Source organism: Arachis hypogaea, chromosome 5 (genome assembly GCF_003086295.3).
Source record: "Arachis hypogaea cultivar Tifrunner chromosome 5, arahy.Tifrunner.gnm2.J5K5, whole genome shotgun sequence".
NCBI lineage: Eukaryota > Viridiplantae > Streptophyta > Magnoliopsida > Fabales > Fabaceae > Arachis > Arachis hypogaea.
This window is the reverse complement of record NC_092040.1, coordinates 108,276,525-108,346,276: the sequence shown is the minus strand read 5'-3', so window position 1 is coordinate 108,346,276 and position 69,752 is coordinate 108,276,525. Positions and strand designations below refer to the sequence as shown.

General features: G+C 32.4%; 5 protein-coding genes and 1 non-coding gene across 7 annotated transcripts in view; 3 read left to right on the top strand and 3 right to left on the bottom strand.

Moving 5' to 3' along the window:
• Positions 1-163, bottom strand: part of LOC112802618 (uncharacterized) — a 5,947-nt gene extending 5,784 nt beyond the window's left edge. The window contains exon 1 of the mRNA XM_025845900.3: positions 1-163. This exon is cut by the window's left edge and continues 834 nt beyond it. The gene's annotated coding sequence lies outside the window, so the exon portion shown is untranslated.
• Positions 164-12,286: 12,123 nt separating this feature from the next.
• Positions 12,287-17,404, bottom strand: LOC112802616 (protein DEFECTIVE IN MERISTEM SILENCING 3). 2 transcript variants are annotated; one of them, XM_072237775.1, is made up of 8 exons: positions 16,706-17,404; positions 15,994-16,252; positions 15,630-15,744; positions 14,755-14,992; positions 14,351-14,542; positions 13,959-14,279; positions 13,186-13,411; positions 12,287-12,853 (listed from the first exon to the last, which is right to left on the bottom strand). In XM_072237775.1, the coding sequence occupies exons 2-8, from the start codon at positions 16,165-16,167 to the stop codon at positions 12,839-12,841; spliced, it is 1,281 nt and encodes a 426-aa protein (XP_072093876.1). In that variant the 5' UTR covers positions 16,168-16,252; positions 16,706-17,404; the 3' UTR covers positions 12,287-12,838. The 2 variants fall into 2 exon arrangements, with proteins under 2 accessions (XP_072093876.1, XP_025701680.1); XM_025845895.3 differs by having other exon boundaries at positions 15,994-16,137; positions 16,706-17,188.
• Positions 17,405-21,475: 4,071 nt separating this feature from the next.
• Positions 21,476-21,579, top strand: LOC112804531 (small nucleolar RNA R71). The gene has a single exon (XR_003203143.1). It is a non-coding gene; the product is annotated as a small nucleolar RNA R71 (small nucleolar RNA).
• A 3,139-nt stretch (positions 21,580-24,718) lies between these two features.
• LOC112802615 (calcium-dependent protein kinase 10) lies at positions 24,719-29,462 on the bottom strand. Its single transcript, XM_025845891.3, has 7 exons — positions 28,589-29,462; positions 28,205-28,348; positions 27,931-28,083; positions 26,867-26,982; positions 26,580-26,747; positions 25,642-25,872; positions 24,719-25,283 (listed from the first exon to the last, which is right to left on the bottom strand). Exons 1-7 carry the CDS (start codon positions 29,244-29,246, stop codon positions 25,110-25,112), a joined length of 1,644 nt encoding a protein of 547 aa, XP_025701676.1. The 5' UTR covers positions 29,247-29,462; the 3' UTR covers positions 24,719-25,109.
• Positions 29,463-61,268: 31,806 nt separating this feature from the next.
• LOC140184621 (uncharacterized) lies at positions 61,269-62,949 on the top strand. Its single transcript, XM_072236558.1, has 5 exons — positions 61,269-61,427; positions 61,530-61,650; positions 61,753-61,932; positions 62,039-62,119; positions 62,252-62,949. The coding sequence occupies exons 1-5, from the start codon at positions 61,312-61,314 to the stop codon at positions 62,414-62,416; spliced, it is 663 nt and encodes a 220-aa protein (XP_072092659.1). The 5' UTR covers positions 61,269-61,311; the 3' UTR covers positions 62,417-62,949.
• A 4,322-nt stretch (positions 62,950-67,271) lies between these two features.
• LOC140173275 (uncharacterized) overlaps positions 67,272-69,752 on the top strand; it is a 5,539-nt gene continuing 3,058 nt past the window's right edge. The window contains exons 1-4 of the mRNA XM_072196110.1: positions 67,272-67,323; positions 67,515-68,240; positions 68,412-68,732; positions 68,867-69,425. Coding sequence (XP_072052211.1) covers positions 67,272-67,323; positions 67,515-68,240; positions 68,412-68,732; positions 68,867-69,425 — 1,658 coding nt within the window. The remainder of the gene's footprint in view (positions 67,324-67,514; positions 68,241-68,411; positions 68,733-68,866; positions 69,426-69,752) is intronic.

The following is a 69,752-nucleotide window of genomic DNA, read 5'->3' as shown; positions in this document are numbered from 1 at the left end:
TAAATCCGACGGTTAGGAGTGGGGGAGCACGATGAAGATTGTGATGGATGATTACTGGGACGGGAAGTCGGAAATCGAAATTTTATGTGGGTCACCTCACCCCTGCCATAATGACCCTACCCGGATTTCTCTCTCTTCTCTTTTACCCTAAGATCTGTTCTATATTCCATAACAGAAAATTTAGGAACTAACTAAGAGGTTAGCTAAGGTTAGCTATGTCACTGTCAATTTTTGTTTTGATTTTGATTTTAAAATTTAAAAGAGTAAATTTTTATAATGGTCTTTAAGATTTAGGTAGTTATTTAATGTGGTCTTTAAAAATTTAATTACACTATTATAATTTTCTAAATACAATTTTAGATATCATAGTAGTTTCTAAATATTTTTTCAGTGATGAATCATTATCAAGATGCTAACGTCGTCTCATTTTGCTAGGTTGGATGATGTCAATAGCTAATTGAGTTGGCACAATTTTAATTTATACTAAATGTGATCCTCCCTTTATATTTAATCCTAAATTCTCATTCTTTTTTTTATTCATCTTTCTCTTCTCATTATTCTTGTTATTTTTAGAGCTAAAAGTTAATATTCATGATAGGTGGTGAAAACATATGCTATTCAGTCACGTCCAATGGTCATTGGATGAGAACGTTATGAACAAAAAATCGAGAGTGCCGGAATATAAGCAAGATATTCAAAAGGTTGAACTAATCATGTAGCTGTTCCAACCCTGTTCGGATAAAAAAAAGAAAGGAAGCACATAAGATTGAAGACCCTATTCCATGGATGATGATATTTACATAATGATCCATACTTACATGTTCTTTTTTTATTTTTTTTTTTAAATCACTTCCGTGATGAAACATAATATTCAACATCTCTCTTGTTTAAAAAAAAAATTCAAAAATCATTACTTAACAATCACCATAAACACAAATAAATTTTTCTATCCTATTTACATTAACTATTTAATAAAAAAACGATAAAAAGAATAATATATATACACAAACAGATTTTTTTATCTTATTTACACTAACTATTTGCAGGATATAATCACTTTATTTAGTACAGGACCAATAAAATCAAATGTTAGAGTTCTGTAAAAATTCGGACATTGAAATCAAGCAATATCTTCCACAAAACAAAATATGCGAAGAATTGATCAAGCATTTTGGTTTCAAGTAGCAAAATTTTAAAGACACAGAATAAATTTGATCCCACAAGAATATTGGCTCCTCTACAGAGGATTTTTAATTGAACAATAAGAAATGTAGGTAAACCCTCCACTAGTTATAACTCATTATTATCCTAAACTCAAATCAACCAAATGTAAATTTGATAAACTTTTGTTAACAATGAATGTTGTCCGTTCAAAAAAAAGACAATAACACAATATCATAATCAAATAGAGCATCCTCATAAAATCCCAACCTAATCAAATCCTAGAACTATAATAACATAAAAAAGGCAGATAACACCAACCATACTTACAACACAAGAATAAAGAAAAATCTTACAAAAAAAGAATAAATAAAAATTTATCTTTACTAACAGCAAAACCTCTTGTTTATGATACAGGAGGAGAAGAATGACGAAGTAAAACCTGATTTTAATGTCTTTTAGATGCAAGAATTTTAATCTCATTAACAGAATCCTACGGTAGCGACATTGATGAAGATAAGAGGAAGAAGAAGAAGAAAAAGAAGAAGACTGACTGAGGAAGTGGAGAAGACGAGTGAAGGGAGAGTGATCAAACTCGTTTAACAGTTTCATTTTGACTAGAACAACGACGTTTTTAACAAAATGGGATGCCAAACCAAAATGCCAACGTTTTGGCTCTCTGCAACGTGGCAATTTCGTGACACATCAGAGTGTCGGTGATGACTCATCACCGAAAAGATATTTAGGGACTACTATGGTGCCTGGAGCCATATCTGAAGGGTTACAATGGTGCAATTGGAATATCAATGATCACATTGGGCAACGACCTGGATCTCAGGGACCATTATAAGAATTTACTCAATTTAAAAATTTAGTTTTGTATCCTTTCTATTTCCGTGTCATATAACTCTAAGTCACAAACCATTAATTCTACGGACTTTTGCCTTCTCTTTCCCGCACATCCTCTTATTTGTCGGAGTGTTGACGTTGGCCTCCTCCCACTCATTGCGTCACCATCGTGTCTTCGGTACACCACTTTCGTCGTGCGAGTTGGCTCTCTCTCCAGACTTCCATCGCATATAGCCACCTCTCTTGGTGCAACTGTTCCTCATGCCGCGATGCGCAACTCAACCTGCAATTTATCCTCAACACAATTGGTCCTGAGAGCTCCTCTTGGGTCATCATCTTCTTCTTAATTTTGAATAATTATTTTTACTAGTTTTGAATTTTTCTCTTAATTTCGGATATTTTTTCTGTTTTTAGATGTTTCTTTTTCCTAAGTTTCGGTTTTTTCTTGTGATTCAGATGTTTCTTTTTACCAATTTTGGATGTTTCTTTTTCTTAAGTTCAAATTTTTTTCTTATGTTTTGGATGTTTCTTCTTTTTAGATTTTGGATGATTTTTGTAATAATTTTAGATGTTTTTTCTTAAGTTTTGGATGTTCCTTTTATTAGATTTTTTTTTAAAAAATGGATATCTTGTTTCTGTTAAGTTTTTAATTTTTTTATTATGTTTCGGATGTTTTTTATTAAAAATTTTTAAAATAATTTTGGAAGTTTTAAAATGAATTTTGGAAGTTTAAAAATTTGTGCGGTTTTTTTTTTTATTTGGGTGAGTAATATTGAAAAATGAAAATAAGGTTAGATTTGGATAAGGTTATCAGATATTTTTTTGTCTTATTGGACCTTTTGTTGTGGCTTACATTGTAGTTGGCTAGAGTTAGTTGGTACCTGTTTCGAGGGATACCTGAAACTGGGTGGTATTTGGATCTGGACGCGAGGTCCAAACTCCTTTTGTGACAACGTCTGACTTGTATTAGTGTCGAGGTGCCGTCGTCCGAATTTTTCATGAGAAGGTAGGGATGGTACCTGTAGGGGATTTCTATGCTTAAGTTAGCAAATGTTCAAAGCAGGCTTTTTAGTAGATTGGTCCCTAAATATACCTGAAGATGGTAGTATAATTATAGTAAAGTAGATAACTACCTTTTAGAGTAGTTCCACCTTTAATGATGGATAACCGTTTTTCTTTTTGTAAGAAAATTGTTGAGATTTTCTTTTTGGATAAATGGTAGATATCTTAAGAGTTAATTACTTATTTAGATAAGTAGATCAGAGTGGGACTACTATCATTGCGCCCGACCTCTATGAGGTCAGATGAGTGTAGATGAGGCCAAGTCTCTTGAATGGACCTTTATTTATTTTGTCCCTGGCCATTTTTAGGCTAGGGTATGAATAGTGCCCCTACTTGAGTTCGAACTTTTCCTAGCTCGGATTCAAGCATTTGTAGGTCAGACTAATTTTTTGAAGGTTAGAATACTAGATCGGGCAAGCTGCCTTCCTTAGAGCGAGGTCGGGTGCTCGACGTGATTTAAAATGCAAGGCACGTTACTGTATGGTTATATTGGTAACCATGCCCCATTAATGAGGGGTGTAAAATGACTCCTTTGCCCCTAGTATTTTATAAATATCCAAACTTTTTCTCTTTCTTCTTTTTTCACTTCTTCTGAAATGTTCTTGCCCTCCCTCTTCTTTCTCCATATTCTTCATTTTATTTGTCTCAACATTTCAAGATTTCTCAACTCTAAATTTTTGCTTCGTGTTTTTGCTGCTTTCGCGTACTCTTTCCGCCTCGCGCTCCTTCAAGGTTGGTCCCTTTAACTTTTGAACTTTCTTTACTGTGTGTCTTGTGTTCTGGGTGTATCCCTTTGGTTTGAAATAATTTTTATTACTAGAGGGTTGGAGATAATTCTTTGTATGTTTAAGGGTTCTTCTTTGTATATTGAAAATCATTCTTAAGGATGTGCTTTCTTTGCTTGAATTTTCGGTTGTTATTGTTACTGTGAATTTGAGTGGAGTGTTTTTCCTATGTTGCCCCCAAATGGTGATGTCTATGTGAGTACAGCGCCATTTTTATCTTTACAATATAGTTTGCGTGGCTGATTTAGAAGAGAGGTTAAAACCATGGCTGTCTTCTTTCTTGCTGAGGATGGCTGCCTAAATGCTTTGGTTATTCCACCCGACTTTTCGACTTTGTTGTGATGATCTTCTTTTGTTGTATTGTAGGTATAGCCTTTATGTCTCATTCAAAAATTCACAACATATCCTTTAAAGTCCCGTCCGACTTGACTTGAGTAGATATCTCTGTTCTTACTCATGTTTCCGTTATCGATAATGAGTATGCTGAGACCTTTCGTAGGCAACATAAATTATCTCTAAGTTGGGAGGATGAGAGAAATTATGAGATTGTGATTGTCGACCCTAAGGAGAGGGTCTATTTTTTCCGACTTGATAGGTCGGAGCGTCACTTTATTTACATGTATGATTTTTTTTACGAAGCTAGATGTTAGTCTTCTCTTTTTCGACTTTGAAGTCGAAGTCCTTAGTGTAACATCCTATCACCATAATCCTTACCTTTAGCCGTAAAGGCAAAGGACGATAACGCATTACGATAGTTCTAAAACTTCATACCATAGTATATAACCAAGAAATATTAAGACTAGAAATCAGATGAAGGAAAAGATAACCAAAGATGTATAATACAGAGATACAAAGCGCAAAACATTCACACACGATAACTAAAGTGCGTTGGCACAAAAATAACAAAACATAATATATAAAACCTTGTAAACAACTCCAAAATACACAAGGTAGTAGATAAAATAAGCAAGTCATATATATACAATATTCAAAAGTGGACTAGCCACAACCCGTAGAGTTTAGACTGGCTAGTTAAACAAAATATACAACAAAGTTTTGATAAAAAAAAGCTATGTCCTATCTCTCAAAGTTTTCAAGTACAAAAGCCTCTAAGTCAACCATATACAAAAGAGGAGAGATACTACAACAAAATAAAACAAAAGTAAAGTTAAGCCATCCTCCGCTCTGTCACCAACCACAAACTCATCGAGGTAGGTTGCGACCTGCATCTGAAAAATAACAACAAAATATGATATGAGAACCGAAAGTTCTCATTATGGTAACAGTACCCAATAGATAAGATATAAGGTTCTAGAAAGCCAAAGACAATTCTAGAACTTTGCACAAGCATAAAGATTCAAAACTTATAAAGATACTTTAAAGCCTTTAAAAGGTTATCTAAATTTAAGGATTTTCTAACTAATAAACATCACGCTGTCCCACAGCCTTCGCCAACTTATCCTCCACGTGATTCCATCGTCACCACCTACCGAACTTCCTCAATCCCAACAAAACACAAGTAATGTAAACAATTAAAACACAAGAAGAGTTCATATATATCAAGTCATTCATTTAGTAATTAGGCATATTATTCATTTAAGCATAACGCAATTAATTAAAGCAAACAAACACATAGAAAATACATATGATGAATGTCTGTCCTATTAGCTGTGATATCACTTGTCAGTTTAACTGCCAACCCGACACATCCAAGTGGGATGTTGCCTTTTTGCCACGCCTCTGGGATATAGTGCTTGGCTCACTTTTAACCCTAGAATATAGTGCCTAATTAAAAAATAATTCGTTTGCATTATGATAAAAATACTCATTTAGATAATTAAACTAATGTCAAGCTTAATAGAATATAAGCGATAAAATATATTTAAGTTAACAAAATTAAAAATAATAAAATATCATTTCCTAAAAAAAATGTAAACTAGTAGGACATTATACATTATTAAGCTATCAATTTTATGTCATGAATCTTAAGGTAATTGCTCTACTGTTTTATAGGAAAAAGGATTTTAAAAATGTGAAAAATTATATAAAGATTAAACACAAGTGGGACAAACCTTAACCCTTGCGTCTTATCCAGACGGGTGTTTAAAAATCTCAACCTGAAACAAATGAAACTAAACCACAACTCTTGCATCCTACCCAGGTGTTTCAAGTCTCAAGTCTTTACCTCATTCAATCATAATCATAATTTAAATCCATCAATTTTACCAATCATATCTTTAATCATAATCTCATTATTAACGTAATCATAATCAGATCATACTCAACTCCACAATTCTATATAATCACATCAAATATAACCAAATCAGAATCAAAATTGATTTCAACTCCATTCTCAAATTTCAAGCCTTTCCAAAGTCTCAGAGTTCATTCCAGTTTGCCAATCGAACTTAAATACTTTAAATTCACTAAAACTTTTCAAAACATAACCTCTTTAATTAAAATTAATCAAATGAAACACATTTTTAAATTAACCAAGTTTTTTCAAAACTAACTTTAAAACTTTTTCAAGTATGAACCTCCTTTAAAAGACTAAAAAATTATCCTGTTTGCAAATCAAAATCTTAACTAAAACAACATAATCATTTATTCTTTAAGATTACTTTAAAGTTTGATAAAGATACCCAAAACTATACTCTTTTCCTTAGTTAAATCAAAATCAAATAAAATAATTCTTCAATCAAATTAACCAAAATAAAATTTCTAAATTCTCATAAAAATATCATCTTCTCTAAAACTCGGACTTTGCCATCCTTTACGGGTCCCATCCAAACATTCCTCAAACCCTTCTCAACTATTTTCAAATATCAAATCATTTTCGTTAATCAAATCGTTTCCAAATATCAAATCATTTTCAAATATCAAATCATTTTCTTTGAAGTCAAACCACTTTTTATTTCAATCAAAATTAGCTTCCTTTCAAATCTTCTATTGAAACCAAAGAAAAATCACTTGATCATTTCAAACTTTACAAGACCTTTCGATTATTTTCATTCAACATTTAATATTAACCAAAATCACCTTTTTGTACATTTATACAAAAGCTCGGACAAAACCTCCCTTAAAAATAGACTTTACTACCCTTAGGGTTTCCTTTTTTTTTTATAAATTCACACTTTAAATCTAAATCTATGTCGACCCAAAATCACATTCAACCCAGAATTATTCAACTCAATCAGAATTTTCAACACTAATAATTTCCAAATAACTTACAAATATATATTATCAAACCAATTGCAATCTAGCGTCCAAAACAAAAAAATCAACATAACTAAGAATTACAACAACCAATCATTTTCATTAATTTAAGAAAACCAATTCAATAACCACCAACTGAACAAAATCAATCAACAAATTAGAATATACAGCCTTCTCAATCAGTCAATAGATCAAACAAGTAAACAATCACATTAATTGAAACAGTTTAGTTCAATCCATAAGACTTGCAAAAATCACAAAAATATATTTTTGTATCGATAACAAGTTATAACAATTCTTGTAGATAAATTGAGTTTAAAAAAAAGCCCCCAGCCCCTACCTCAAATAGTTGAAATCCAAACGCTATAAAACACGTCGAAATCCCTCTTGCTCCTGGCCCGCAGCAGCGGCAGCCGCAACCGCAACCACAGCTCCAGATCGCTTTCGCAAGAACAATAGCAACTCCAAACACGATATGCAAGAACTAAAACTCAACCCTATGGCAATAACGCCGCAAAAATCTCAGTAATATATAACAAAACAACGACTAAAAGGATTTTCGGAGCAAAACAACTTACTGTACTTAAAGAAAAACCACAAAATGGAGAACCTGTAGAACAATTCCAGGGGGTAGAACGGCAGACCTGACGGCGGCGGTGGAGGCATGACAGCGACGAACGACAGCGACTAGCACGAACAGCAATGGCAAGGTGCGAAGACATCTCCTCCAGCTCGTTGAGGTTCCAAGCTCGCGTCTCCTCTCTGTCACTTGGGCTCTCCTACGACAGCAACAATGATAGCGCTCCTTACCAGTGCTGCGTCATCCTCTTTTTCCTCTTCTCGTGTTTGTTCTCCCTCCCTCTCCTCGACGATGATGGCGACGCATGGTGGCAGCTGGACGGTTTGGCGACGGGGGATTTTGATGGATGAGTCACCTTGATAACCTAACCAGGTTTGAGTATGGACTAAAATTTAAGATGAGACCTTGAAATTTTAAAGTGAATCTCGATTCTAGTTGATGTTGTTAGGAGCAAGACGCTTCGTGAATATGGGAGTTGTGGGATACAAAGTTGTTTTAAAGGTTAACAAAAGGTTGATGAACGATACGTGGAGGTAAAGAAGAACCACCCTCACCTATTTTCTTTTCGCGGTCAAAAGTTTGAGGATAAAATTTCTATTAAGGTGGATAGGATGTAAAACCCAGATAAACATTATATAATTATTGCAGAAATGTGTACGAGCGTTAGCATTGGTTGTACCGGCTTAAATCTGTTCAGTACTATGTGTGAGGATATTAAAACTATAAAAATGACAGAAAAAGATTTAGAATAGAAAACCAGCCACTTATCTGAAAGGTTTTAACCCAAGATAGGGCCAACGGACCTAAAATCACCAAACGAACCCATGTTGGACCCAAAGCCCAAACCCAAGATACAAAAGCCCTCGCTTAACAAGAAATTCAGCACTCTTCCCCCTCATTAACACACACATTCAGCACAAGAGAGAAGGAAGAGTGCCATAGCCCTCTTTTGATACTATTCATCACAAACTTCAAATCCTTATAACTTCCGAATTGTAGCGCCGATTGACGAGCCGTTTGCGGCCACACATTGCTCTCCATATTCTTTTCAATTCTATCTAAGAATTATGGTAAAGCCTTTGAAATTATTTCCTTATTTTTTGTTTCTCTTCTAATTCGCATTTTTGGGTTGAGCTGTTAAAAGATTTCTATTTTTGATGTTTTGGAGAGGTTCAATGTTGAGTTTTAAAAGTTTCAACGTAAGGTTGTGTGAGACAAGATAAGGAACCTTAATCCCCCAGTTTTTCCCTCTATATGCAAAAACCTAGGTTGAATTATGTGAAAATTTTGTGATTAGATGGAATAGAACTTGTTTGGATTGAATTTAGTGTAAATTCGGTGTGGAATTGAGTCAAGGATCACATTGGTGAGAAACTTGGTGCATCTTGGACCGGTGGAGGTTGGCGTTGTCGCGTTGTCGGAGAAGAGTTTTTCCAAGGTTGAGACCGCCGTCAACGAAGGTACAGGTCTTAATTTCAGATAAACATTATGTAACACTATATGAAAACCTAGGTTAATTGCCCTAGGATAGTGTTGAATGTTGTGTGTTGATGATGAAGTGTGATTTAGTATGATTATGTGAATTGGGTGTTTGGTGAGTGCTATATGATGGTAAGATTGAAATTGGATATGAATGTTGTGGTATAGTTGTTATTATATTGATTAGTGTGAAATTGGACCAGAGGTTGTGATAGGGTGAGGTATCCCTATTTAGTAAGTTGCGGTAATTTGGAGAATTTGCTATGTTGAGAATAATTATGAATGATTTGATTTGTTGGGTTGGAGGTCGTGATTGGGTCATGTTTGGGCCGGAGGCCGTGATTGGATGAATCGGTCGTAAGTTTGGTTAGTATGGTCATTTGGTATGTAGTGAAACTCTTTGGATATTATGTTTGATTGGCTTTTATAAATTTAAAATATGAATTTGGATTTTCGGATAATTAACCGTTAGTTTTCAGAAAGATTCATAAGACGAGCGATGATTACTACGGTTGAAAACAATTTTCTTTTATATATCTTCATATGATAATTTTGAAATTCTTATGGTGAGACCGTGTGGTTAGGTTCTCACCCCAACAGATTTCTCATTTCAGGACGGATGAGGAGTTTAAGGAGTTTTTCTATGCATCTGATTGTGTTGTATATTTATATATTAGTTATAGTTTTTCCTTGCCTTTGTTATTATATTTCTATAAAGAAGGATAGGAGTTGTAATGATATGTATGTTTACAATATTTGTAAGCTATTTGTATGAGAAGTCTCGTATGCTTATGTGTGTGTATATATGTATATGAAAATTGTGATTGAATTTGTTTATATATGCATGTTTGTAAAAAGAAAAAGAACTTTCGGTTTTTTAAAGAAAACAGCGATATGGTTTCGATTTAAAGGCTCCTATTATATTAATAAGTATATAAAAGTCGTCATAATATCCTCGCTATCAAAGTGGCACAAATGAAAGCGTGACATTCTGATAGTAAGGGTGTTAAAAAACATGTTATCTACCATGAAAAATAATTTCGTGTTGTTCCATTTGCCTCCGACATCGACAGAACCGCCTTTCACTCTGGCATCTTCAGCGGAGACGACGACAATAAGTAACCAAATCCACAATTTTTCTTTAAGACAATTTGTTGTTCCTCGTCGTTCTCTTTGGCAATGTTGCCGGTGATGTTCAATCTGGCAAAAATGATCCAGCTATGCTAATGGCGTGCTTGAGAGGGATTGGAGAATGTGAGAAGTTCGACATAGAGGAAGCAGTGGAATGGTAGTTTTTGTGGGCAGAGGAGGCGGTAGTTGGGGATTGTCTAGTAGCCTTGATCAGGATAGACTCAAGGGGGGCAAGTAGTGGCCTTGGCCCCCCAACAAATTTTAAAAGCTCATATACTATTATAATAGATGTATTGTATAGAGTAAAATTTAATAGTGTAGTGATAGTAAAAAGAGTTACTATTCTTTATGTATTAGGATTTAAATTTCTCTACATATATTTATATTCTTTGTATTTTTTATTTAATTTAGAATTTTTTTATATTTTTTAAGATTAATTTTAACATTTATAATTATATAAAAAATACTTTAATATTATTTATGATATTTTTTCTAATTTTATTTAGTTGTTTATTTTTTATTATTTTTTGATTAATTTTTATTCCTATCATTATATAAAAATACTTTAATATATTTTAAATTCACGTAACAAAATTATTAGTGCAATTAACTTATATTATTTTATGTTATATTTTTTAATGATATAAAATATAAAGATATAACTTACTGTCACATAAATACTTAATAAAGTAAATTAATTAACAAAATATTTAAAAATATATAATTTTATATTTTATTAGATATAAAACTATAAAAAATTATAAAAACTGAGATAATTCTTTTATTTGACAAGTATTTAAAATTTTTTTAATAAAAAATTAATTATAATTATATCTATTATTAAATATATAGCATTGTATTTGATTATACAAGATTTTAATTTTCGGTCTCTCCACTCTTAAATTTTTAGATCCGTCTCTGACCTTGATTCTTAAGAATATTGTTGTTGATGATGTTGGTGTTGTAAAATTTGATAAATGACATTATTAGCTTTGATTATTGAGAAGAGTTATGGTGGTAGTGGCAGTGAAAGGTTGAAAATTAGAGTGATGTTAACTAAGGGTTAGAGAATGGAAAGATAAGGTTAAGTTAGGTTAATAGGAATAATTTAAAAATTTTGAATAAATTTTTAAATTTTATTCAAGAATTCATCTTTTATAGGCATAAGATGAGTTTTTTTTTATAGGTAAATTTGTCAGCGTAATAAATATTCGTGAGTATTGTAAGAATCTAAGGGGTGCAGAGTAGTTAGTATGACTTAGCTTTAGTCTACAAAGTTGGACTTTTTTATTGAGTTTTGAATGTAACTATAATTGAGTGTAATTTATCCTAGGTTGTGCAGTATATAAATACATAAGGGCATTGTGTAAAAAGGATAAATAATACAAATTCTCAATTTCTCATTTTCTTTGTTGTTATTCTGCGTGTACGCTTACAGGTATAAACGGTAATTTTTGTTAAAAATTTTATTATAAATGACCAAATTATTTTAAAAAATAAAAAATATTTTAGAGATTAAATTTTGTTGTACATCTTTTAAATAGTTATTTAAATATTTTTTCAAAAATTTAAATCAAATAGATAAATTGTTTGATAAATATCAGTTTTTTTACGACTTATAAAAAAATATAATATTTATTATTTTTTACTATATATTTTCAAATTACTTAATTACTTATTTGTTATTTGTATTTTTAAAGGTTATTTTGTTAATAACAAAAACTTTTAAATACTATTTTAATAATTTACACTATTTTAAACTATTTTTTTAGTAAAGTTAATTATGTTGGCTAATAATTAATTGGTCTAAAATTACTCTTACAACATGCCTACACTAATAGACTAATAAACTAAGCACGAGATCATATCTTTTATTGTCATACTTTTTTATCTTATGTTATTGTGTTTCTTTCCTTGCATTTTTATTTCTTCTTTCTTCTTCACACCCTTGTTTCATTTTTTTTCTCTATTTTGTGTTTCCAAAAATTAGAAAGCAAAAACAGAGTAGGAAAAAAAAAAAAGATGAGGGAATTATATAGGGATAACATTGACTTGCGTTTAAAACGCTTGAAGCACATAACAATGTGCTTAGCTCATCCTTAATGTCAAAAGCCATGCTATGCTTTATGGTAAGCTTAGAGCCTTCCCTTCCAAGAATTATTCAACTTTCGACCAAATAAAAGGGGGGTACTGCAGGAATAGAATGAAATTTCCTATGACAAAATAATAAATCCGATTAACTGCAAAATGGTAAAGGGTAAAATCCTAAAGAGAAATATACAAGATTCACACCTCCCATAATCACACTGTACAGAACTATAGACGAGTAAGCGTGTTCAGGTGATTTACAATTCAAGAAAATGCCAAAATGGTTGTTAGCCTAGGGAGGCTATAGACAAGGAAGCCTTATCTTGTTTCTCTATGAAAACATCATCTTCCAATTTAAGAAATCGAGATGAGATATTCTCTTTCTTCCACAACCCTGATCGCACAAGTTCCGAGCTCAATGCTCAAGCACTGAAACACGTTGCTACTGCTGCATGCCCCATTCTGCATATCTTACTGCATGCTAATTTCAAAATCTTCCAACCTGAGTGCATTAGATTAAAGATAAAAATAGTAAGTTACATCACACTCAGCTACAACTGAAAGGCCTCTCCTTGAACTTTTCATTTGGACAAGTATGTGACTCAGATATGAAAACCGGCATGTGCTTGCAATAAACATGAGATAAAATGAGAAAGGGCTATCAGCACTCGCAATAATCATATAAATTCCTAAGATACCATCAAGTAATTAAACCATTCTACCACAAATGAAGCAACTTGGACTTGGCTAAAACAAAATGAATGGATAAAATAACAGATTCCGTAATTTCAACTACATTATATTAAGCTTCAAACGACTGGGTAGAAAGGTTACCTGAGTTGTTGCATTTGCAGAGCTTTCTGCCAGAAACCTGATATACTCATTCTTCTTTTTCTGGAAATTGACCTTTGCCACATCCAACAGAGTCTGTTCCCTTTTCAAATCTTCCAGAATATTTTCCTTCTGCGATTTCAAATCCTTTAATTGCATCTCAAGTTTAAGGGAGTTATCAATCCCCATTGATATTTCTGGCCTTGGGAATCTCACATCTATATCCACCCTGGATCCCACCACCAGGGCGCCAAGAATAAAAGAAAGTCGATAAATAATTATGGCAATTTATGGATAACATCTTACTATAGGGTACAGATCGATATAGATTTCTAAATTCCTTTACATGGTTTCAGTCTAGTAGAAGCAAAAATAGCATATTAATGCTAAACTGAAGCATATTCTTTAAAAAGGATTTTGAAACTGATTCTTGAAACACAACAGTTTTTCATCAATGATCACACAATATAAATCAAAAGAACCAAGAAATACTTAAATTGACAAAGCTATGATAATCTAGAGGTTCCATATGTGGCAGAACATGTCTACAGGCTAGAATTTATAATTCATATCAGGTAAGATAATGTATCAGTTCAAGTGAAAGATTGAGATGACTATGATTGTTCAGTTCGGTTATAGATGATGTTATTTTCATAACAGTTAATCCAGCTTAACATCTTAGGATTTTTTCAAAAAAGACATTTAAACAGGATAAAATTTCAACAAAAATCATTCCGACACTAATATTTAATAAATCTATCATTCATTCCCCATACCTATTGCCCATGTAAAATACACCGCAGCTCCTAATCATTCCTCCATCTAAAGAGAGAGCTCCATCACTTATGCAAGGAAGTGCTTGTACCATATCTGCCCTAGTCTTATATACTTGTGTACGAGAGAAGAGATTATAAAACAGGGTTTCTCTGAGGCCATAACCACTGGGAGTTACACCAAATAGGTTTGAGCTATCAATGTTTATCATATTCACTGCAAAGCCAATAAAGCCAGGCGGACATGACCCATTGGGTAATCTTGGGTTTAAAATGTCCAGCTTCCGTTGTGCATCATCAGCCATATATGTACCTGGATAAGGCCTAAAAGAAAAGAGGAAAAAGGTTAATAAAAACACTAACTTATTCAGAGACACTTGTAAATGTAATCATACCTCAGAGATTCAAGACATATCACTAGAAACCGACCATCCAAAGCCCTTCCAATAGAGGCACCTAGTCCGTGAAGACCAGAACTCTTATTTACAATGCCGTCCTTATCATGCATTTCAAGAGCCTTGATTCCTTCAATGGTTCTACAGACAAGCGCCAGCATGGTGTCCAGCCCTAGATACTCTGAGAAAAGTCTGCATTCCAAATAAGCACAATGAAACTACCAGCATGTATGTGTAACATTCATAGAAATGGAACTAGAGATGAATAAGGCTTTTTTAAAATTTGTCTTTTTCAAAGATAATGTCATTGAAACTGAAGATACATGAAAGCTATCACAATTCACAAGTTTGGAATAACTGCATGATTTACAATCCAAAAGTCAAATATCTATGCCAAATAGTACCTGCTAAGATTGTCATCCTCAACTTGGCCCAGTGTGGCAACAATCCCCACAACATCCTTAGTTGGTGTAAGATGAGATGCCTGAGCTTTAAAACGAGTCTTGATCTGGCACAAAATACCCGCAGCAGATTTTTCATGTTGCAATATCTGTTTATTAACCTCCTCCTTACTGATGGGGAGGGGACTGTCCCCATTATCAATGGTAAGTGTATTTGAAGACTCTGATTTTCCACTAGTAACTATGAATAGAAAAACAGATACATAACACAATTGAAACTTTCTCTTCATCAATATAGAATTAATAAAGAAAATGAAACAACAGATCATTTCAGGTTTTGAGCAGAGGAGTAAAAAGTATAACAACTAGGGAACAAATCTAGTAGATATACGCACCAAACTTTCACTCCAACATATCATACTGCATAATGTTAATATCATCATGTATAATTAGAAATCAACAAGCACTCTGTAGCTGTGATGTGCATCTTTTTAATGTTTTTAAGATAAAAATACAGAATTAATTTGGGAAAAGCATAATTTCAGAACGCGAAATTGTAAACATGACTGTTAGTAAGAATATTTTGATCAATTAAAAATGCAATCAAATAAGTGGTTATTCTTGCTCAAGGGGTTCACATGGGAGTTAAGATAAACAGACAAAACAAGAGCAACCTTCAGAATCCTCTTGTTGCCAACAATTACATCACTGTCACTGACACTTCGCTACGTTGTCATCAGAATATGCAATGACATTCAACAATGTGAAAGATTACAACATCAATTTGATTATGCACCACAAAAGGCAGGACAATTATTCATGAAATTGAAAAAGTAATAAGTAACTTCTTAACAGATAGAAAGTAAGAGCAAACGTACCTTGCAAATGAAGAATGGAATTGTCCAATTTGCTCTTTTGAGCATTCAAATTATTTAGGTTGTCCTCGTGCTGCTTAATTTTCATCCCCAACATATGTAGATCAGCCTCTAGTTTCTGGAAGTATTAAAAGGTTTTAGGGAAGTCTGTAGTATATATCATCATCATTCAACTGAAATCCCCAAACAGTACATAACAGTACTTCTGTGATAAACTAAGATAATTTTTTTCTCATAAATGATGAAACTAGTTACCAAATAAACATTCAAACAATTAGTTTAGGGTAACAAAACAATAGATATTTTTACCCTAGGCTTATGATAGCAGCAACAACAGCATGATTAAACACTACAAATTTTACTCAACCTGGGACCGTCGGAAGAGGGATTCTGCTTGTTGATATCCACCGTTTTGTGCATCGTTGTGAGAATCAACATGGTTTTCATTCAAATCCACTGGCACCAATGCTGAAGATCCTTGAATGGATACAGGATTGGTATGATATGGATGCTGCACAAATAGAACTTGATCACGCATCATAGTTTTTTATTGTGGATGGCGGCAAAACTCCGCCATTGTTTTATGGCAGATGGCGTTGTGGAAAATGACGGAAATAGCGGATTACCTAAAAAATGCATATATATGTACAAAAAAACATGCAGAAAAATTGCAAAATATAATCAACTTTAAAATCTAGTCATAAGACATCCAATTAATGCAGCAAATATAGTAGCAATTTAGCAAATAAACATAAAATCAAGTTCAAGTCATAACTCATAAGTCATAAGGAGGTCATAAAACATAAGACATAGAACATAAAAACTAGAAACTTATAAAAAAAGATCAAAGCCTTTGTCTCATCATGTCTTTAAACTAACAAAAGATGAAATAAACCATCTAATTTTATAAGTCAAAAGAAAGCTCTGAAAACCGTTTCTTAAGGGGAAGGAGTAAAAGAAACCCTGTTGTTTTTATTTTTCTATATACCAAGCAGCAGAAGAAAAAATGACCTAATTTTTCCCACATATGAATTTCAAATAAATGCAATGCAGCTAACGCATGCAATTTTGTAAATTACCTGAGGCATCTGCATTTTGGAACTGAGATACAAACTTGGACAGTGAAGAAACTACAGAAGCGACAGACGACGAGGACGAAGACGGAAGAAGGAGGACGGCGTCTGCAGAGAGAGTGTGGAGAAGGGCTAGGGTTAAAGAGAAGGTGGGGAGAAGAAGGGGACCACGCAGGGAGTGAAAAAAGTGGAGGAAGTGAGACTGCGAGAGTGAGTGACAGTTGGGGCTCTCAGCAGTGCCAATTCCTTGGTTCGGCTCTGGTTGCCGTAGGGTTGTCAAACGGATTGGTCCCACCCATTAAAAATTCTGTATGGGCAGCTTTTAGTTTTGGACCTGGCCTGTGAGCATGTCCGCACAGTCCAATGGGAATGGCGATGAGTAGAGGTGCTCATGGCCCGGTTCGACCAGAGAGGCCGATATTCGGTCCGAACTTAAATACTTTGGACTAATTTAGCCCGATTTTATTGTAATTCGGTGAAACCTGAGGTTTTAAAAAATAGTTTGGTTAATTCCTTTAATTAAGTTCCAGCTAAGACTTGGGTCACCCAATCCAGCTCGATTGAACCCGTGTATGAAAAAATATGTATTCTGTTTTAGTATTTTTCTACATCAATGTCAGGAGCTTAGGGCACACACAGCCACTGAAACGCTCATCCGGAGCCCAGAGGCGCAGCAGAGAGCCCCCTCTTCCACGCTTTTATTGTGCATTCGTGTGATAAAACCTCGTGCTCCTTTTCACCATCAATCTTCTTGTTGCACTTTTCAAAATTGGTTAACCACTTTTTAAAATTCGTCCCGTTAACCACTTTCTAAAATTGGTTATAATTTATAAACCATTTTAAAAAAAAATTAAATTTCGTTAAGTTTTTTTTAACCGATTAACCAGTTTATTGGTTTTTTTATGAACACCCTAAATTCTTTTTTGTTGCGTTTTTCAATTTCATCTCTTCGATTAAAGATAAGCTACCAGATTCCATACGAATATTTTTCAGCTCAAGATTTTTCACTGTAGTTAATACATGCTTGATTGCAATCGCTTTCACAGTTAGGCTAGAACATGTTTTGATCTTATCTATAAATTCGAACAATAACTACTCTATCTTGTTTCTAATGACCGCAACCGAAGTTCTTTTTCCTAACATATTCACCTTCCACCAATTTTTCATTGGGGGCTCCATTTAATCAAGTATAAAGGTGTTGGCCAAAAGATTTATCTAATCCGATGATATTTAGAACAGATCGAATCAGATATGCAGATATAAGGCATTTTAAATTTGAAAAAAAAAAAGAAGAAAACCTGTGCTATTAATTTTGTTTTCTTGGATATACTATTTTTTTTGGGAATGTTTTTCTTCAAAAATATTATTCATACATTATTTTTTAAAACAATATAAATAAGATAACCAATACAATAAAAAAAGAAATAAGACAACTTAAAAAATAATATACTTTTTTTTATTTTTAGTAGGATCTATCAGATCAAATTTATAGATGTGATTAGGAGATGAAAAAAGGATAAACAATCTGTCAGAGACCTACAACTTAATCTGTGTTTAGCCTTATCTCTTCTAGTCTGACAGAAAATAAGTCCATCCCCAAACTATTTTAAAAGTTTAAATTCTTTAATAAGCCAACCTCAAGCTTATGAAATAGGTTATTTGGTGTGGTCTGTCCGCTGACTTAGACCTGTGAAAATATATAAATGTGTTAAATCAAAAATTGATTTGGTATTATATGATGACAAACATAATTAACTATTTTTCTATTATAATTAACATTTATGATGAACAATGTAGGAATCAATCATATTCTATCAAAGAAGTAAGAATAATGCATATTAATGAAGATTTTATTGAGGAAGAATCAAGTTATAATTGAAAGGATCTACTGCACTTCCTCCATGTATGATGAAACAAAGAAGAAAAGTTTTGCTCAATAAGGACCAACGGCCATGTAGCCTAAATCATGCAACGGCTAGCTTGTATCATGGGAATTTGTTTCCATACATACCATTCATGAAGAAGATCAAGTCTTATATATGAAGAGTTTATCAAGGATGGAAGGAACCTTTTCGTACAGATCACATTGAGAAAAATCAGATTTTAGTCATTGTATTTTGAATGTGTTCTTCATCTCTTGCGTCTAGAATTGAGAGTTATTGAAGGAAACAAAAAAGCAAAGAGAATGTTCACACAAAAACTGTATATTCATTTTGTTTGAGAGTTGTGTTTGAAAGTGCTTGGTTGAGTACACTTGGTTTTCGTTATTTAGGTTGGGTTAGCATCTAGATGTTGAATTAAGCTTGAGTTAGCTTAAGGTGGTACGAGAGTGTGAGTTTTTTGAAATTGGTGTCTGTAATTCGTTTTTATTATAGTAAAAAAAATTTCATTATTGTGGTAGAGATTAGACATAGGTCATATTGTACTTTGTGGCTGAACTATGATATATCGTGATGTTACTCTTCTTCTTCCCTAAAATATGTAATCTTCAGTTTCGATTTGTCCCCTACTGCGAGATGAGATAAAAATGAAAATAATATCCTAAAACTTGTTTTCTTCTTTATCTTAAAAAGTGGTTCCTTGATTCAACTTCTTCATTTCTCAACTTACTTAAAAACCTTCAAAATATATAAGTTTATTATATTAACAGGTGTAATGGTAAGAATTTTAACTTATATCCTTTATTTTATTTAAAAATTTGTATCCACTTGACTAAATATTTTTTAAATTACATATATACATTTTTATTTTTAATATATTTAATATTTTGGATTTTGTTTGATTATTTATTTATTTTGTTATTTTTTATTTTTTTAAATTATCAAACTTTTTAACAGTCTTTAGACCAGGTTAGATTTTATATTAGGCTAAACTTAGTATTGAGTAAATAGCCTATAGTATAGGTGAAGTCCACGTCGATAAACCTTATTGCATGCCTAGCTTATTAAGGATGAAGCCTAGCATGTAAACTACGAGTAATTAATAGATAATTAACTAATAAATTAATTATTATTTTAAAAAATTAGAAAATTAAATTATGATAAGTTAAGAGAGTAAAAATATTTAAAATATGAATTTTAACACTAATTTTAAAGATTTTGATCCAAAGCCTAGTCAAAAGACTGAAGCAATTGGACCAAACCTAAAGCCCATCATATAAGAGCCAACACTTGGCTTCTCTTCCCTCATATGTAATGGAATCATGCTAAAAGAAGAGAGTTGAAGGAGAGTACCTAATCCCAAATTATCTCCACTTTGAAATCCTTCAAACTTTCAATCTGGAGGCCCGATTGACGCGCTATTAGCGGCCATGTGTTCATCTCAAAATTCTCTTCAAATCCATCGGAATAAAGTAGTAAGAAATTTGAGATTTTTCACCCAGTTCTCACCCCCTTTCAAATTCGTGATTTTGGATTTTTGATGTTGATGAATTTGGTGTTTTTGACGATTTAGGTGAAATCTAGCGGTGGGTAATTGTTAGGTTTAACCCAAATCATCCGTGGGTAAGGTGAAAATTTATATTCCTTCTGAATTTTTTATTTTATGAAGTTGGGTATTGAAAATTTGGATATGTATGACATTATATGGTATTAGATTGAATTCATGTGAAAGTGAAGTCAAAGTGGTAAATTGGAACAAAGTTGTGGTGGATGTAAGTTAGTTGAGTTGATGTGAAGATCTTGAGGCTTGTGGAGGAGAGAATTTTGAGGTGTTTCGAGTTTAGGGAGGAATCAGTTAAGATATAATTTTAGTTTCTCGTAGTTAATATATAATGTAACATGTAAACTTAGGTTAGTAAACCTTAAGATAGGAACGAATTGAATGAATTATTGATTGAGTTGTGTATGTGGTATGTGAATTGAGAATGAAGATTTAATGAGTGTGTATATGTTGGAGTATGATTTCAATGATTATAAAATGATGATACTTGTTGATTTTTAGTGAGGATTGATGAGAAGTGTTGTTTGATTTTACATGGTGGATTTTGGAGTGGAGAGTGTTGAATTTGGTAAAAGATTTACGATAAATTCGTTCAATGGATTATATGGTTGAGGAATGTTTTTGGTATGTTGTAGATTTCATGGAAGTATGTGATATTGTGTAGGTATATTTTGTGTTAAATTGGTTAGAAATTTGGTTAGTTTTGAATTTGGGAAGTTTGAAAAACTTGAGATTTGAGTTTTGGAAAAAATATGATTTTTGACAATTTTTGGTAGGTTATAACTTGGCTTCTGGACTCCTTACTTTCTTAAAACTTGTTTTGAATGAAAATTGGGTCCGTAAAGTTTACGATGTTCGAAGAATAGACTAAAAATGGTTTTTAACCAAAAAGTTATGCACATTTGAAGTTTAAGTTGTAAAACTGAATTCTGCAGCAAGTTATGAAAATCAGAATTCCTGGTATGCGTGCATACGCATACTATCGTGTGCATAGCAAGCTTCTTGAATGTCGCTAGTTGCAGCTTGTGATCAAGTCAAATGCTGAAAGATCATATTGACATGTTGGGTCAAGCTCTTGTTCTGAATCAGTATGGCATTCAGAGAATTAGAGTGTCAACTTCCAGGACTCCTTTCTTTCGAGCTACCCCATTGTTCGTAGGGTTTCTCTTAAAAGTTTACATAAACTGATTGTTTGCAACCATTTCAATGAGTTCCTGCGCCTCTGTAGGTGTTTTCTTCAAGTGGAGTGATCCACCGGCAGAATGGTCCAAGGACATCTTGGACATCTCAGATAGACCATCATAGAAGATACCTAAGATAGTCCATTCTGAGAGCATGTCAGGAGGACACTTCCTAATCAATTGCTTGTATCTTTCCCAAACTTCATAGAGGGATTCACCCTCTTTTTGTCTGAAGGTTTGAACTTTCACCCTGAGCTTGCTCATTTTCTGATGTGGAAAGAACTTGGCCAAGAAAGCATTGACCAACTTTTTCGAAGAGTCTAGGCTTTCCTTAGGTTGAGAATCCAACCATATCCTAGCTCTGTCTCTAACATTAAAAGGAAAAAGCATAAGCCTGTAGATCTCAGGATCCACTCCATTGGTCTTAGTAGTATCACAGATTTGCAAGAATTCGGATAAAAATTAATGTGGATCTTCCAATGAAAATTTATGAAATTTGCAATTCTGTTGCATTAGAGAGACTAACTGAGGCTTAAGCTCAAAGTTATTTGCTCTAATGGTAGGTATGGAGATAATTCTTCCATAGAAGCCAGAAGTGGGTGCAGTAAAGTCACCAAGAACCTTCCTTGCATCTCCTCCATTATTCTGTTCGGCTGCCATGTTTGTATTTTTAGTTTCTTGTTCAAAAGTTCTATGAGATCTCTTCCGGAGTGTTGTGCTTTAACTTGTTGCAAACGCTTCCTTAGGGTCCTCTCAGGTTCAGGATTAGGATCAAAGAGAGGTTCTTTACCTCTGTTCCTGCTCATAAACAAGAAAAAGAAGACAAAAAAAAAGAGAATGAGGGCTCTATGTATAGAAAACTCCCTGTGAGATGTGAAGAAGAAAGAAGAATGAGGGTAGAAGAATGAGAAGAAGAATTCGAATGAAAGGGTAGAAGAATTCGAAAATTTAAGAATTAAAAAGAGAAACTAGAATTAAAATATTTTTGTTTTTATTTTATTTATTAATTGAACTAGAAAGATTTGAAAATTGAAAGGGGGTTTTCGAAAAAGAAGAGGGAGAAAGAAGTAAGGAGTTTTCAAAAATAGAAGATGGAGGAATTAGTTAAAAAATTTTGAAAAAAAGGAAAGAAAAAACAAGTAATTAATTAAGAAAGATTTAAAAATAAGATAAGATATTTTTAAATCAATTAAAAACAAGTAACTTATTGGTGAGGGTTTGGTATTTTGTTTTTTAATTTCAGAGTTAGAGTTTAAGATTTATGGCAAATCAATTAATCTATTTTGTGATTATTGTGTTATATTTTTACTCTTATTACAAATTTTATGGTTCATCAGTTTTATTAAATGGTTTGAATTATATTTTATTGACGCAGAGAGTCATTATTGTTCAATTTTTTTTAAGTATTAATCATCATTTGACATAGTTTATTGGTATAAATGCAATTTTTTATAAAGTGAATATGAATTTAAAAACAAGTTATGTAGGTCAAAACTATGTAACAAATTAACAATTGAATCTATCTTAGAAATCACCGAGATTGTTGTAGCTTCATTTTGCAAAATATAAAGTAATATTCATTAAAATATATTATACCTTTAGGAGAAAGTCTAGGAGCAACAGATTTTGTAATTTTTAGTCATCAATTAGTCATCAATAATATTTTTAATGGTGTGAGATTGCATTTAATGATGTAGAATCATTCAATTTCCTTTTGATGGTTAAATATTGGTCAGAATTTAACAAAAGTGTCAGTCTCCTAACACTCCTCTACCTTTAGATTAGTGGCTATTTTTTTTATATTGTATAAATATATGTGTAATACATTGTTATGGAAAGATTATGTATTTTTTTTATATGGTGTTTTATTCAAATCGGACGGTCCGACTTGTTTGAAAAAAAAAGTAAAATACAAATCGAAGGGTCCGATTTGTTTGATAAAAAAAAAACTACAAATCGCATGGTCCGTTTTGTATTTTTATTTTTTTTATTTTTTAAAATAGAAATCGGACGGTCTGATTTCAACATTAAAAATTTTTTTATTTTCAAAAACACAAATCGGACCATCCGATTTGTGATTGTTGATTTAAAAAATGGAACAAATCGAATTCACACCATAGCAATGAAAAACTCATCTCTTTTTCCATAATTGTGAGATGCACTCAGCTCTCCCACAAAAAAAATAATAAGCGTAGATTAGTATATGATTTAAACTCTGAGATTCAACTCTCCCGTGCAAATACGGGACATTAAACTAGTTCACCATCTTAATCATGTGTCACTTTAACATCGAAAACACCAAAAAAGTACACATCGCGCAGATTTGTTAGGACTTGACAAAGCAAAGTAGCGGAGATGTTGGAGACTTGTGAAATAATGTTAAAGTCTTCTAGAATATTTTAAATACCAAACTGAGTATTTATTCTATTTTCTATGAAACCATAAATATTCTCGTTAGATGCAATCATATTTGAACAATTTGATATTCTACAGGAGACATGACTCTCCGAACATGAATTTTCGATATCCAAATCTTGAATTCAAAACCACTAATTTAGGAGAAAGAATCTACCACTCTAACCAATAAGGAGATACGTCGCCTTCTTGTAAAAAAACAAAAACAAAGTCTTCCCTTTTCTTCTAATAAAAACATTCAACTCTCTCTCTCATTCTTTAATGTAAATAAACAAAGAATGAAACTAACAACTGCAGATAGGATTACATATTGAAAGCATTGTCGGCAATCGCACGAAGACAAGGGGGCAATAGTCATGCAGCAAAGGACGACCAGGCAAACGATGTTGGTTGGAAGGACAAAGTGACTCGGCGGGTGTGACTCGAAACAAAGTTGGATAATTTACAGTTCTATAGGCTGCAACTCCCTTAGCTTCAAGCTCTGCAAACCTCCACACGTACGTCAAGTGAGAACAAATCGTCAACCAATGACCTGTCGCCAACTTGGAGGAGATGATGGAAGAGAAACCAAATCCGAGAAACATTTTATTAACCAAATGTGGGATAACATTTGTGTTCTCTTCCTTGAGTGAGCAAGCAAAAAGCTGCATGACTTTCTTTCATAGTTATCAAAACCAAACCCACAATCAACCTGGTCAAACCACTGGTTTGGTTAGGTTGTGATAACTATGCTTTGTTCTTCTTCCTTATGCATGATCATGCATAATTATACACAAGTAATATGCTCTAAGATACCATGGTGACCCATGCATGCATATATCAAAACACAAAAATCAAAATATCCCGTATTTGCTAGAGTTATGGTTATCTTATCAAGTATCAACACAAATTAATCACACAACCTTGCGCTCTGCGCAGATTGTTCGACTAGTTCTAGAAAAAGTTATAACTTCATCTAACCAATGAGACAAGCTTTAAGTCGTTTTCTGCATACAAGTAAGGAAAATCACACTTACCAATCGAATTAAAAATACAAATATAACAGCACAGTGATATACAAAGAATATGTAACATCTTTTAGGCCTATACTGTGTGCCCCGACATTTTTGCTGCCAAACTATAAACCATCATTAGTATGCAATTGTATTCCCCCAAAGCATGCTTCAGGCATGTAAGAAACCTAAGCTACGCAAAACCAAGTCAAGCTCATTAGTATGGTTCAAATGTTCATAGCTAAACCTTCCCAAAAGCTGATTTCACGGCGAGATTAAATAAGCCATATCTTAAGGCAGTGTAAGCAGTGGAAAGGAATAAGAAAAACCTAGAGAGCACTGAGGTAATATAAAATAATAATATTAACAATAATAATATAATTAAACCACTACAGCTTGACCACTGATACCGTCATGAAGCTGAAGAGAGCCGTCTTTCATCAAGTTTAGGCTCAAACTCTTGAATCTCTCCCTTGAATATTGCCTAGATGCTTTTCTCCAGTCAGTTCCAGTTTTCATCATGGCAACAAACTCCTCATAACTGATGCGACCATCCTGTTAAGTGGAAACATAATTAGAAGCATTAGAAAGGCCAACAAAATTTGACAATATGTGGGATGAGATCGAGATCCCAAGCCAAAATGTAACATGAGAAGAGTATAATTGTGAATTTCCAAGAATGGTTTTATTCTATTAATATAATAAAGGTATCATTCGCAGATAATGAAATGTGATAATTAAATAGAACTGCATACAAAAAATGATGTGTTAATAGATATAATTAAAGATATGATCATTGATGTTTTCAAATAATATCATTAATATAAGTTGTGTAATGATTATGAATGAAAGAACCTGCAGCAAGGAAAATTAGAAATAAGTAAGGAATAAATGACAAGCAAGAAAATTAAACCTTATCAGTGTCAACTTCACGCATGATGTCATTCAAAACATCATGATCAGTTTCTCCTGACTCATCTGCTAATGCTTCCTGTAGTTCACCAAACTCAATATAACCACTACTGTCTTTGTCAAAATACTTGAATGCTTTGCGGAAATGCTCATCGTTCTCCATTTTTTGCAAGTGAATGGTAACAGCTACAAACTCCCCATAGTCAAGTATTCCATTCCCATCGACATCGGCCTAAAGTAATTCAATGCAACAATTCAACAAAGGAAACTGTCATTGAACCAAAACATTTTATTACTCTTGGATTAGACATATGAATCACTTCAAACAATGGTAAGAAACTGTAGCATCAATATTTAATACCAAATATCACCTTAAAACACCTATAAGTAGACACCTAGACAAAATTTAATCATTCAATTGCATTAATTTTGGTTCCAAAACATCTCCATATAACATGGGATGCAATGAGATATAGATAGAATTTAAAAAACTTCATTCAATGATAACCTGGCGCTACTCATCATAAAAATGCAGCCTTTTGTACACAATCATTTAGCAAATCCAGAATGGTTCCAGAAGAACTCCATTAAACTTATTAATATGTTCTGATAAAAAAAGAGCTGATATTATATGAAGCAATTCGGTCATGAACACTGCTCCCTCTGCTCTACAATAATTGTCCAACAAAAAAAAAAGCCTCGGTAACAGTAAAAAATTATGTGACTAGACAAAATTGGCCTCATGGAAATTTTAAAAAAAAAAAACTTCAATGAATATTAGAATTACACTTACTCTTTTTCTTAAAGTTACATAATTATTACGCTTATAGATGTAAAAGAGAAATTAATACTAACCTAAATATTGTAAATAAGTAAATTTGAAACCTTAAAAAAAAATACAAACTGAAACAAAGGGAATAAACGATTATAGAAGCATACCACTTCCATCAGCAACTTTATCTCTGGCTCAGCCAATTGTGAACCTACTTTCCTCAACCCAGCCTTTAGTTCTTCGTATGTTACTCTTCCGTCTTTGTTGGTGTCCATCAATGTAAACATATCTTTGATTATTTCTACCTCTTCAACAGATAAATGATCTGCAATTACCTGAAGAATTCATCCAAAGAAAATCCAAATCCAAATCATGAACATTTCAACTTCCTCATTAATTTGATCCCGCAAAAACTTGAGCCAACAACAAGGCATATACGAAAGTGGATTCTAACCCGAAGAGCTTTCTTTTTGAATCTATTCATCATAGAAAACTGCTTAAGCCTTGACCTCACAAGATCACCTAATGGAACATTTGGAGCTTTCTTGGCATTTTGTAGCCATGGATGTGCTGCAAGCATAATTAAGAACAGTAAATGACACCACTTTCTACATTGGGTGGACTTGACTGACATTCAGCCTCCCTAGCCATGGGGATTCAAATATGTAATAATTTGTTCTCCTTTCAAAGGGAAATTGGACAATGGGGCAAAGGATCCAATGAGGATGAAAAACCTTTAGTTAAAACAAATAATAAGTCATCCTGTTGGAACACACATGACTTCAATATCTTTAACTTTTTTGAGGCTCATTGTTGCAAAATAAACCATAAATGCCAACGTTCAACTTCAGCGTTTATTCCCTCTAACCAATGAATCTATGTTAGACAAAGTGCACAAACATCCTTATATTTTAAACCCAAATTCAAATGAATTTCCAGCTTAGATTCTGAATGATAATTAAAATTCAGTGTACACATAGCTTTAGCTTGCAAGCTACAAGCATGAGAAAAAAAAAGCATCTACTTGGTGCCTTTTCTACACAGACCACAAATGAAGAATATGACTTTTTGAACATGTGGAAGATGCAACTATGGAAAATAGTGGTAATGGTTTTCAACCAAAGGTATGACCAATTCCACTATCATATTACAATCCTACCAAGAAAGTCTAAGGTGATTTCATTCCAAAATTTTCCACAATCTCCTTCCCAGTTCCCACCTACCTAACCAACCAAGCAGGACCTATAGATCCTCAAGTACCTGGCTATGTATTCTACTCTTCCCTCACTAACAAGAAGACAAGGAATAAAATTTATCCACCGGAGCAGTAGCAACTCAACTGCTCAAGAATCGTTGTATGCATAATAGGCATTAAGCATAATAAAACCCATAACAAAACAAGAACCATGCTAACCAGACAAACAAAATATTTTACTCAACAAAACCGATACTTGATTGGCACGTAGTCACCACAGAGAAAAGATGTAATCTCCAAAGTATAAATAGCAAGGGACTTACCAAGCACCTGTTCAGCAGTCAAGCGCTTTTTAGGATCTGGTTCCAACATCTGCCGGACAAGGCTTTTAGCGCTATCTGATATATGCGGCCAAGGTTCCCTCTTGAAATCAATCACCCCCCTCAATATTGCCAGAGCCACACCTTGCTCCGTCTCTGCCACAAACCAAAACAAGAACACAAAAGCCATTAGAGAGAGAGAGAGAAAAAGAGGGGGGGGGGGGGGGAGGACTGTAACACAATAAAAAAATGCAACGGCTACTGGCAATGCAAGAACCTGCCCAAAACGGAGGAACCCCACAGAGCAAAATATAAAGGATCACACCAGCACTCCACACATCTATCTCCGGTCCATAATTCCTCTTCAATACCTCCGGCGCCATGTAGTAAGGACTCCCCACAATCTCCGAAAACCTCTCCCCTATACCAAAAGCAACATCAAAATTCACTTCAGTAAAAAAAAAAGAAAAAAAAATTAATCCAACTAAACTCATTCAAGTCCAAGCAATCAATCAATAAATAAATACAGTCACTTATTACCAAAATCCCAAAATTGAATTCACCCGTTAAATTGAAGTGAACATAGGTTAATTCATGCACAGAACAAAAGAAAAAACCAAACTAATCCACCAATTCATTTCCTGTTTTTTCCATATCATACCTGGCTTGAAGAACACAGACAAGCCAAAATCAATGGCCTTGAGGGGCGAATTCTCCTTCTTGTTAGCAAACAAGAAATTCTCAGGCTTGAGGTCTCTATGCATGACACCGTTAGCGTGGCACATCCTAACAACCTCCGCGATCGTCCGGAACACTCCGGCGGCGGCGCGCTCGCTGTAGTGTCCCCTGGCAACGATCCTATCGAAGAGCTCGCCGCCCTCACAGAGCTCCATAACTATGTGAACGTTCTCGTCGTCCTCGTAAGCTCCCTTCAGCTGCACCACGTTCGGATGCGGCGGCAGCGTGGACATGATCTTCACCTCGCGCCGCACGTCGTCTATGTCGACGGCGGTGCGGAGCTTCCGCTTCGAGATGGACTTACATGCCAGAGCTTCTTTGGTCTCGCGGTCAGTGCAGAGGTAGGTTATGCCGAATTCGCCGCGGCCCAGCTCACGGCCAAGTATGTAATCGTCACTGATTCGGGCCCGGTGCTGCGGGCCCGCGGGGATGTCGTTGTTGAGGACGCGGATCGGGTTGGCTGGCCGGGCCGGAGTGGAAGAAAAGGGGTTCGATTTACGGTTGTTGGTGTTAGGCTTTGTGGTTGTGGTTGTTGTGCTGTCTACTACATCTGCTCTGGCGCAAGCGTTGCAGTTTCCCATCCTTTTTTCTTTTTATTTGTTTATTTTGTTGTTTTGTTCGGTTTTGGAGGTTTAATTTAGAGTTAGGAGTGAACACTGAATACAGACCAGAGCGGTGGGTTTGTCCCGGCAGTTGGGTTTTCCCGGCGGGGAAGCGGGGCTAGCGAGACAAAAGGGAGCAGTTTGTGTGAACGTTGGTAAGTTTAGTTGAGAAAAAGTAAATCACCTTTTGGTATTAAGTACACCTTACTTCTTATAATAATATAATAATATAATAATAACAGAAAAAAACTAAGAAAAAAATCTTTTAAAGTGACATAGTAAAATGATGTTCTAATTATTTTTAAATTTGAAATATTTATTATTTGTGAGTTCTATTATTTTAATTAAGAGTGATTAATGGTATATTTTTTTTTAAATAACAGTATAACTTTAGAGAAGCCAAATCCAAAAGACTAATAATAATAACCGATTTCATATGTTTAAGAGTAATACTACATATTTAAATCTTTTTATAAACCAAGTCTAATCAAGTTAAATATTGAGATTTGGAGTAACATTATCTGTTATGAGAGTTACCTGAAACGGTGATTTGGGCCTGAATGTGAGATCTGGATTCCTTCCGAAGTAATGTTCAATTTGTGCTGGTGTCAATGTGCTACCATCCAAGTTTTCGTGAGGAGGTGAGGATGGTACCTGCAAGTAGGAGTGGTAAATGGGGAAGCCCATCCTGCCAAAAATCTGTCCTCTGGTGGACTGGCCCGCCACGACCCGCATAATGAGGTGGTCCTGAAACTAAACTTATAATAATAATGACGAGAACAAACAGAAACATCTAAATATACAATCAACCATACAATAAGAAACACAATACTAAATAAAAACGTCAAAAGATAACATCACACGTACAACAAAAAACACAGGAATGGTAAGAATCGTCCAAAGATAAACTCAATCGGACTACAAGTGAAGAAAACTGCAACAAGCTATTTCTTCGGGGCCTTCTTGAAATAATGAGATGGGGTGTATTTATCCGAGGGAGCAATCTGTGTCCGTAGATTATATGGACGACCCTCAGAAACAGCTGCATCCAGACCACTAGGTCCGCTACCACCGCAACCCTCAGAAGCACCGACATCTGGCATGCTGGCTCTGCCAGTGTCATAGATACCAAAAGTACTCATGTCCGGAGCACTCAATCCACCATAATAATACTCGTACTCCAGGTACTTTCCTCCAACTGCCTCTTTCTCCTGCGGATATTCATTCAATCGAACAACTCGATCCGCGGCGGTGCGGAAAGATGAGGAGGATCAACAAGACACGACGATCGATTAATCGAAAAGTCGCTAAAGTGACCTGATACGGCACGATGACCAATTGACAGCCCAGAATCAGCAGGCCTTTGCTGAGATGGCTTAAATAGATAATCTATATCTCTTAGTACTTGAGACAAACTGATGTCATCAATTTCAACCAATGGACTGAAGTGGCCATCGGGTGAAATTACCATATGTAGTATGTACGACTTTGCTAGATCCCTGTCAAACGTAAGTAATGTTTTTATCTGAGAACTTGTCAAACGTAGGTCATGTTTAGTGTTTTCCAATGTGCTCAGCTGCAACTTTGGTCTACATGCAGGAAATAGGAGATATGTTTCAATGTTGACTTTCTGTACAAAATGCAACCTGCGTTTTATAGTTTTAGTTTTTTTTCTCTTCCATGTCAATCATGGATTACGTTTTGCAGAATTCTGCATTTACAATTTCACATCTATATATAACATACCATGCACCAATATATTTGAATTACTCAAATTTTTATTCTATTATTAAATTAATTTCTATAGATTTTACATTAGTTTTTTACTTTCTTTTTTAGTGCTTCTGGAAAGAAAATATTCTTAGGAGCACGTAAAGAAATGTAAAAGCAAAAAGTACTTGTTCACATTCTATGGGTCAAAATTTTTTTTTCAACAATGTGGATTAAGTACTAGTACGGCAGTACCAACGTATTTATATTTGTTCACCTTCTAATTTTTACATGTGAGTTTTTTTTTTAATTATTTTGTTAGTCTTTATAGTTTTGTTAAATTTGTAATTAAATTATTATACTTTTTTTTAATTAGATTCTTATACTACTTTTAATTTTATAATTAGGTCCTTCTTAGAATAAAAATATTAGAATTAACTAAATATTTCTTTACAAATTAAAGATATTTATAATTAAAAATATAATTACATCTTTGACCACATGTATTTTGGAAGAAATATTTTATTAATGTTAATATTTTTAACATGAAAATGACCTAATTACAAAATCAAAAACAGTATAAGGATCTAATTAAAAAGAAAAAAAATATAAAAATCTAATTAAAAATTTAGTAAAATTATAAAAACTAACAAAGTAATTAAACTTTTTTTTGGGATCTACTTGCAGTCTTACAAGCTGCAAAAGATGCTAAAAGGGTGTGTAATACTAATTAGGAGATAATACCTAAATTGGTCCCTGAAATTCCCAACTCGCATCAAATAAGTTCTCCACTTTTTAAAATAACCAAATGTATTTCTCACTATCAGAAACGTAAATTTCCGTTAGTCCAAAAGTTACTGGACATTAAAGCGCCGCTGATGTGTATAGTTAAGTGCTAAGTTGACAGTTTGATGTATGCTGATGTGGACACACAATAATTTCAACTCAAATTGGTGTCGCTGATTGCATGAAGCATGCGTACGCACGAGCATCCCTCTAGAATGAAAATATTTTTGTGCGAGCATCGTGATTGTATCATGCGTACACACGATGCCAAACTAGAATGAAAATGTTTTTGTGCGAGCATCATGCGAGTACCGTGCGTACACGGTGAGGTCGGTAGCTTTATCCCGCTCTTGGATTTGGCAAGTCGGGGATTAAAGATTCTATAACAGCCCGATTCTCCACAGAGTTATTCTCAGAAATTCTGTGATGAAAAATTCGATAGATATCTGTGAATCACCTCATCATAAAATAATAAGGCGGATTTAGACTCGATAAGTAAAAAGAATAGATATACCGTGAGAGATAAAAGTGTGTCCTAAGCTGAAAACCGTACCAAACAAACTCCACCCTTTCATAATCAAACCGATTTTTTCCTCCATTATAAAGTCACATTTTTCTTTTTTCTTTCTCCACATTTTTCTATCAAACATCATATCTTTAATTATTCATTTGAATTAATTAAAGATGAGTATAGATATACCATTAGACTAGTTAACACATGATCAAACACACATTAAACCACTCTTTTCCTTGGTTCAACCGAACCATGACCATGAAACTAAAACCAAGAAAGAACTTAACCTTGATTAGTTGTAACTTTGTTCTTCCTCCTCTCATCACCGAACCGAACTAGGATACAACCATGGTCACCTCTTGCTCATTCATTGTGTTGCTTGGTGTTGCTGAGGAAGGGAGCCACGAAGCTTTCTACACTAACTCACCTCTTCTCCACCATATATGACCAAGCTTCTCATTATTCTTAATACAACAAAAAATGCACAAAACTAAAAGAGAAAAGAGGGATAGAGACGGAGCCAAGAGAGGAAGAGGAAGCAAGAATGGAGGCTAACCAAAAATAGGAGACTCCCATCTAAGCAATTTTATTTGAGTTCTTCCTGCTGGGTAAGCACCAACGTCCTCCTTTCCCTGCCTCTTTTTAAAATTCAAAAATTCAACTCTCACTATGCTCCATTTTCAGTTAATTTGATCGGTTCCTTCATGAACAGACGCTTAAGGAGAGTAAGAACTCTTCTCTTACTCATGTATCGTTCGGAGAAATGGCCTTGGAGATGTGAGAAATTCTGATTTTCGCTATGTTAGGGTTTCTAATTCAAGGAAGAAGTAGAAATAGAATTTTGAACTTCAAAAGAGGTAAGGGTTAGGATATATAGAATATTATGGTTGCTGCTATGTGTACTTATGATGATTGATGGTTTATTATGTGTTTGATTGATGAGGGGTGCATATTGAATTTCTGTTATGATAAGATGCAGAAAAGTGAATGTTTAATTATGTATGTGCATTTGTAAAAAGGTGAATTAAAGAGTCTGAACTCTTGGAGCTGTGCTAATCATTCTAGAAATTTTGGTTAGTCAAAAAAAAAGATAGAATTATGATTTTAGAGGAATTTTAGACTTAAATATAAGATTTGGTATGTGAGGTTGTTAGAATTGTATTGTGCATCAGAATGAACGAATTTCTGGGAGCAGCCTGGTAGTACGAATCCCCACACCTTTGTACTATTGTACCAGCAAGTGCATTAGGTCGTCCAAGTAATACCTGAGCGAGTCAGAGTTGATCCCACGAGGATTGTGGTTTGAAGCAAGCGATGGTTATCTTGCAGGTCTTAGTCAGGCGAATCAGAAGGTTGTTGGTTGTGAGATCTAAACTATGTTGACTTGTAACTAATAAAGCTACTCTGTAAATTAAATGGAAATCAATGATAGGGATAAGGTAAAGGATTGGAGTTGCTTTGTCTTTCTAAATTAACTCCGGTATTAATGTCCTCTTTGCTTGTGAATGATCTCTTCAATGGCAGGCTGTAAGTGATTGGCGCCTTTATTGAGAGGTCATCAATACTCCTCCGGATCTGAACCCTAGGGCTAGTCTGGATCCATCTTTGCTTGAGGGTGAAGCGTGTACAGTCCATTCTCCTTGATGATCCTACTCTAAACGCCACAGACAAGGTCGAATCTTCCAGATCAGAGAATGCTGCATCATTGGGTTCTAGCCTCTACCACAGAGACCCTAATCTCCCCGAAATCGACTGAACTGGTGTCCTGAGAAGTCCCCAATGAAGTCGTGGATTAGCCGTCTGAGAGATGTATGATTCAAGCTGGTGGTGCATGTTTTCCACTGAAGTATTCACACGAACCCAAGTAGACGTAGGTGTTTGTCAGGCACATTTGTCTTAATGTGATGAACAGAGTTGATTGTCACTGATCATCCTATCCACCATGTTGAAGTGCGAATATATATCTTAGAATTAATCAAACACGGATCGAAGAAGAAACAGTAATACTATTATTAATTCATAGGACTCAGCAAGGCTCCTCCCCTCAACCTAGGAGGTTTAGAAACTCATACTGAAGTAAAATACAATGCAAAACATAAATGATGGTAAAAAGGTTCGAAGATGGTGATTAAAGGTCTAAATTACATAAATTTAATCCTTAAATACTAAACAGATGACTAGTAAGGATAAAACAGTCTATTTACTGCTAAAATCTACTTCTGGGGCCCACTTGGTGAGTGTTTGGGCTGAGCATTGATGAGATCCACGTGCTATGAAGTCTCTTGGGTATGAAACGCCAGCTAGGGGGTCCTCATTGGGGGGTTTGGATGCTGGTACTGCTTTTGGGCGCTGGACACTTGGAACGGGGCAGGTAGCTGGCGTTGGACGCCAGTTTTGAGTCTTCTAATCTGAAGCAAGATATCGACAATTATATATTGCTGGAAAGCTCTGGAAGTCAGCTTTCCATAGCCATTGAGAGTGCTCCATTTTTACTTCTGTAGCTCTAGAAAGGCTCTTCCGAGTACAAGGAGGTCAGATTCGGATAGCATCTATAGTGCTTTCTCTTTCTCTGAATCAGACTTCTGCTCTAGCTCCTCAATTTCAGCCAAAAATTACCTAAAATTGTACAAAAACTCATAGTAGAATCCAAAAATATGAATTTAACACTAAAACATATAAAATTTAACAAAAATTAAATAAAACATGCTAAAAACTATATGAAAATGACGTCAAAAAGCGTATAAAATATCCGTTCATCACAATACCAAACTTAAACCGTTGCTTGTACCCAAGAAACTAAAAACACATTAGGATAAAAATAAAATTAAGATGCAATAAATCTCTAAGTTTCAAATAAAGCTTAGATACAATCAGATGAGCGGGACTTAGTAGCTTTTTGCTTCTGAATAGTTTTGGCATCTCACTATCCATTGAAACTTAGAATCCATATGATATCATTGACTCTCCTAGTTAAGCTTATTTTGATTTTTGAACACAATTTTCAGAGTCTTGGCCGTGACCCTAAGCACTCTGTTTTCCAGTATTACCACCGGATACATTCATGCCACAGACACTTTAACTGGGTGAACCTTTTCAGATTATCACTCAGCTTTGCTAGAGTCCCCAGATAAAGGTGTCCAGATTTCTTAAGCACACTCTTTTTGCTTTGGACTACGACTTTAACCGCTCAGTCTCAAGCTCTTCACTTGACACATTCACGCCATAAGCACATAGTTAGGGACAACTTGGTTTAGCCGCTTAGACCAGGATTTTATTCCTTTGGGCCCTCCTAACCACTGATGCTCAAAGTCTTGGGCCCTTTTACCCTTGCCTTTTGGTTTAAAGGGTTACTAGCTTTTTCAATCTGCTATCATTTTCTTGCATTTTTGGGCAGTAATGGATTTTTCTGCTTTTTTTTCTTTTTCACCATTTTTTCGCATGCATATAAATTTTTTTTCTTTTGTAACATGCTTTTTCTTTTTTCTTTTTTCTGCTTTTTCTTGCTTCAATAATCAATTTTTAGATTTTTCAAATTATTAATAATATTTCTCCTTTTTCCTTATTCTTTTAAGAGCCAACATTCTAAAATTTCAACTTCAAATATGCACTGTTTAATCATACATTCAAAAAATGAAAGCAAATGACACCACATCAACATAATTAAACTAATTTTATTTTAAACTTGAAATTCATGCATCTCTCAATTCTTTTCAATAATTTTTTTTAAGCAAGGTGAGAGATATATGGGATATTTTACATCTTTAAGACAACAATGCAAATGATAATGCAACTAGAACAAGAGAATGGATAATAAAACAGACAAAAAACAGAAAAATAATAGGAAACGGGTGTAAAGAGAATGAATCTACCTTTAATGATGGCGCCTAGTGCTCCTCCTTGAGGATCCAATGTGATGCTTGATCTCTTCTATGTCATCTCTTTGCCTTTGTTGCTCTTTCTTCATAGCCCTTTGGTCTTCCCTTATGGCTCTTTGATCTTCTTTTATTTCATTGAGGGTGGTAGCATGCTATTGATGTCCCATCCTCAATTCCTCTATGTCAGTGCTCAATTTTCCAAGAGAAGTTTGCCATTGATCCCAATAGCTTTGGGGAGGAAAATACATTCCTTGAGGCATCTCAAGGATCTCATACTGAGGTGGATGCATAGGCTCTGGTGCATGCTCTCTAGTTTGCTCCATTCACTTCTTAGTGATGGGCTTATCCTCCCTAATGGAGACATCTCCATTTATGACAATTCCATCTTAATTGCATAGATGACAGATAAGGTGGGGAGAATGCCAACCTGGCATTGGTGTGAGGCTTCTCAGCTACCTTGTACAGTTTTTGAGGAATTACCTCATAAACTTCCACCTCAGTTCCAATCATGATGAAATGGATCATGATGGCTCTGTCAACAGTCACTTCTGACTGATTGCTAGTAGGGATGATAGATCTTTGGATGAATTCCAACCATCCTCTAACTATGGGCTTAAGGTCACCCCTTCTTAGTTGAATGGGCTTGCCTTGAGAATCCCTTTTCCACTGTGCGTCATCTACACAGATGTCTGAGAGCACTTGATCCAATCTCTGATCACGGTTGACTCTCCTAGTGTAAGCATGAGGATCTCTTTGCATTAGAGGTAAGTTGAACGCCAACCTCACACTTTCCGAGCTGAAAACTAGGATTTTTCTTTGGACCATGGTGATCCAATTCCTTGGATTTGGGTTCACACTAGTGTCATAGTTTTTGGTAACTCATGCATTAGCATAGAACTCTTACACCATGAGAATTCCAACATCTTGAATGGGATTGGTTAGGACTTCCCAACCTCTTCTCCTGATCTCTCTTCGAATTTTCGGATACTCATTCTTCTTGAGCATGAAAGGGACCTCAGGGATCACTTTCTTCTCAGCCACTACTTCATAGAAGTAGTTTTGATGGGCTTTGGTGATGAATATCTCCATCTCCCAAAATTCTGAGGGATTGGCTACTGCATTTCCTTTCCTCTTTCTATGAGTCTCCAACCTTGGGTGCCATGAATAGAAGTGAAAAGAAAAAAAAGCTATGCTTTTCCAACACCAAACTTAAAACTTTGCTCATCCTCAAGTAAAAATAAAGGAAATAGAAGAATAGAGTAGAAGAAGAAGAAGAAAATAGAAGGAGGGAGAGGGAGAGAGAGGGCTCAGCCTTGTGGGTATATTAGGGTATGAGAGGTGTGTGTATGGATGGTGTATTTATAGGAGTGGGTAGGGGTAGGGTTCAACCATAGGGTGGGTTTTGGGTCGAAAATGTTATTTTGAAGTGGGTGGGGGTAGGTGGGAGTTATGATGATTGTGGAGAAGTGGGATGTATGTGGTTGGGCTAGGGTTTATAGGGAAGTATGAAAGTAAATGGGGTAGGTAGGGTAGGTGAAGATGCTGTGGAACCCACAGGTCTTGAGAGGCTAGGGAATTCCAGATTCCCTGCTTCTCTGTATTGGCGTTTGAATGCCCAGGGGCTGCTCCCTGGCTGGCGTTCAATGCCAGCAATGCTCCCCTCTTGGGGGCATTAAACGCCCAGCAGGGATACCCTGGATGGCGTTTAACTTTGATAGTCCATCCAGAGTGTTCTATTTTCACTGCTGTGAAATTTTGTCTCCGTTCTGAATGATGCATATGATCATGACTCTGACAACTGAAAGAAAAACAAAATGAAAGAAAATAAACGTAGTTGAGTAAGGTTGGGTTGCCTCCCAACAAGCGCTCTTTTAACGACACTAGCTTGACCTTTAGCTCCTTATGGAGGTGAGTATGGGATCATATTTTTACCCCTGACAGTGAATTTTCTTCTTGTCCTCTCATGAATGAGCTTTACATGCTCTAGAGATAGGACACCACTCATTGTGTGTGGTAAGACTGACTTCTTAGTGAAGACAACTCTCATGCCAGGTGAGAGGTTTTTAGTTGGGACTTTCTTGTCCCTCCAGCCTTTAGGTACTTTCTTTTTAGTACCTTTGTGCTTAGAGCTTGTTGAGAGCTGCCCAACACCAAACTTAGAATTAATGTCTGGGGGCTCTGCAATGCTCTGCACAGGAAGAGAGGGTTGGCCCACTAGGTGTTGCATAGTTATCTCTCTTTTAGAGGGAGAATTGGGATGAGGCATCTTGAATAAGATGTGATCCTCCCCTAACTTTAAGGTTAGTTCTCCCTTAGCCACATTAATGATAGCATTAGTTGTGGCTAGGAAAAGCCTTCCAAGAATGACATAGTCATCCTCATCCTCTCCTATGTCCAGGACAATGAAGTTTGCAGGGATGTAGTGGTTTTCAACTTTAACCAAGACATCCTCTACCAAGTCATATGGCATCTTCATGGTCTTGTCTGCCATCTCTAATGAGATGTGTGCAGCTTGTACCTCAAGGATCTCTATTACAGAGAGAGGCATGAGGTTAATGCTTGACCCTAGGTCGCACAAGGAGGCTCTTCATACTGCATGTTTTCGCTTCAGAAGAGGGATGTTGTCATCGAATAGGTACCCAAGATGTCTTTTTATCCAGGAATCGGTTTTATATTATATTCGGGATTGTCCAAAAGCTCAGCTTGTATGGCATAGGTTGGATATTTCTTGTCATCCTTTGGATTTGAAGAACTGTTTATTGTATCATAGAAGAGAGCATCCATTCAGGTTCTTTTTGGGACTTTGGTGGATATGGCGAGTAAGGAATAATGACATCTTTAATCCTCATGAGACTTGGCCTCCGAAAAAAGTAATTTGTCTCGCATTAGCTTCAGAAACAGAACTTAGGAATATTTTTGAATTATAACGTATGTCCCTTCCCTCTATTCTAAATGATTTTTGGAATCCACCATCCATTGGTACTTTCAAGATTAATTGTAATGCAAGTTATCCTAATTCGGGTGATAGTATTGGTTTTGCTTGCGTTGTTAGAGATTGTAATGGAAGTTGGCAAATGGGGTGTTTGGGGATTATTGGGAGTAATAGTATTCTTCAAAAGAAATTGTTTATTATTTGGAGAGGATATCTCTTAGCCTGAGATGTGGGTCAACGAAATGTTATTTGTGAGATGGATTGTGTGGAAGCATTTAATCTTGTTACTAATCACCAAGATGGTATTGGGTTTACTGATCCGTTGGTGCTTAAAATAAGAGATTTCATGTATTGGAGTTGGCGTGTTGACTTTCGTTTGATTGAGAGATGCAAACACGATAACAGACACCATAACAATGATGGCGATGAGGTTACAACTTCATCATGTAGAGCTTCCTTCTCTTTGGGGGAAGTTTAAGAGTAGTTTTAAATGGGGTTGTCCCTCTATTTAAGCAATTCCTTTATTTTTCTTTTTTTCTTCTTCTGTTTTGTTTATTTAAGTCTAAAAAAATTATTATTGTTAATTTAAATATTATTATTGTTATTATTATTATTGTAGTTATAATTATTTACTACTAGTTATTATTATTATTATTATTATTATTATTATTATTATTATTATTATTATTATTATTATTATTCACCGTCCATTTCACGTGGACCAGATGAGAAATTGCCAACAGCTCCATTTCACATGTGCTTTATTTTGCATGCGTAAGAGTTGTCCATGTAAAATCCAGATAATTAGCGAAAATTAACTCGTAAATTAAAATATATTCTAGAAAATTAGAAATGAGATTTTCTGGTTTAATATGATAGAGAAAATTAAAGCGAAAATTTCAACACTAATTTTAAAGAATTTGGCCCAAAATTGGGCCAAACGGACCGAACTAGTCGAATCGGGTCCAAAGCGGACCCGTAGGCTCAACCAAGCTCAGCCTAAAACCCTTAAACAGCACTCTCTCTCCTCTCTTAAACCTCAAAAACGCTGCTGGGCAGCCAAGGAGGGAGAACCTTCTTCCAAAAATCACAAACCCTCACTTGTGATTCAAAGTGAAATAACTTTTGATTCGGAGTTTCGATCGTCGCACCGTCTACGGCCACGCGTTCACCACGGAGAACTCTACAAAGCCCATAACTTTGTTTTAGAGGTAAGCCATGATTTTATCTCTGTTCTTCCAGCCCTTGAATTCGAAATTTTTGGTGAAAAATGTTGAGATTTGTGAACTTTTGATGTTATAGGATCCAACTAGCTTGAATGAGAGGCTTAATCTTGTCTCCTTGATCCTTGGGAGTGATAAGATTCTTAATCCTAGTTGAATTTATTGGTTTATGATGTTCGGGTATTGAGTGGGTATGTTTGAATGTGGTATTGTAGTTTAGGTAGTGTATATATGTATGTTAGGGCTTGATTGAAGTCTTGGAAAGCTTGGAAAAGGGCTTTTGTGTGCTAAAAATCTATTCTTAGAGGTGTTGAAGCCTTGAGAGCTTGTGAAAAAGTAATTTGGAGGTGTTCTATGTTGAGCGGGGAATCGGCCAAGGTATAGTTTTGGTTTCCTATATCTAAAATGTAATGTGGTGTGAAAACTTAGGCTAGAGACCCTAAGATAGGATTTGAACTATTGATATTGTTGATTGGTTTAGATAAATTGTGTTGTTATGTATGTGATTAGTGAATTTTGGGTGTTTTGATGGTATGATGTATGAGAGTGATGAGTCCATATTTTACGATATATTTTGGTTTGATTTGAGTGAATTTTATCACATAAATCCATATTTATTCATCTAAATAGCATAGTTTTGTAATTCTCCCTAGATTTGTTCTTAATTATGAAAACATGCTTTTTAAGCCTTAAAATAGTTAAAATTAATTCACTTTAATTTCATTTGGTGCCTTGATGTATTTGTTGAGTGATTTCAGGTTTTCAATACAAGTATGGGATGGAAGAATTGAAGAGAAAAGTATGAAAAAGGGAGAAATCATGAAGAAAATGAAGTTTGAAAGCTGCTGCAAAGGTGCGTACGCACAACGGTGACTTTGTGCAAGAATGCGTACGCACCAAGTGTCGTGCGTACGCACGATGGGAATTCTACGCAACTGTGCGTGCGCACAGTAGGTCGTGCGTACGCACGCGTGCATATGCGTGAGGTCATTAATGCAAATCGCTGGGGGCAAATTCTGGGCCTCCAAAACCCAATCCTACTTATTTTCTGAAGCTATTTAAGGCAAAAGTGAAGAGGAATGAAGGGGGGAGCAATTAGGGTTAGTTTAGCATTATGTAGGTTGTTTTCTAGAGAGAGAAGCTCTCCATTCTCTCTAGAAATTAGGGTTCTTAGTTTATTTTCTTTGTAATTTCTATTTTTAATTCAGGTTTCATCTAGTTCTATTTATGTTTCTATGCTCTCTTGTCCTTATCTTCTTCATTTCTTTTGTCATTTTCTCTTTTATGTCAATTTTCATGTTATGAGCACTTTTGTTATTTTAATTCCAATTAATGCAATTTTATGTTTCCATGTCATTTATTGTTTTCTTTAGTTGTTGTTATGATTTTCTTGCTTTAGTAGCTTTAGAATTTATTTTATTGCAATTTAATATTATTTTATTTTCATACACACCAATTATTTGATAAAATGCTTGGCTTAGTTTTTACTTAATTTTTTCTCTACTCTTGGCTTGGAATTATTGACTTTGGTGTCCCTTGAGTCATTGATGTCCATTCTTGTTTGATATATTAGAGTAGTTAGTTAATTTGGTTTTTCTTGACTCTATGTGACCCCTAGTATTGACATAGGACTTAGGGATTGAAATTAACTATGCCTATTTGACTTATCTTCGATGTAAGGTTGACTAAGTAGGATCAACTCTTCATAATCATCATATATTTGTGCTTAATGACTAGGATAGGTAGCCTTAGTTCTCAATTACTTGCCAAGAGGTTTCTTGCATTTTAATCTTCCATGCTTTGACATTTAATTGCTTTGACTTTTATTGCTTTTGACTTTTAATTTCTTGCATGTTTAGTTTTCACACTCTTGGTTGAGAAAATGGTTGTTTGGGTGGAATTGAGTTGTGGATGTCCATTCCGCATAGTGTGGGAATGGCTAATTGGTTTGGTTTCCATTGACGCTAGTCTTTCACTAAGTAATTAGTGAGTTGACTAGGACTTGTGGATTGAGATCAATTATGCCCTTTTGACTAATTCTCAAGGAGGATTGACTAATTTGGATTGATTCCACACAATTGCCATGTTTGTGGTTTATAACTAGGATAGGAATCCTAAATTCCCCAATTATCACCAAGAGTCATTTTTAGCATTTAATTTCCATTTTCATTACCTTTACTTGCTTTCTCTTTTATTTTCCTTGCATATTTATTTGCTTCCTTGCTATTTACATTTCTTGCTTTCTTGCTTTCCCAATTCCCCATGTTTCCTTCCATAGGCAATAATTAAACATTTCATTGCAACTCATAGAAAAAACGACCCGAGGTTGAATTACTCTCGATCTCGGTTATTATAATTTGAATTTAAAATATTTGATGTAGGAATTAATTGTCGGTCTAGACTCTAGACTATACTTTCAACGATGGAATTCTATTTTGTGAAAATTTAGATCGACGATAAATTTCTATTCATCAGAGAGACATGCATGTTTTGATATATGCTTTATAATTAGTTGATATTGAATTGTGGGTGAAACCATGTTGATGGTGAGGATGATATTGATTGTATATATTGATGGTTGATGGAATTGGTATTGTTGAACTTGGAATGAGGAAAGATATATGATATGATATTTTGTTTGAAATTGAATTATTTGATTGAGATTGGTTAAAATGGTAGATTGTGAATTTAATAAAAATATTAACATATGAGTTGAGGAGGCTTGAGGTTGATTTATGGTAAGTTTTGGTTGGTTTTGAAAGGGGTTGAAATTAGTTTGTTTTGAAAATAGAATTTTGTGGGTTTGTATGAAATTGTGGTTTTTGGTCTACTTTGACGGAGTATAACTTGGTCCCCGGATCTCTGATTTATGTCAAACTTATTTAGAAATAAAATTGGATTCGAGATGTTTATGTCATTCGAAGAACGAATGGAAAATGATTTGAAACAAAAAAGTTATGCCCGTCGGAAGTTTGGAGTTTGAAAATGTAATTCTGCAGCTTTTTAAACTTAGTAAACTTTTTGGTAAAACGTACTTCCACGCGCACGCGTGGTCGACGCGCACGTGTCACTCACAATTTTACTCCCCCACGCGTGTGCCTGGCCGACGCGTACGCATCACTGTATTGATGCAGGTGCATAGTAGAAAATTCAGAGAGTTGCAATGGTACCGTGCCAGTTTTGTGCAAGGAGCACAAAACGCACCCACGCGTACGTGTGACTGATGTGCACGCGTCACTCTACCTCTCTACTTCCCATGCGTGCGCATGGGTGATGCTCACGCGTCACTCTACTTTTTCCACTTCCCACGCGTGCGCATGGGCGACACGCATGCGTGATCCTATTTTCACCAAAAGCTGATTTTTTGAGTTTTTAAAGCCGAATTTCAGACTTCTAAGCCTCCATTCTCACCCTTTATGTTCTATATCCTTATAGTATGTCTAGTGATGAGAAGAAACTAGGAAATGTGATAACTTGTGCATGAAGTAAGGGGAAAATTAATGATGAATTATGATTAAAGATAATTGTATGGAGTGTTGAGGATGATGGTGGAAGTGCTTTATATGCCGTGAGCCGAAGGGTTGTGTTTGTTAATAAATTGTGACTGGTTGTGGATTGTATTATAAGCCGCATGGCTCAGTTAATATTGAATTATGGCTGAGTATGAATGCATATATGCTGATTTATTGATATTGTGAATATTGTACTTCTACCTATTTGAGATACGAGTTTTCCTGGGTGAAAGTAGTGGCTAGCCACCACGTGCTCTAGGTGGAGACTTGGTACTCTGCTGACCCTATGTTGTAAGTGTGACCGAACACTGTGAAAGTTCCGGGTGAGCTCGCCCCCGTGGATAAACACCAGTGTGGGTGTTGTGTATATGTATTGATAATTATGATTGAGAATAACTCGAGTTGGGGATGCACGACAGAGGAACAGTCCAACGGTTAGCTATCAGGACTTGTCGGGTTGGTTTTATAACCGACAGATGAGACTCATCAGCCACTAGAATAGGCATACATCATATGCATTATATGTGATTTGTCTGGAATGCCTAATTGACTGCATATTTACTTGCTAATTGTCTAACTGCCGTATCTGCTTCCTATTTGTGCATTTCCTTGTTTGTTATCATTGTGTTTGCGATATCAAATTATTGATGGCAATTGGGAGGTTCGAAGGATTTGGAAATGGGAGTTTTAGTTAGACTGAAGATCCTTAGTTAGTTGCCTATTTTCATTCCTCATGGTTTAGTTATGCCTATACGCTTTAATTATGAATTTGGGAGTTATAGGATTGCCTTCGACTTTCCCAAGACATTATATGTTAGATATTTGGGCACTATTACCATGCTGAGAACCTCTAGTTCTCACCTATGTGAATTTTGTGGTTTTCAGATGCAGGACGTGAAGCTCCTCACTGAGGCATGTTGGAGACTTCTGTTTTAGCGAATATCCTTAGCTCTCGGGACTTTATTTTGGTTTTATGTACTTACTTAGATACTTATTATCTCCATTATATATATATATATATATATATATATATATATATATATATATATATATATATATATATATATATATATATATATATATATATATATATATATATACACTGTATTGACTCCTTTTAGAGGTTATTTTGGAGAACAGGTTTTGTAACTTGTCTTTTGGGTTTCTTTTGTGTTCCTCACTTTATATATGTATGTATACTTCTATATTCGGACCGGTTTTTTTCGCAAACCGAGTCTTGAGCTTTGATATCCGTATTTTTTGCACTCTCTTGTATATATACTCACATTAGCTTATCCTTTATCTGTTTTGTTACGTTATCGATCGGAGTGTTGCGCTTTTCAATTTAACGATTTTGTTTTACCCCTTTTCTTCAAAGGCTTCTAGTTATAAACATTTTTCACACTACTATATATGCTAAATTTTATTTTTAGAGGCCGTAATGCCTCGCCACTTCTGTTTTATGACTTAAGCATAAGACTCTGTGTGGTAGGGTATTACAGTCAACACTACCAGAAATATGGAAGTTATCAACGGTAAAATATCCACGAATGAAAAATAGTGGTAAATTTCTTTGACCGTGGTAATCACTTGCAACGTCTTGCATCTTCGTGAGTAAACTTTGTGGAGTTTTTCGACGATTTTGTTTGTTCGTGGCTAACTTGAGATGAGTTCTCTCAATTACCATTGATACAATTATTACTGTGGCGAAATCAAACGATTTTCACTTCCAAATTTCGCACTTAATTTAGTGTTTTCCTTCATTCCTTTTTAAATATTTTTATACAGTTTATACTTTTCTTAAATTTAAACCCTAATCTAAAGTAAATTTAATTTATTTCAATTTCCCTGATTCTTGATTTCTTTTCCCTCCTTCTTAGCGCTGCCATTAAAAAATTAATAAGATATGCTAATTGTTTAATTTTAGATGTTATTAATATCTCTAAATTTTTTTTCTTAATACTGGTTATATACTTATTTTGTTAATTTTTCCTTCATGATTTAACAGTTGTTTATTAGTGTAATTGTGTTATTTATTACTTATATAAAAATTAGATTGTAATACAACTAAAGAGACCAAATCATATATTTACAATTTCACTATTTATATTTTTTAGTTGTTACATTTTTTATCCGTTCTTTCTTGCCAAATGCAGTTTCAGTACCTAATTTCAATATACATTAATTTAGAGACTGGTGATGGAATAAAATGACTCAATTGAGAATGAATATTAAAATTATAAAAAAAGTATCAAAAAAATACAAAAAGAATACATGTTTATTTTTAACAAAATAGGTCTAACTAATTCTAGAAAGTAAAATTTACTAAGTATAATTAATTGGAATAATAACTAATTTAATTACTCATTCTTAATTAAATTCATGTGAGTCTAATAATTGAAAGTAATATATTTATGTGTATTTTGGAGGTGTCCTTTACTTTTCATCCATTATACTTCGGTGTTACGGTTTTGCATATCAATTCTTTTTGTCTTTTCGAGCAAGCACAACCTCTTCTTTCCTTTTCAAGCAAGCATTTTAACTATTTTTGAAGAGAGCCACATATTTTGCTTATTTAAAATACGTCTCATAAAAAAATAATTTTTTGCAACTTTAATATAGTCTTCATAGCTGATTACTTGGGCGGCCAAATAAATTACAATGTAACCACCAATTTTTTTTGTTCGATTATTCTCTCTAGAAAGTAAAGAACCCTTGCCCCCAAACTTTCTTGGAAGCCACAGCCACTATCCCTTTTTTTTATGTTTACTTATTTCTTTTTTGTTGAATCTCTCTCTAATCAAAGGAATTAATAATTTGCTTACTGAATTATTTATCTGAACTTAAGAGAGCATTTAATTTAAGAATAAAGTAAAAAAGATAGGTGCTCTCGCTAGTGATGTAAGTTGTTAATTTTTTTATTATTGGCTACTTTTTTTGTATTTAAAAAAATATTTTTTTGACCATTCACCGACTCTTTTTTCTAATATCTCTTATATAGAAACTGATCTGTGTGTATCAATGTTACAACTTTGCCTCTTGTCGATGATAGATCCCCACACATGATCTTGTAACTTCATGTAGTGCTAGATACTTTAATAAAATCCCTTTGTTTAGAATGTCTCTATTATACTTGACTTTTCAAATGACTAAATTTAAATTTGTGTTTTTTTTTAAACTGTTCAACTTTTGATTTAATTTTGTGATTTTGTAATTATTGAGACTTGTATGAATATAGACAAATTTGAACTATGTAAAAGACAGTGCTAAAAGTTGTATATTTGCTAAAATTGGATAAAGTGACACTTCTTCAGGTTAATTTTTATGGCATCATTTTATTTTTTATATTTCTTTTAGTCAACAATGTAAATTAATTTTAGATTTTTTTTTGTCATTCCAATATGCATTATTTCTTTTATTGATGACTGTAGATAGATTCTAAATTATCAATTAACATTTTGAAAAATGTTATGCAACTGATAAGTGAAGGCTGCAAAGCAATTGCAAATTACATTCGAGAAGTAAGTGTTGTATCTTAATTTTTCTGATCATTCTCGAAGAAGTTAAATCATGGCCTATTAATTTCTTAGCTTAATTTCTTATCTCTGTCTTACTTAGCAGATTTTATTGGAGCATACAAAGTAACTGGAGTATCGACGGAGTGTATAATTTAGTGGCTGAAGTTATGTGTCCTTTTTGCTATTTACCTGAAAATATTTTTGCATGTGGGTTATCTGTATAACAAGAAATGCAGAGCTTGATAAATTCATTTTGTCTTGGTACTTTCAGGCTTTTAGTTTTTTGTATTATTTTAGTAAAGCCTGATATTTATTTTGTAATAGTTTCATTTGGTAATTTTTTTTAACATTAAACCTATTTAAGCTAGGATATTTGCTTTTCAATACTAAATATTAGTTAATTTTATATTTTTATACTATGGATAATACGTATAGAAATGTAATTTTTTTAATATTATATGATGTAATTTTATATTAACGAGCATTTTTATTATGATATTTTTTTAAATTTAACTTTTATCGTTAGCTATGGAAAAAAGTATGGCAAAAAAGTCTGACCTGGCCAATTTTATTGCAGATAAAGTGTGGCAGAAACCATTATTTCATTGTGTATCCTTGTATTTTGTCACGGAAAAGAGTGTGTCTAAACATGTCAAAGTTGTGACTAACAAAATATCTCTACTGCTGTTAAAACTGTGGCTATCGGAGTAAAAAGTATGGCTAATTAAAAAAAGCATGGCTAATTAAAAACGCATCATCCGTTTTAGCCACGAATGTTCATTTGTTGCGAAAGTGTAATTGTCACCATTTTTAAAATTTAACCACAAATTTTTTCGTAACTAAACCCCTTGTTTTTAGTAATGCTATTACCCATTTTTGTGGGTGTTATAGAAGAATTGACGTGCATTTTTATTTAGCGGATGCTACTAATAAAATGGCTTTGCGTATTTTGACAATCATTTTTTGTGTGCGTATTTAGAAAAATAATATTTTTATATATTTATTTGTATAAAAAATTTAAAAACAAATAATATACAAATTAATATTCTACAACTTATATTTTTCAAATTTTTTTTATCAAAATATTAAAATATAAATCTCAAATTAATTTCATGAATAAGCCATGCTTAATCAATTTTAAATTCTAATATTTTAAATGCGAAGTAAGACACGAGCAAGGCAACGGAAGGAAGAGAAGACTAAGGAATAGAAATCTTTATCTTTATAGTAATACAAATGGGGAGCTCATTCGCTGATGTGGCACTCATACGTTGAGTTTGGAAGTTTATTTGCTTACGTGTCGTCACTAGAAATTTTTAGATTTATATTTATAAATTATAAATTATTATTTGCTCAGGTTGTTATTTTCAAATTTTAAGTTTGGGTTGTTATTTTTTAAATTTTAAATTGTTTTATTTGTTTGGGTTATTTTACTCGGGTTGTTATTTTTTAAATTTCAAATTATTTTATTTAAGTTGTTATTTTTAAAATTTTATTTAGATTTTATTTAAATTGTTCTTTTTTATATTTTAACACTATTTTTTAAAAATCTGTTAATTTTTTAGCATAATTTTTTAAAATTTTGTTGATTTTTTTTAAATTACAGCTACATAAATTCTTTTAAAAAAATTTACGTTAATTATTCTTCTGTTGTTACATACTAATATTACAATAAATAAATATTTACGTTAGTTTAGAATTTTTAAATTATTATTTATTTAAGTTATTATTTTTAAATTTTAAATTTGGGTTGTTTTACTTAGTTTGTTATTTTTTAAATTTTAAATTAAAGTCAACCAAATTTTAAAAAGTTTAGTTATGATGCAACTATAAAAGGATAAGTTATGAGAGATGTAAAGCACCACAATTTAAAGTACATCAATCTCTTTCTTTACATATATCCAAAATCTCCCTACTTATTCCAATGGCTGATATTCACAAAATTGCTGACATCAATCATACAATCGACAATTTTGTGTACGTATACGAGTGATATGGTTATGGACACTATCAAGTTACGGAAATTCTCCATTGCCATACTCAATTGAGATGGCTGACTCGATGAAGACGCGAGTTTTCTACTAATATCCTTTTATCCATGGCTCCAAGGTTATTTATTTATTTATTTAAATTAAAGTCTATGTACATTGGATTAGATATTAAATAAGTCTATATTTAACTTTTTCTTATGTTATTTTCTTTTTTAAGCAGGTATCGAATAAAGCTTGGTGTCATTGATGATTCTGACTGTGCATGTTATGTAGTCTTTGACAAGGAGACAAAACAAGTTTTGGAAGAGAGCTGTGTAGAGATACTTGATCCACTCCTATTGGTAAGATCTAACCAATATTTATTTCTAAAAGCATTAGTGAAGATATTTTTATTGGTACTTTTTATATTATTTTATTAATATATTATGTAATATCCTGCAGAAAGGAGATCTATCAGATACACCTACATTTTTACTCAACCTAATTGATAAGATCTTTCTCTTCATCGTTGAAGTTCAAATATCTGATATTTCATATTTTTCACCTTCTTATAAAGTTAAGAAGATGACTAATAATGTGGATCTCATAAATAAATTCAAAGAGGCTCACCCTATTCAAATTGTGAGTATATATAAGTGTACTTCTATTAAAAATTAATTTATTTTTTGCTTTCTTGGTCATTAGTAGTATCTAATTTATAAATAATAATTAATTATATTTTTAGGATGTTGACTACACCGGTGGTTTGTTTCCAATTTCAAAGACATCCACAATCATTGAAGGGGAGAAAGTAGAAGGTACTAAGGTATTTGTTCAAAAAATAATTTTTTTTGTTTGTTCTCTCAAATTAGATCTTAATTTTATTCAAAAAATATTAGTGAGATAAAATCAAAGGTTAGAAAGAAGTCTTTAATTTAACGTGATTTTTTGTACAGAATTTGTTGCTTGAATTCTCTAATGAAGTTGCGGCCAATGATGAATCTGAATTGTTGAAAAGTGCTATTACACCAACTAAGTGACTATCCTCGGAGTCAGAAGATTCGAAGGTGGAAAGAGATACCTCAACTTGCAAGAAAATCAAGATTGAGAAAGAAACTTGAGAATTTGGATGCACATGTTTTGGAATCTCTTTTAGAGTCTATCTAATAGAATAATATCAAGCATATGTTTGTTTTGGTGGAAACATTGTCTTTTCTTGAGTTGTTATTTTTCTTTTGGTTCTTTTCGATTTTTATGTTTGGAATTTAGAATTTTTTTAAATATAAATTGAAGTTATTTGGTTATTACTTGTAGTTTTATTTTTAATTTGATTCTCACCGATGATATTCTGATAATTTTTAATTTAATATTTAATGTCATAAAGTTATAAATTTCTTCTTTCGATTATTGTTGATACAATTAAGTTAGTTATTAATTTTTAATGTGTACTTATTTAAAAAAAATATAATTATAATTTTTAATTAAAGTATTATGTTTATAATTTTAAATTTAAATTCAAATATACTTTTTTTTTGAATTTTTACGTAAGCAATTGGGTTTGAGAATATTTTTTAAAAATTTATATAATTTATAAGTTACTATGCTAATTACAAAGGATTATAATAAAATAAATAGAATTATCAGTCTTATTAAGATGTGAAATTATTTATACTATTTAAAAAAATGTAATACTATTTAAATTTTAGAAAAAGTATAATAAAGTTTAATATTGTTTATGATGAAACTAAATAAATTATTTTTAAATTAACAAATTTCTATATTGCTAATGGACAACGGACGTTTGATTAAAAAATTTTATTTAAAAATTTAAAATTTATACTAGCTAATTAGAAAATTTTATTTTAAAAATTTTAAATTTGAATTTCTAATACTAATTTCTAATTAAGTAAGTTTTTAACCATTTCAATTTTAAATTTAAATTTTTTTACTTGCCATATTTATAAATTTTTATTATTATCTTTTAGATTGTCTCTTCACAGTAAAAGTACTTTCATCTTTTTCTCTCTTTTTAATTATTTTTTCTAAATTTATGTAATTTATAAGGTTATTAATTTTTAGATTGTATTTAATTTTATTTATTTTTATTGATAAATAATAGGATTGATACTATTTATGACGAAACTAATAAAAATTATTTTTAAATTAATAAATTCTTATATTCTTAATGAATACCAAACTTTTAATTAAAAAAGTTTATTTAAAAATTTTAAATTTGCACTAGCTAATTAGGAAATTCTATTTAAAAATTTAAAATTTAAAACTCTAATACTAATTCCTAATTAAGTGGCTTCTTAACCGTTTTGATTTTTAAATTTAATTTTTTTTATTTGTCACATTTATAATTTTTTTTCTATTTACTTTATTTACATTGTTATTTTTTAGATTATAACAATAAAAGTACTTTTATCTTTTTCTCTCTTTTTACTTATAAGTTATTCATTTTCAATCTCTTTAACTATAAGTTGAATTTATTGATCTTGAAATTAAACTTATATTTATTTGAAAAAAGATACTTCTATAAAAAAATATATATTATTTTCTGTAAAATATGTTTACGTAACTAAATAAATGAGAATAAAAAGAAATTAAAGCAGCCATTGAAAATAAAATCTGTGCGATTTTACATAGACATAAGAAGACACTAATTTCATATTCTATTTGGTAAGTTAGATATAAGAAAAAATTGTAAAAAAATTAGTGTCTCAAGTTAATAATTAGTGTTTTAGCATTTTAGAGAGACACAAAATATATGTTTTTAATTGGTGTTTGTGTACGACTATGTCTTTCATCATTTTTGTCTCAGTAAACAAACACCATACATGTACTCCTGTGTACTCCTGTGTCTATATTTTGATGGATATGTATACCAAAAACAGACGTTGTCATATGTGTACTACTTTATTTTTTTTAATAATATAAAAAATTTGATAATAAAAATGTATTATGTATAATGTATATATATTTTTAATTGGTTAAAAAATTTATTTATTTGATATTTTTAGGTATATATTGAAAGATGCAAGAAGTCCAAAGAAAAGTAAGATTATATTGAAGAGAAAATTGATATTAAAAGACAAAGAAAATACAAAGCAAAGCACAATTCAAGATAGATTTCATATAAAAAAATAAATTAATTATTTTATCATTTTTGTTTTTAGGTTAGAATAATATATTTTTTATTTGGTATTTTTAAGTATGTCAGTTCTATATATTTAGTTTTTATTGGGTATACAAAATAACTAACATGTCATGAATATTTTGGCCGAATGAAAGCCCATAAAATACAATATTTTCTATATATTATTTAGCTATTTAAATTTCCTTGCATATTTATTTGCTTCCTTGCTATTTACATTTCTTGCTTTCTTGCTTTCCCAATTCCCCATGTTTCCTTCCATAGGCAATAATTAAACATTTCATTGCAACTCCTAGAAAAAACGACCCGAGGTTGAATTACTCTCGATCTCGGTTATTATAATTTGAATTTAAAATATTTGATGTAGGAATTAATTGTCGGTCTAGACTCTAGACTATACTTTCAACGATGGAATTCTATTTTGTGAAAATTTAGATCGACGATAAATTTCTATTCATCAGAGAGACATGCATGTTTTGATATATGCTTTATAATTAGTTGATATTGAATTGTGGGTGAAACCATGTTGATGGTGAGGATGATATTGATTGTATATATTGATGGTTGATGGAATTGGTATTGTTAGAACTTGGAATGAGGAAAGATATATGATATGATATTTTGTTTGAAATTGAATTATTTGATTGAGATTGGTTAAAATGGTAGATTGTGAATTTAATAAAAATATTAACATATGAGTTGAGGAGGCTTGAGGTTGATTTATGGTAAGTTTTGGTTGGTTTTGAAAGGGGTTGAAATTAGTTTGTTTTGAAAATAGAATTTTGTGGGTTTGTATGAAATTGTGGTTTTTGGTCTACTTTGACGGAGTATAACTTGGTCCCCGGATCTCTGATTTATGTCAAACTTATTTAGAAATAAAATTGGATTCGAGATGTTTATGTCATTCGAAGAACGAATGGAAAATGATTTGAAACAAAAAAGTTATGCCCGTCGGAAGTTTGGAGTTTGAAAATGTAATTCTGCAGCTTTTTAAACTTAGTAAACTTTTTGGTAAAACGTACTTCCACGCGCACGCGTGGTCGACGCGCACGTGTCACTCACAATTTTACTCCCCCACGCGTGTGCCTGGCCGACGCGTACGCATCACTGTATTGATGCAGGTGCATAGTAGAAAATTCAGAGAGTTGCAATGGTACCGTGCCAGTTTTGTGCAAGGAGCACAAAACGCACCCACGCGTACGTGTGACTGATGCGCACGCGTCACTCTACCTCTCTACTTCCCATGCGTGCGCATGGGTGATGCTCACGCGTCACTCTACTTTTTCCACTTCCCACGCGTGCGCATGGGCGACACGCATGCGTGATCCTATTTTCACCAAAAGCTGATTTTTTGAGTTTTTAAAGCCGAATTTCAGACTTCTAAGCCTCCATTCTCACCCTTTATGTTCTATATCCTTATAGTATGTCTAGTGATGAGAAGAAACTAGGAAATGTGATAACTTGTGCATGAAGTAAGGGGAAAATTAATGATGAATTATGATTAAAGATAATTGTATGGAGTGTTGAGGATGATGGTGGAAGTGCTTTATATGCCGTGAGCCGAAGGGTTGTGTTTGTTAATAAATTGTGACTGGTTGTGGATTGTATTATAAGCCGCATGGCTCAGTTAATATTGAATTATGGCTGAGTATGAATGCATATATGCTGATTTATTGATATTGTGAATATTGTACTTCTACCTATTTGAGATACGAGTTTTCCTGGGTGAAAGTAGTGGCTAGCCACCACGTGCTCTAGGTGGAGACTTGGTACTCTGCTGACCCTATGTTGTAAGTGTGACCGAACACTGTGAAAGTTCCGGGTGAGCTCGCCCCCGTGGATAAACACCAGTGTGGGTGTTGTGTATATGTATTGATAATTATGATTGAGAATAACTCGAGTTGGGGATGCACGACAGAGGAACAGTCCAACGGTTAGCTATCAGGACTTGTCGGGTTGGTTTTATAACCGACAGATGAGACTCATCAGCCACTAGAATAGGCATACATCATATGCATTATATGTGATTTGTCTGGAATGCCTAATTGACTGCATATTTACTTGCTAATTGTCTAACTGCCGTATCTGCTTCCTATTTGTGCATTTCCTTGTTTGTTATCATTGTGTTTGCGATATCAAATTATTGATGGCAATTGGGAGGTTCGAAGGATTTGGAAATGGGAGTTTTAGTTAGACTGAAGATCCTTAGTTAGTTGCCTATTTTCATTCCTCATGGTTTAGTTATGCCTATACGCTTTAATTATGAATTTGGGAGTTATAGGATTGCCTTCGACTTTCCCAAGACATTATATGTTAGATATTTGGGCACTATTACCATGCTGAGAACCTCTAGTTCTCACCTATGTGAATTTTGTGGTTTTCAGATGCAGGACGTGAAGCTCCTCACTGAGGCATGTTGGAGACTTCTGTTTTAGCGAATATCCTTAGCTCTCGGGACTTTATTTTGGTTTTATGTACTTACTTAGATACTTATTATCTCCATTATATATATATATATATATATATATATATATATATATATATATATATATATATATATATATATATATATATATATATATATACACTGTATTGACTCCTTTTAGAGGTTATTTTGGAGAACAGGTTTTGTAACTTGTCTTTTGGGTTTCTTTTGTGTTCCTCACTTTATATATGTATGTATACTTCTATATTCGGACCGGTTTTTTTCGCAAACCGAGTCTTGAGCTTTGATATCCGTATTTTTTGCACTCTCTTGTATATATACTCACATTAGCTTATCCTTTATCTGTTTTGTTACGTTATCGATCGGAGTGTTGCGCTTTTCAATTTAACGATTTTGTTTTACCCCTTTTCTTCAAAGGCTTCTAGTTATAAACATTTTTCACACTACTATATATGCTAAATTTTATTTTTAGAGGCCGTAATGCCTCGCCACTTCTGTTTTATGACTTAAGCATAAGACTCTGTGTGGTAGGGTATTACAGTCAACACTACCAGAAATATGGAAGTTATCAACGGTAAAATATCCACGAATGAAAAATAGTGGTAAATTTCTTTGACCGTGGTAATCACTTGCAACGTCTTGCATCTTCGTGAGTAAACTTTGTGGAGTTTTTCGACGATTTTGTTTGTTCGTGGCTAACTTGAGATGAGTTCTCTCAATTACCATTGATACAATTATTACTGTGGCGAAATCAAACGATTTTCACTTCCAAATTTCGCACTTAATTTAGTGTTTTCCTTCATTCCTTTTTAAATATTTTTATACAGTTTATACTTTTCTTAAATTTAAACCCTAATCTAAAGTAAATTTAATTTATTTCAATTTCCCTGATTCTTGATTTCTTTTCCCTCCTTCTTAGTGCTGCCATTAAAAAATTAATAAGATATGCTAATTGTTTAATTTTAGATGTTATTAATATCTCTAAATTTTTTTTCTTAATACTGGTTATATACTTATTTTGTTAATTTTTCCTTCATGATTTAACAGTTGTTTATTAGTGTAATTGTGTTATTTATTACTTATATAAAAATTAGATTGTAATACAACTAAAGAGACCAAATCATATATTTACAATTTCATTATTTATATTTTTTAGTTGTTACATTTTTTATCCGTTCTTTCTTGCCAAATGCAGTTTCAGTACCTAATTTCGATATACATTAATTTAGAGACTGGTGATGGAATAAAATGACTCAATTGAGAATGAATATTAAAATTATAAAAAGAGTATCAAAAAAATACAAAAAGAATACATGTTTATTTTTAACAAAATAGGTCTAACTAATTCTAGAAAGTAAAATTTACTAAGTATAATTAATTGGAATAATAACTAATTTAATTACTCATTCTTAATTAAATTCATGTGAGTCTAATAATTGAAAGTAATATATTTATGTGTATTTTGGAGGTGTCCTTTACTTTTCATCCATTATACTTCGGTGTTACGGTTTTGCATATCAATTCTTTTTGTCTTTTCAAGCAAGCACAACCTCTTCTTTCCTTTTCAAGCAAGCATTTTAACTATTTTTGAAGAGAGCCACATATTTTGCTTATTTAAAATACGTCTCATAAAAAAATAATTTTTTGCAACTTTAATATAGTCTTCATAGCTGATTACTTGGGCGGCCAAATAAATTACAATGTAACCACCAATTTTTTTTGTTCGATTATTCTCTCTAGAAAGTAAAGAACCCTTGCCCCCAAACTTTCTTGGAAGCCACAGCCACTATCCCTTTTTTTTATGTTTACTTATTTCTTTTTTGTTGAATCTCTCTCTAATCAAAGGAATTAATAATTTGCTTACTGAATTATTTATCTGAACTTAAGAGAGCATTTAATTTAAGAATAAAGTAAAAAAGATAGGTGCTCTCGCTAGTGATGTAAGTTGTTAATTTTTTTATTATTGGCTACTTTTTTTGTATTTAAAAAAATATTTTTTTGACCATTCACCGACTCTTTTTTCTAATATCTCTTATATAGAAACTGATCTGTGTGTATCAATGTTACAACTTTGCCTCTTGTCGATGATAGATCCCCACACATGATCTTGTAACTTCATGTAGTGCTAGATACTTTAATAAAATCCCTTTGTTTAGAATGTCTCTATTATACTTGACTTTTCAAATGACTAAATTTAAATTTGTGTTTTTTTTTTAAACTGTTCAACTTTTGATTTAATTTTGTGATTTTGTAATTATTGAGACTTGTATGAATATAGACAAATTTGAACTATGTAAAAGACAGTGCTAAAAGTTGTATATTTGCTAAAATTGGATAAAGTGACACTTCTTCAGGTTAATTTTTATGGCATCATTTTATTTTTTATATTTCTTTTAGTCAACAATGTAAATTAATTTTAGATTTTTTTTTGTCATTCCAATATGCATTATTTCTTTTATTGTTGACTGTAGATAGATTCTAAATTATCAATTAACATTTTGAAAAATGTTATGCAACTGATAAGTGAAGGCTGCAAAGCAGTTGCAAATTACATTCGAGAAGTAAGTGTTGTATCTTAATTTTTCTGATCATTCTCGAAGAAGTTAAATCATGGCCTATTAATTTCTTAGCTTAATTTCTTATCTCTGTCTTACTTAGCAGATTTTATTGGAGCATACAAAGTAACTGGAGTATCGACGGAGTGTATAATTTAGTGGCTGAAGTTATGTGTCCTTTTTGCTATTTACCTGAAAATATTTTTGCATGTGGGTTATCTGTATAACAAGAAATGCAGAGCTTGATAAATTCATTTTATCTTGGTACTTTCAGGCTTTTAGTTTTTTGTATTATTTTAGTAAAGCCTGATATTTATTTTGTAATAGTTTCATTTGGTAATTTTTTTTAACATTAAACCTATTTAAGCTAGGATATTTGCTTTTCAATACTAAATATTAGTTAATTTTATATTTTTATACTATGGATAATACGTATAGAAATGTAATTTTTTTAATATTATATGATGTAATTTTATATTAACGAGCATTTTTATTATGATATTTTTTTAAATTTAACTTTTATCGTTAGCTATGGAAAAAAGTATGGCAAAAAAGTCTGACCTGGCCAATTTTATTGCAGATAAAGTGTGGCAGAAACCATTATTTCATTGTGTATCCTTGTATTTTGTCACGGAAAAGAGTGTGTCTAAACATGTCAAAGTTGTGACTAACAAAATATCTCTACTGCTGTTAAAACTGTGGCTATCGGAGTAAAAAGTATGGCTAATTAAAAAAAGCATGGCTAATTAAAAACGCATCATCCGTTTTAGCCACGAATGTTCATTTGTTGCGAAAGTGTAATTGTCACCATTTTTAAAATTTAACCACAAATTTTTCCGTAACTAAACCCCTTGTTTTTAGTAATGCTATTACCCATTTTTGTGGGTGTTATAGAAGAATTGACGTGCATTTTTATTTAGCGGATGCTACTAATAAAATGGCTTTGCGTATTTTGACAATCATTTTTTTTGTGCGTATTTAGAAAAATAATATTTTTATATATTTATTTGTATAAAAAATTTAAAAACAAATAATATACAAATTAATATTCTACAACTTATATTTTTCAAAATTTTTTTATCAAAATATTAAAATATAAATCTCAAATTAATTTCATGAATAAGCCATGCTTAATCAATTTTAAATTCTAATATTTTAAATGCGAAGTAAGACACGAGCAAGGCAACGGAAGGAAGAGAAGACTAAGGAATAGAAATCTTTATCTTTATCTTTATAGTAATACAAATAGGGAGCCAATTTGCTGACGTGGTGCTCATACGTTGAGTCTGGGAGTTTATTTGCTTACGTGTCGTGACTAGAAATTTTTAGATTTATATTTATAAATTATAAATTATTATTTGCTTAAGTTGTTATTTTCAAATTTTAAGTTTGGGTTGTTTTACATAGGTTGTTATTTTTTAAATTTCAAATTATTTTATTTGTTTGGGTTATTTTAGTTAGGTTGTTATTTTTTAAATTTCAAATTATTTTATTTAAATTGTTATTTTTTTAATTTTATTTAGATTTTACTTAGGTTGTTCTTTTTTATATTATAACACTATTTTTTAAATATCTGTTAATTCTTTTTAGCATTATTTTTTAAAATTTTAATTTTTTTTTAAATTGCAGCTACATAAATTTTTTTAAAGAAATTTAGAGTTTTAAAAAAATTTACGTTAATTATTCTTCGATTGTTACGTACTAATATTATTATATTATTATATTATTATAAAAATTTACGTTATGTTAGAATTTTTAAATTATAATTTGTTTAAGTTGTTATTTTTAAAATTTAAGTTTTGGTTGTTTTATTTAGTTTGTTATTTTTTAAATTTTAAATTAAAGTCAATCAAATTTAAAAAATATTAGTTATGATGCAACTATAAAAGTATAAGTTACGAGAGATGTAAAGCACCACAATTTAAAGTACATCAATCCCTTTCTTTACATATATCTAAAATCTCTCTATTTATTCTAATGGCTGGTATTCACAAAATTGCTGACATCAATCCTACAATCGACAATTTGTGTGTACGTATACGAGTGATACGGTTATGGACACTGCCAAGTTACGGAAATTCTCCATTGCCATACTCAATTGAGATGGTTTGGCTCGATGAAGACGTGAGTTTTCTACTAATGTTTTTTCTATTTTATTTAAAATTTATATTATTTATATTTTAAATTTATTTGTTTATTCCCATCTAATCGTTTTTTTGTTCATTAATTCTAGGGAGGAAAAATACACGCCTCAGTTAAGAAGGCTTTTGTGTCTCGATTCGTGAATTTGCTGGAGGAAGGAATATCTTACCAAATAAGATATTTTGGTGTTGGACTCAATAAGGGTTACTTCAAGACTACACATCATGAATACGTGGTTAATTTAAACCAACGTACTGATGTGCACAGACTTCCAGAATCGTCGAGTATCCCACGATATGGATTTAAGTTTGTGAGTTTTGACACTCTCAATGCTCCTGGGTATGATTGCACCTATTTAGTTGGTAAGTTTATTATTTTAGAAAAAGTATAATTATTTATTTTATTGATAATTTATTCTGCGTTTTTTTTTAACAAATTTATTGACAATAATTTTTTTTATTTTAAATCATTTCAGATGTTGTTGGATATCTTGCTGGAATTGGGAATGAGAAGACTCTTGAAAAGGATGGCAAATCTACCAAATATACTGTTATCGAATTAGAGATTGATGATGGGTAATTATCTATTTATTTTTATAAATATACAAATTTTGCTAATCTCATCTTTTTAAATTATTATTTTAACTTATTTTATTATAAATATTTTTATTAATATTAATAAGTAACAAATGTATCTTAACTAACATTAAGCTTAGTTAAAATGTTTTAGATTCAAAGCCACCATTTTTAAACGTCTAATTATTTAAATTTAAATTTTTAAAAAAAAAATCACTTCGGATTGATTTAAAAAAAAAAGATTCAAATTTAAAAAAAAATAATAAAAAGCATTCTTTCCGCGGTTTATTTGTTACAAATTTAAAATAATTAATTAATTATTAATTTTTTAAATTGTATTTGATATTTTAATTTTATTATTAAATTTTAAATTTTAAAAATATAAAATATATATAATTTGATATTATTTTATTGGTAGTTACTTTTTTAACATTAAACATTCTATTTGATATAGAAAAATAATGGAGTGTGCACTTTTTGGCAACTATGCACATGAATTAAATGCTTTTCTGGGATCTGGCAATAAGGATGGAGCTGTTGTCGTCTTACAGTTTGTTAGAGTGAAGTTATTTAACGGTAATATTTATCCATATTTTTTTAACAATATATTTTTATATGTGAGCTTTTACTTATTGTTTATGTGAATTTTTACTCATTTTGTATTAAAATAAATTTTTCAGAAAAGATTGTTTTACAAAATTCCATGTATGGCACAAAGATGTTCTTCAATCTTGAAGATACAACTGTCATCCAATTTAAAAATAGGTGGGTATTTTCTTTTTAATTCTTTAGTTCCATACTACGTGTGTGTTATCTAACATAATTTTTTTTAACTTTATTTATCAAGCTTTGTAAGATTTGAAGAATCTAGAGGTAACATCGGGGGAATTCCAAATGAGGCTGCATTCTTAAAAATTTATCAAGGCAAAACCATCGAGCAGTTAAAAGAATTCGAAACGGTAATTTTTTTTTTTAAAATGGAGAAAAAAATAATTGAAATCCGTTGTACATAGATTATTTTTATTTATTCATCTTATTTATTTAAAAAATTCACCAAATTTAGGGAATTTAAATCATTATTTTTTTTCAGAATTCTATTTGTATTGTCTTGGCTACTATAAGTCATATTATGGATACTCCAGACTGGTGGTACGGCCAATGTGAATGCAACAGGTCCACATATGCTTTTACAAAAACTTTCAAATGTTCAAGTTGTGGCCGTCTCCTTTTATCCATAACTCCAAGGTTATTTATTTATTTTTTTTAAATTAAAGTATATGCACATTGGATTAGATATTGAATAAGTCTATATTTAACTTTTTTTTATGTTATTTTTTTTTTAAGCAGATATCGAATAAAGCTTGGTGTCATTGATGATTCTGACTGTGCATGTTTTGTAGTCTTTGACAAGGAGGCAAAACAAGTTTTGGGAAAGAGCTGTGTAGAGATACTTGATCCACTCCTATTGGTAAGATCTAACCAATATTTATTTCTAAAAATATTAGTGAAGATATTTTTATTGGTAATTTTTATATTATTTATTATTAATATATTATGTAATACCCTGCAGAAAGGAGATCTATCGGATACACCTACACTTTTGCTCAACCTAATTGATAAGACCTTTCTCTTCATCGTTGAACTTCAAATATCTGATAATCCACATTTTTCACCTTCTTATAAAGTTAAGAAGATGACTGATAATGTGGACCTCATAAATAAATTCAAAGAGGCTCACCCTATTCAAATTGTGAGTATAATTATAAGTGTATTTTCTATTAAAAATTAATTTATTTTTTGCTTCCTTGGTCATTAGTAGTATCTAATTTATAATTAATAATTAATTATAATTTTAGGATGTTGACTACACCGGTAGTTTGCTTCCAATTTCAAAAACATCCTCAATCATTGAAGGGGAGAAAGTAAAAGGTGCTAAGGTATTTGTTCAAAAAATAATTTTTTTTTGTTTGTTCTCTCAAAATTAGAAATTAATTTTTTTATAATTAATAATTAATTATAAAATCAAAGGTTAGAAAGAAGTCTTTAATTTAACGTGGTATTTTGTACAGAATTTGTTGCTTGAATTCTCCAATGAAGTTGCTGCCAATGATGAATCCGAATTGTTGGAAAATGCTATTACACCAACTAAGCGATTATGCTCGGAGTCGGAAGAATCAAAGGTAGAAGGTGATACCTCAACTTCCAAGAAGATCAAGATTGAGAAAGAAACTTGAGAATTTGGATGCACATGTTTTGGAATCCCTTTTAGAGTCTATCTTATAGAATAATGTCAAGCATATGTTTGTTTTGGTGGAAACATTATCTTTTCTTGAGTTGTTATTTTTCTTTTGGTTCTTTTCTATTTTTATGTTTGGAATTTAGAATTTTTTTAAATATAAATTGAAGTTATTTGGTTATTACTTGTGGTTTTATTTTTAATTTGATTTTCACCGTTGATATTCTGATAATATCTAATTTAATATTTAATGTCATAAAGTTATAAATTTTTTCTTTGAATTATTGTTGATACAATTAAGTTAGTTATTAATTTTTAATGTGTATTTATTTTTTAAAAAAAATCTAATTATAATTTTTAATTAAAGTATTATGTTTAGAATTTTAAATTTAAATTCAAATATACTTTTTTTTTGAATTTTTACGTAAGCAATTTGACAATATTTTTTAAGAATTTATATAATTTATAAGTTATTATGCTAATTACAAAGGAGTATAATAAAGTAAATAGAATTATCAGTCTTATTAAGACGTGAAATTATTTATACTATTTAAAAAAATGTAATACTGTTTAAATTTTAGAAAAAGTATAATAAAGTTAATACTGTTTATGATGAAACTAAAAAAAATTATTTTTAAATTAACAAATTTCTATATTCCTAATAGACAACGGACGTTTGATTAGAAAATTTTATTTAAAAATTTAAAATTTATATTAGCTAATTAGAAAATTCTATTTAAAAATTTTAAATTTGAATTTCTAATACTAATTTCTAATTAAGTAAGTTCTTAACCATTTCAATATTTAAATTTAAATTTTTTTACTTGCCATATTTATAAATTTTTATTATTATCTTTTAGATTATTTCTCCACAATAGAAGTACTTTCATCTTTTTCTCTCTTTTTAAATATTTTTTTCTAAATTTACGATATTTATAAGGTTATTAATTTTTAGATTATATTTAATTTTATTATTTTTATCGATAAATAATAGGATTGATACTATTTATGACAAAACTAATAAAAATTATTTGTAAATTAACAAATTTCTATATTCTTAATAAACAACAAACGTTTAATTAAGAAAGTTTATTTAAAATTTTTTAAATAAACTAGCTAATTAGGAAACTCTATTTAAAAATTTGAAATTTAAAATTCTAATACTAATTCCTAATTAAGTGACTTCTTAACCGTTTTGATTTTTAAATTTAAATTTTTTTGATTTGTCACATTTATAAATTTCTCTGTTTACTTCGTTTACATTGTTATTTTTTATATTATCTCAGCACAACAATAGAGGTATTTTCATCTTTTTCTCTCTTTTTACTTATAAATTATTCATTTTCAATCTCTTTATTTAAGGAAATAAAAAAAAAGATTTTAACTGTAAGTTGAATTTATTGATCGTGAGATTAAACTTATATTTATTTGAAAAAAGATACTTTTGAAAAAAAATATATATTATTTTCCATAAAATATGTTTAAATCCATACATTATTATTTTCCATAAAAATATATATTATTTTCCATAAAATATGTTTAAATCCATACCATGTCTTTCATCATTTTTGTCTCAGTATTCAAGCACTATACATGTACTCCTATGTACTCCCGTATCTATGTTTTGATCGATATGTATACCAAAAACAAACGCCGCCATATGTGTACTCTTGTGTACTTTATTTTTTTTAATAATATAAAAAAATTGATAATAAAAATGTATTAGGTATAAGGTATATATATTTTTAATTAGTTAAAAAATTATTTATTTGGTATTTCCAGGTATATATTGAAAGATGCAAGAAGTCCAAAGAGAAGCAAGATCGAAGAGAAAATTGATATTAAAAGACAAAGAAAATACAAAGCGGACCACAATTCAAGGTAGACTTCATACAAAAAATAACTAACATGTCATGAGTATTTTGGACGAATGAAAGCCCATAAAATACAATATTTTCTATATATTATTTAGCTATTGACAAGTAATAAATTATTAATTTACATTGTTTTTGTAATATGTTACTAAATTTGTTTATGAAAAAATTACAGGAAATTCGAGTGATGGTTCCAATGATGTGCATTTTCAATCGGTGTTGTCGAACATTACAAATGGACTCAATACAGGTTAATTTTTGGATGGTTTTTTTTGGAACTTACTTATGTGAATGTACATGCACTTTATGTATTTTGATTTTCCTACTATTTATTCAATTATAAACTTTAACAAAAAATATGTTCAAAAAACTAATATCTCGAGTTATCTTATTAGATAATAACCCAACACCATATCGATCAAGGTCTCCAACTACTAATCTACACTCTGTAGGTGAAAAGGAACGATGTTCCAATATTAGTGATATTAGTAATTCAGGTATCACATGCGAAGCATATGATAGCCCATGTCATCAGACAAGTCAACAACAGCTTCAACAAACATCAAACAATATCGACCAGTTGCAAAGCCAGCGTATGTTAATATATGCTTTTATTACTTAAAGACCAAACATTTAACTTTTCAATTGGTCTCTTGAAAACAATCTTTGATATATGCTAAATAATTATTATAGATTCATTGGAGTACTCAAATCGAATTAGATTGCAAAGGGATGCAAGACTGAATAGAAAGATTATGCTACTTCAAAAGAGACATGGTAAGATAAGCATGATAGATTGTAATTATCATAAAGCTAAAATTCTACTTCTTTTATCTTTAATACTACTTTCATAATATATATTCATAACTCAGCTGATTCAAACATTTAATATATATTCATTTTTCTTTTTTTTATAATATAAAGTGCTTGATTTACTATCTCTAATGATTACAGGAGCAAGTACATCTAATTCAAATTTAGATACTAAAGAATTAGAAGAAGTGTGCATAGCTGAAAAAGGAAGACACCTGAGACAAAGAAAAACATTCTTGAAGGAATTGGTTATAAATCTTTCAAAATTTTTTGAAGAAGTTGAGGATATTACTGAAAACACGACTATATTAGATGATTCTGTGCAAATTGAATACCCAGCCATATTCGATGTTGCTGAGAATACAGGTAATCTAAGAAGTAGCAATATCAGCAGTTTATTATTTACTATTGTTATGCTTTTTATAAACAAAAAATTATCGTTTAGTGTTCAAGTTTTTAAAATTCAAACTAAGATATGGTTATATATTATGATTTTTGTATTTGAACATTGATATATTGTAATTCTTATTGTTTGATTAGTGTGCATATAAAACTTAAACCTTGAGGTTGGCACAAAAAAATTGTATTATATGATCTCATCTTTTTAATCTATAAATTGCAGTATTCGGTAATCTTTTATAAATATTATTTTTATACCTAACATGGTGAAAGAAAGATATATTTTTATATAAAGTATTTTTTTCAGATATAACTGAAACATAATTTATTATCTTGGTGATTATTAGATGTGATAGATATTGGTGACCCAGAATTTTTTTGTCGGCATTGCGATGCCATGATGTGGTATGAGGAGAGATCAGAAAAGTCTAAAACAGGATCCAATATTGAGTTCTCAATATGTTGTATGCGAGGGAAGGTACAATTGCCGTTTTTGCAACGTCCACCTCAGCTCTTGCAAGGTTTATTATCTGGAGCAGACCAGAGAAGCAAACACTTTAAGGATAATATAAGAACTTATAATAGCATGTTTTGCTTCACGTCCCTCGGAGGTAAAATAGAGACCTCTATCAATGATGGGACAGGTCCTCCCCAGTTCATTGTGAGTGGACAAAACTACCACAGAATTGGAAGCTTGGTACCAATTGAGGGACAAAGACCAAAATTTGCGCAGTTATATATTTATGATACAGAAAATGAGGTCTCAAACAGGATAGAGATTTTCAGGTTTGTATCATGCATTCCAAACTGATTAAAAAATTATTTAGGTAGTTCGTACTTTGATTTTGGTTAATTATGAATACTAATATTTTTCAATTGATGTTTTATACAGTTCAAGAACAAACAACAACAATATTGACCAGTCCTTAGTTCTAGATCTCAAGGACATGATCGATCAACATAATGTTCTTGCTCACACATTTAGGATAGTGAGAAACTACCTGAATCAAGGAGATATCGCAAATATAAGACTACGGTTGTACCGAAAAAGATCAAAGGATGCAAGAGTCTACAATTTACCATCTTCTAACGAGGTCGCAGCTCTAATAGTAGGAGATTTTGATTCTGGAGATGCAGGGCGTGATATTATAGTTCAATTAAAGTCTGGACATCTGCAAAGGATTCATGAGACACACACCGCATTTATTCCTCTTCAGTACCCTATGATGTTTCCTTACGGTGAAGATGGCTACCAAGAAGACATTCCTTTGCGAGAATCTCATAGGGCTGATGAAAATAGAAAGAGACAGCGTGTGAGTTTAAGGGAGTTCATAGCATTTAGAATACAAGAGAGAAAGGTCGAGTATGCAACCATTGTCAATGGTGGAAGATTATTTCAGCAGTTCTTGGTTGATTGCTTTTCTATGATTGAAGCACAAAGGTTGACCTACTACCGAAACAACCAAACCAAGGTGAGGAGTGATATATACAAAGGGATTCAAGATGCAGTTGTTAGGGGTGAGACACGTGCTTCTAAAGCAGGTAAGCGTATCATCCTACCTGCGTCCTTCACTGGTGGCATGAGATACATGTTTAATAATTGTCAAGATGCTATGGCAATTTGTAAGAAATATGGATATCCAGACCTCCATCACAATGACATGTAACTCAAGTTGGCAAGAGATTGGCAGGGTTAACAATCCAAGGAACTTAAAGGTTGAAGACCGGCCGGATATATCGTGTAGAGTATTCAAAATTAAGCTTGACATGATAATCTCGGATCTTAAGCAAGGAATTCCATTTGGAGTGCTAGATGCAGGTATTGCTCATCATCCGACCTTATTTTTAGAGAAATATTCATTTAGATTGTTATAAAATAAATGGCAAAATATTTTCTTACTTAACGTATTGTTGATTTTTTATTATCACCCTTAATTTATCAAAGCACATACATAAAATAGATAGTTTAAATATAACATATAACTTTTTTTTTTGTCTTTTTGGTATAAGGGATGTATACGGTGGAATTCCAAAAAAGAGGTCTACCACATGCTCACATTCTTTTGTGGTTAAGTGGAGACCATAAGATAACAACGACAACTCAAATTGATCAATTAATATCTTCAGAGTTGCCAGATCCTGCTCAGCATCCAAAATTGTTTAGAGCTGTATCTACATATATGATTCATGGACCATGTGGTAGAGCATTCTCAAAATCTCCCTGCATGAAAGATGGGTACTGCACCAAATATTATCCCAAGACATTCAGTAAAACCACAGTTATCGATGATAGTGGATACCCATCATATAGAAGACGAGACACAGGGGTGGTTACTGAGAAGAAGGGAGTCCATATGGATAATAGGAATGTGGTTCCATACAATGCATATCTACTGATGTCTTATCAAGCGCATGTTAATGTAGAGTACTGCAACAAGTCGAATGCTATCAAATATTTGTTCAAGTATGTGAATAAAGGTCCAGACAGGGTAGCAGTTGGAGTTACAAAGGAAGCTTCCAGTGGAGAGGATGCTCAGGTTATTGATGAGATCAAACAATTCTATGATTGCAGATATTTGTCTGCATGTGAGGCTGTGTGGAGAACCTTAGCGTATGATATTCATCAAAGGTGGCCTTCAGTGATGAGATTAACCTTTCATTTGCCTGGAGAGCAAAATATCATCTTTAAAGATGATGACGATCTTGAAGAAATCGTGGAAGAAGAGGAAGGAAAATGTACAATGTTCTTAGCATGGATGGAGGCCAATAAAAAATTTGAAGCAGGTCAAACTTTGACGTATGCTGAGTTTCCAAATCAATTTGTTTATGATAGAGAATCAAGGGTGTGGCATCCACGCAAAAGAGGGTATTCTATCGGGAGGTTAAATTATGTTCCACCGGGTACAGGTGATATTTATTATATGAGAATTTTGTTAGCTGTTCAGAGAGGTTGCACAACATATGAGTCTATTAGGACAGTTAATGGAATTACATATTCTAGCTTCCAAGATGCTTGCTATTCCATGGGACTACTGTGCGATGATAGGGAATTCATTGCAGCTATTAATGAGGTAGCTGAACTTGCATCTGGTCATCAATTGAGAAAATTATTTGCGATGCTACTGATATCTAATAGCATTAGCAACCCAGAGCGTGTTTGGAATGCAACTTGGACATTATTGGCTAATGGAATACTATATGAGAGGAGAAAAGCTTTGAAAAACCAAGGTATTTTACTATGTCTTTTTTTATATATCAAGATTGTATTCTCTTATTATCTTTATTTTTATTAAGAATATTAATAATTTTATTTTAGAATTATTTATTAAATATTTCATAAAACCACTATGTGCTTTTTCTAGGACTAAGCATGACTGATGACGAATTGAAAAACCTCTGCCTTATTGAGATTGAGAAGATACTCAACAGCAATGCGAGATCTTTAAGAGACTATCAATCAATGCCATATCCTGAGATGTCTCATGTTCGCCTTTTTCAGAATAAGCTAATAGAGGAGGAGTTAGCATATGACACAAATGAGTTGACTCATACAAACTTATATACAGAACAAAAGATGACTCATGAGCAAAGGTTAGTATTTGATGAGATACTCAATGCTGTTGTTACAGACTCTGGTGGTTTTTACTTCGTTTATGGGCATGGTGGGTGTGGTAAGACATTTATTTGGAATGGACTTTCTTCTGCTATTCGGTCTAGAGGAAAAATTGTTTTAAATGTCGCATCCAGTGGAATTGCTTCTTTACTCCTACCTGGTGGCAGAACGGCTCATTCTAGATTTTCAATACCCATTACAATTACTGATGAATCTACTTGCAACATCAAGCATGGCAGTTTGAAGGCTGAGCTGCTCATCCAAAGTAGCTTAATAATTTGGGATGAAGCTCCAATGCTCAATAAAATGTGCTTTGAAGCACTTGATCGGACGCTCAGGGATCTTATGTCAGTTACCGATCAACATAAGATACATCAACCATTTGGTGGTAAGGTTGTTGTTCTAGGAGGTGATTTCAGACAGATACTTCCGGTGATTCCGAAAGGAAGTAGACACGATATATTGGCATCCGCTATTAACTCATCCCATCTGTGGTCATTTTGTAAGGTTCTGAACCTGCATACGAATATGAGGCTTCTAATGTCTTCTTCGGATCAAGATGAAGGTGAAATGAAGAGATTTGCTAATTGGATACTTGATGTTGGAAATGGAAATATTGGCTCTGTTGTTGGTGA

Excerpts from the sequence above, each read along its gene's own strand:
- LOC112802615 (XM_025845891.3), bottom strand. The coding sequence starts at position 29,246 with ATGGGAAACTGCAACGCTTGCGCCAGAGCAGATGTAGTAGACAGCACA. Across the intron at positions 28,084-28,204 it reads GGTTCCTCCGTTTTGGGCAG|AGACGGAGCAAGGTGTGGCT; the intron begins GTTCTTGCATTG and ends GGTTTGTGGCAG. Across the intron at positions 26,748-26,866 it reads TCAAAAAGAAAGCTCTTCGG|GTAATTGCAGATCATTTATC; the intron begins GTTAGAATCCAC and ends TGAATTCTTCAG.
- LOC112802616 (XM_072237775.1), bottom strand. The coding sequence starts at position 16,167 with ATGATGCGTGATCAAGTTCTATTTGTGCAGCATCCATATCATACCAAT. Across the intron at positions 14,543-14,754 it reads GAGGATGACAATCTTAGCAG|ACTTTTCTCAGAGTATCTAG; the intron begins GTACTATTTGGC and ends TTTGGAATGCAG. Across the intron at positions 14,280-14,350 it reads ATATGTCTTGAATCTCTGAG|GCCTTATCCAGGTACATATA; the intron begins GTATGATTACAT and ends CTTTTCTTTTAG.
- LOC140184621 (XM_072236558.1), top strand. The coding sequence starts at position 61,312 with ATGGATACTCCAGACTGGTGGTACGGCCAATGTGAATGCAACAGGTCC. Across the intron at positions 61,651-61,752 it reads TACTTGATCCACTCCTATTG|AAAGGAGATCTATCGGATAC; the intron begins GTAAGATCTAAC and ends AATACCCTGCAG. Across the intron at positions 61,933-62,038 it reads AGGCTCACCCTATTCAAATT|GATGTTGACTACACCGGTAG; the intron begins GTGAGTATAATT and ends TTATAATTTTAG.